This window comes from Psammomys obesus, unplaced genomic scaffold, assembly GCF_907164565.1.
Source record: "Psammomys obesus unplaced genomic scaffold, mPsaObe1.curated_primary_1811, whole genome shotgun sequence".
NCBI lineage: Eukaryota > Metazoa > Chordata > Mammalia > Rodentia > Muridae > Psammomys > Psammomys obesus.
The window spans coordinates 1137456-1197577 of NW_026585690.1; the positions used below are offsets into that span (position 1 = coordinate 1137456).

At 39.7% G+C, this 60122-nt stretch overlaps 2 protein-coding genes and 1 non-coding gene across 7 annotated transcripts in view; all 3 read left to right on the forward strand.

The window, feature by feature from the left end:
- G3bp2 (G3BP stress granule assembly factor 2) overlaps positions 1–11702 on the forward strand; it is a 25384-nt gene extending 13682 nt beyond the window's left edge. Inside the window, exons 5-12 of one of the 2 annotated variants that reach the window (XM_055595872.1) lie at positions 1260–1350; positions 1778–1880; positions 2714–2894; positions 3818–3916; positions 8784–8886; positions 10004–10132; positions 10875–10993; positions 11325–11702. In XM_055595872.1, the coding sequence (XP_055451847.1) occupies positions 1260–1350; positions 1778–1880; positions 2714–2894; positions 3818–3916; positions 8784–8886; positions 10004–10132; positions 10875–10993; positions 11325–11597 (1098 nt within the window). In that variant the 3' untranslated portion in view covers positions 11598–11702. The remainder of the gene's footprint in view (positions 1–1259; positions 1351–1777; positions 1881–2713; positions 2895–3817; positions 3917–8783; positions 8887–10003; positions 10133–10874; positions 10994–11324) is intronic. The other variant, XM_055595875.1, reaches the window with a different exon arrangement.
- LOC129668540 (small Cajal body-specific RNA 23) lies at positions 10207–10331 on the forward strand. The gene has a single exon (XR_008718931.1). It is a non-coding gene; the product is annotated as a small Cajal body-specific RNA 23 (non-coding RNA).
- An 11112-nt stretch (positions 11703–22814) lies between the features above and the next one.
- On the forward strand, positions 22815–49269 carry Cdkl2 (cyclin dependent kinase like 2). Of its 4 annotated transcripts, none has more exons than XM_055596272.1 (15): positions 22815–23009; positions 23270–23609; positions 26478–26676; positions 29549–29743; positions 30455–30633; positions 31926–32038; positions 33770–33915; positions 38088–38176; positions 40865–40994; positions 42691–42986; positions 43509–43602; positions 45104–45227; positions 45430–45536; positions 46250–46338; positions 47220–49269. In XM_055596272.1, the coding sequence occupies exons 3-14, from the start codon at positions 26509–26511 to the stop codon at positions 46313–46315; spliced, it is 1707 nt and encodes a 568-aa protein (XP_055452247.1). In that variant the 5' UTR covers positions 22815–23009; positions 23270–23609; positions 26478–26508; the 3' UTR covers positions 46316–46338; positions 47220–49269. The 4 variants fall into 4 exon arrangements, with proteins under 4 accessions (XP_055452247.1, XP_055452273.1, XP_055452265.1 ...); XM_055596298.1 differs by having other exon boundaries at positions 45131–45227; XM_055596281.1 differs by having other exon boundaries at positions 22948–22965.
- The last annotated feature ends 10853 nt before the right edge of the window (positions 49270–60122 follow it).

The following is a 60122-nucleotide window of genomic DNA, read 5'->3' on the forward strand; positions in this document are numbered from 1 at the left end:
TCTTTCTTTCTTTCTTTCTTTCTTTCTTTCTTTCTTTCTTTCTTTCTTATTATTATTGATTTATTATTTATACAATATTCTGGCTTGCATCTGTGCCTACACGCCATGCTAGGAATTGAACCTGGGTCTTTAAAAGCAGCCTTTGTTCTTAACCACTAAAGACAGCCATCTGTCTCTTTAGTCTGCTTGCTGCTGTTTTTGAGAGATTTTATTAGGTGTATTGATACATCTTACTTGGAAATTGTACTTGTGTGCATTAAAGTTGGATCCTGAATTAAATGTGTAAGTGTTAAAAAAAACAAACCAGAGGATTGGGGTGGTATAGTCAGTGGTAGAACACTTGGCTTTGTGTTCAAGGCTCTGAGTTTGATCCCCAGGACCATAAGTCAAAGGAACAAACCCACATGATTTTAGAAATATTAAATTGTATTTTTAAAGAGTTTTTTTTAATTGTAATATTTCCTTAGTTTTAGCATCTATTCTTACATAATGCTGGGCTTTGACATTTTCATATATGTGTGTGTTATGGGTTTTTTGTTTGGTTGGTTTGTTTTTTGAGACAGGGTTCCTTTACATAGCCTTGGCTGTTCTGGACTCACTTTGTAGACCAGGCTGGCCTCGAACTCATAGTAATTCACCTGCCTCTGCCTCCTACAGTGCTGGAATGACAGGCATGAGCCACTGCATCCAGCTTTTTGTTTGCTTTTTAAGCATAATCTCCCTGTAGCTCAGCTGGCCTGCAGCCTGTGCCCTCCTCCTTTTTGGTCTCCCAAGAGGTGGGATTACAGGTATTGGCCCCCACACTGTTTTTATAATATTTATTTGGTGAGATATTTTAGTTTTCTCTGTGTTAACATCATAACATGCTCACATTTGGATAATAATTAGACTAGATTATTTCTGTGGTACTAAAATTGCGATTGTATGTGAGATTGTATATAACATTCAATTTTTTTCGTTTTTTAAGATTTATCTATTTGTTAATTTATTTGTTTGTTTGTTTTATGAATGCTGTTTCATGCATATCAGAATAGGGAATCAGATTCCATTACAGATGGTTGTGAGCCACTATATGGTTGCTGGGACTAGAACTCAGGTCCTCTGGAAGAGCAGTCAGTGCTCTTAACTGCTGGGCCATCTCTCCAGCCTCCTAGTTTGTTCTTCTAATACAATACCATGGATGTTTACAGTTGTTTGAGGATATTGTGGGTACTTCTATTCATGGATATTTATGGCTATTTGTATGTTGTTTTCTATAGGGATCTGTTCCAAATAAGTTTTATGTCCACAATGATATGTTTCGTTATGAAGATGAAGTATTTGGTGATTCTGAACCAGAACTTGATGAAGGTGAGCTTAGTTTGAAGGGAAAAGGTTCTTGGTAGTTTCAATAGTATGAAACTTTTAAAAATGTGCCATTGATTTTATAAGAATTAAGTGAGTGGCATGGAACCTTTTCACTTCTTGTCTGTTGCCAGTCCAAATTCTGGCTGTACTGTATTTATTAATCTTCCACTGATAGAAATATTGGTTTGCTTTCCTTCTTATTACTGAATAAAATAATTTTTCAGTTTCCTTGCAAGCTTTTCCTAACTAATACATCTTGTATTAGAACATAGTAATCAAATTTTGTCGTACTTTTTCTCTTTAGTTTGCAGGGAACAGGGAATATTTCAGTGACCTTTTAAACCAGCATGCATTTAAGCATACTACAGTCTATGTGTTAGAGATTGTTTGAGCGCTTCTTAAAAAGATGTGCTATATTATGTATTGTCAGAATCAGAAGACGAGGTAGAAGAGGAGCAAGAAGAAAGGCAGCCGTCTCCTGAACCTGTGCAAGAGAATGCTAACAGCGCTTATTATGATGCTCATCCTGTGACGTAAGACTAGCACTTGAAGGTGCATTTGCACTGACCTGTAGTGTAACGGACTGTAAGGTAGTTGATTCTAGGATTACTGTTGAAGTTAATTTTTTTCCTTTAGTGTTAGGTATTAAACCTCAGACTTTGTGCATGTTAAGTATGCACTTTGCCACCAAACTATACCCTCAGCCCCTGGGAATACATTTTGTTAAAACTGTACATTTGAGCCAGTATTTGATATATACCAAGATACTGAAAATTACTACTTATTTCAAAAATTTCACATGGTTTCACCTTTTTTCCCACAGTTTTTTTAAACTGTGGTTGACTACTGATAATGCAGACTGCTTAGAACAGTGCACTGAACTTACTTCTGCATGGGGAGGGAGGCGGCTCAGCCAGCAATGGTGCTCACCCTGCAAGCCTGGAGTGCTAAGCTGAATTCCTGATGTAAAGTGGAAGAATACTGATTTCATAAAAGCCTCACCTCGTGCATCGTTCCTTCACACACTAATTAGAATACAAACATTATTGATAACTTAGATTTTAAATCCTGTAACTGTGGATATAGTGATGGCACAGCAGTTCAGAGCATCCCTATGGCAGTAAAATCCTGTCTCAAACAACCAAACCAAAGAAACAGATGGGTTTAGACTGGAGGTGAGCCTCTGTGGTGGAGCAATTTTGCCGGTATGTGCACAGCATCTGGCTTGGGTTTTATCCCTTCTGAACGCCCACATGTACCTGAACACAGAACAGGTTACTGGCACATATCTGGCTACAACTGTTAGTTTGGAGAGAAACAGTTTTGTTTCATTTGAATGCCTAGTGACCTAGATGTTTCATTCTAGTAATGGCATAGAGGAGCCTTTGGAAGAATCCTCTCATGAACCTGAACCTGAGCCAGAATCTGAAACAAAGACTGAAGAGCTGAAACCACAAGTGGAGGAGAAACACTTGGAAGAGCTAGAGGAGAAGTCTGCCACTCCTCCTCCTGCCGAGCCTGCTTCTCTGCCTCAAGAACCGCCAAAGGTGAGATCAGAGGAACTTTTCAGACCTGGACCTCACATTTTCATACTTGGTGCCATTAACGAAGCATGATTTTGGTTCATTTATTTGAAATAGTAAGCTTTACTTTTGTGTATATGAAAGAAGCTGGAGTTTTTGTTGTTCTGGGGAGATTTCATGGTTTCTCTCTACCCCACAAATATTCCTAAGAGTGAAATTTATAACATAAGATTACTCTTGTCTGTATGCAGTGTTGAATGACTTACATGAAATTATTCAAGTCCATGTATGAGGCTTTCAGTTGCTCATCTCTTCTGATGCTCCAGGAGTCATGCAATGTCCCAATTGAAGTTGATCTGTGAGAGATATCTGCTTGTGATATAAATGGGATCAGTTTCCTTACTCTACTAATTTTCTTGTAGAGATGCGTGACACCCATAGTATATCATGTAAAACTTCTCTATCTTTGTGAAGTAGAAGATTAAAGTACATTTGGCAGTGAGAGAAAAGTAGTACAATAGTCCTTGTTCAATTTGTAAGTGTCTGTTAATTTTCCAGCTAGTACTCTGTTCTTTTCTATTCTTCCCCTTTCCCCTAACACCATCACTCACACATCCTGTCTTCCCAGAAAAGGGGAAGGAAGTCAGTTCTATCTGGTTCAGATTTTACAGCATGTTTAGTTGATAGTGGTTTTGTTTGCCACTTGCTTATGTAGGAACTTGGTGTGGTTTATTTAGCAGCTGAGACAAAACAGTCATATCTTGCATAATGAGATTTTGAAAGCTGGCACGCAGACTGGCATGTGTGTGTGTGCCTTTCTTGTAGGAGTCCTTCAATGTAAAGGAACAGATCAGAAATGAAAACAGATTATATATTTGGAAGTTTCCCTATAGGAATGTTGGTGGTTTTCCATGATTAGTAGTCTAGGTTTGTTGCATTTCCTGCAGGCTTTCTCCTGGGCTTCAGTGACCAGTAAAAACCTGCCTCCTAGTGGTACTGTTTCTTCCTCTGGAATTCCACCCCATGTTAAAGCACCAGTCTCACAGGTAACGATCTGTGAACACATTGGATTGTATCCTTGTTACATTTGCCAATTGCTTATTTTTTATACATTTTTAAGTGAGTCAACCAGAAATATGGATTAAACATACAAAAATGTATTAAATGTCAGTGCACCCACTTTAAATGCCAAATCTCTATTAATCTACAGAGGTGGTATTTGGGGCTTGGGTGTGTACAATACAGATTAAGTTGGTTTTACTAATACTATATTGTCATTTTAAAGGCTTCTTTAAAAAAGTACTCCTTTTGAAAATTTTACAACTTAGTAAGAACATTTTAGGTAAGAAATTTGGAAAGGCACAAAATAGAATGACATTTAAAAATCATTGTTCTAAAGAAATAGAAACTTTATATATGTGTGTGTGTATATATAATATATATGTTACAATATATATTACATATATTTACATTTCCTAAACTCAGTCTCTAAGTTGTTTATACAATTTAATTGAAGCCTGTACCAACTTACGACTGTAGTGTTCACCTTAACAGATCATTTCAGTATTCTGCTTTTTGTCTGTTTGTCATCTTAACCCATTTCAGAGCTTTCCAAAACTGAAAATATGACACTATTTATGATGCTTGTTAGATAGTTAAGATTAAATTTGAATTAAGTTTATTGGCATATATAAGTATCCAGTTTCCCCCTCTATTTTGAGTTGTTTCATTTTCCTAGGATTTACATTTAAAATGGTTATTGTATGCATCTTTAGATGCTCTTAACATTGAGACAGAGGTTTTAAAAGTAACTAGTAATTACCTTGTCCTCAATGTTTCTATACATTGTAACCATCTATACAATACATAATACCCCTGTATTGTCATAGTCCCCCCCCCCCCCTTAGATATTTAAATTGGTTATGTTTGATCTCAAGCCAGAGTTCCAGCCTAATGATTTGTGCTTCTCAGACTGATCTGGAGAAGGGATAAATGACTTGGGACTTTGAAATCTTGATTTCTAATTTAATTTTGTGTCTATGGGTATTTTGGCTATGTGGGTGCATGTGTACTTCATGCATGCAGTGCCGTTAGAGGCTGGAGAAAGTGTTGGTTCTCTTGGGACTGGAGATACAGATGGTTGTGAGCTGACATAGGTGCTGAGGATGGAACCCTCTGGGTTGTCTGGAAGAGCAGCCGATGACTTCAATAACTGCTAAGTCATAGCTACAGCACAACACTTATTTTAAAAGTTCAATAATAGATTCCTTTTATTTGCCTAGCCATTATGTTCAGCATGATATTTTCACATTTGGGGCAGGGGCAGGGTCTCACTGTATAGCCCTGGCTGGCCATGAACTCACAAGATCCACCTACCTCTGCCTCCCTAGTACTAAGATTGAAAGTATGTACAGATAGTTCTTCTTACTGAGTCCTTAAAACCACCCTGTGTGAGAGGTATTCTCATTTTAGAGACGAAAATTAAAAGTCTAGCATAACTCACCCATGTTTGGACAGGTGAAATGCAGCCTGGCTTTTGTATTTATGTAGGTACACATCATACTACATAAGTGGTTCTACATGTGTACATTTTTCTTCAGTATCTTGTGGAGGGTATCGTGTCTGTATTCACACCAAAGAAGAGTACTATAATTAAGAGTACGTAATTAAGGTATGTCTTAACTTAGGAGATTCTAGACTCGTAGGTATTTCACATTTGAGTCATTCAAGGGCTGGAGAGATTGTTCACCAGTTAAGAACACATACTGCTCCCGAGTTGAGGATCCCAGCACCCATGTCAGGTGACTTAAAACTACCTGTAACTCCATTTCCAGGGGACCTGGTGCCTCTGTCCTCTGTTAGCATCTACACTCATGTGCACGTACCTACAGATAGCTTGCTTACATACATACATACATACCTACATACATACATACATACATAAAAATAATAAAACATAAGCTTTAAAAATATCCTCATGTCTTTGTGCTATGTTTGGTTTGATATTTTCACTTGGTTTAGTAACCTTCAACTTTGTTACTTTTGAATAATACTCATTTCTTTATATTAGATTATTTGGTAAACGGAAGTTAAATCTACATTTAGGATATTGGTAGGCATTGGGATAGAAGTAGGTAAGTGAAGTTCTTGATTAAATAGCTCATACTCAGTTGAAAGACGTGTGTGGTGTGGTGATTCCTTTTTGGCTTATTTGACCATTTTTATTTTATATTTTGTTGGACATTCATTTATAGGATTTGCTGTGAGATCTTCCTCTCCGGTTTCATGAAGTTAAATTGAAAGCCCTAATAGTAGGCTATTAGCCACTTGATTTGTTAGGAATAATTAGTTGTAATCAGCCGATGAGAAGAATTACAAGGACATAGCTGCCTTAGTTGACATTTCTTTCTTAGCTTTTGGTTCTACTTTTTATGCACTGGCATTCTGTCTACTTCCAAAGTCAAAGTTACTAAAGCAGTGTACAAATTATTCATAAGATGGGAAATCTTTTAAGCTTAATTTTAAATGGCTTTGAGAATTTATTTTGGTAAGAAGTTTTGAAATGTTAAGGTCAGAGCCTCAGGTTCTTTGATAATATTTAGATTGAGTGGTCTTTTTTCTGAAAATTCTAAATGCAAAGTATTAGCTATTTTTCTCAAAAAAGATTTATTTTTATGAGTATGGCTGGTTTTGCATGCACATATATCTTATGTACCATGTATGTGCAACGCCTTTAGGACCGGAACAGGGTCTCAGGGATCCTGGACCTGCAATTAGAGGGCTTTTAGCAACCATGCAAGTTCTGGGAACTGAACCGGAGTCTTCTGAAAAAGCATTAAGTGCTTTTAAACTGCTACCCATCTCTTCATGCCTTCTTTTGAGACAGAGTCTCACCATGTGGCTCTGCCTTGGGACTCTGGCTATGTAGACCAGGGTGGCCTTTAATTCACAGGATTCCACTTGCCTCTCGTCTCCTGGGTATTGGGATTGAAGGCTTGTTCTACCATTCCCTGTACACACTCGCCATTTTTAATTTCTAGTAAGACACTGAAGTTTGCTTGGAGTACATCTTTTTAATTCTGATTGATAATACAAACTGTACTAAATTCTGCTTTGAAGCTACCTTCGGGAAGTAAGCCTAAGTTGTAAATACCTGCTTTTTCTAGACATCAGCGTTAATGTTCTGTTAAACTAAGCCCAGGCAGTCGTTCCCTCATTGTCAGGTATACGGCATTCCGAGCTAAGGACTGCCCAACATTTGCTCAGGCACCCTGCTTGGTTCTTTCAGTGGTGCATATCTGCAGTCCCAGCACTGGGGGGAAGAAATGGAGTATCATCACAGGTTACAATCCGTATCTATCCCTGGGCTGGGGCTGAAGACATGGCTCAGCAGTTAAGAGGACTAGGGTTCAAGTCCTAGCGCTCCACATGGCAGCTCCCAACTGTCTGTATGTAACTCCAGTTCCTGTGGATCCGGCACCCTCACACAGATGTAGAAGACATACATGCAGGCAAAATACCCCAGTGCACATAAAAATAAGTGAATCGTTTAAAAAAAAAAAAAAAAAACAGTCCTCAAGGATTGCCTTCCTCCCATACACACAAAGCAAGCTAGCTAGAGAGACTTTATAACAAAAACTAAGTCCTCTCACTATGTAGACCAGGTTGGCCTTGAATTTACAGAAATCTGCTTGCCTCTGCCTCCTAAGTGCTGGATTCAAAGGTGTGTGTCACCTCAGCCAGCAAAATTAATTCTGTAACTAGGCAGATTCCAGGACATGTGAAAATGTAGTCTACATAGGTGGAAGAAAAGTTTGTAAGAAGTGGGCAAATCTTGTAATTAACTATTAATGTTGAAGCTGCATAGGTTTTTTTTTTTGTGTGTGTGTGTGTGTGTTTAGATTTGTCCTTGCAAATTATAACATCTCAGTTATATATGAAAGTTGGAGTCTTGCTTAGATCAAGGTACTAGCTCTAGTATGGGGTGTCCATAGTCTTTTGAATGTTTTCAACATCCTTTGATGATTCGTTTACTTTTGTCTTTTTCTTGGGCTATAAATCCCTGAGCAATAGAAAGCCCATAGAGGTTGAGAATACTGAAAATGCTATTATGTTAGGGGAAATGAATGAGCGGTGTGCACGGTATTTATTACAAAATACGTGATTGTATTGAGTCAGCAGTTGACAGCAGTCCTATCACTCCCACCCAATTAAGGAAAATGGTTGGTCAATCCTTTTAAAGGGCTTCTTTGACTATTTGAGATAGTCTATGGAAACTCCTGTCACTTTATTTGTGAGATGTGGTCTTATTGTTTCAAGGTGGCTTCAAATTTATGATCCTCCTGCCTCAGTCTTCTGAGTGCTGGGATTATAGGCACTTGCCACCATACTAAAGCGTTATTGTTTGAACTATTAAAATATTGGTTTTGAGATTATGGGATGGAGAAGGTGTGACTGAGCACTATTGATGTCTGAAGGCAGTAAACTAGGTATTTACTGAGGAATTATTTGTCTTTATTCTTGTCTTCATAAGACAAGAAAGCTTTTTAACTGTCTTATGTATGTATATGGAGTTGCTCATCTTGCATTTTGTGATTTTTGTAGCAATAACTTACGCTGTTTCATTGTGAATATAATTTTAATTTTAAGCATGTTATTGTGCAAAAGCAGCTTAGTGTGAATTATACAGTCTTGAGTGAAAAAATTAAGATCTACCCTACAGTCCTAGCTTGGTACAGAATATCTTTTTAAAAGTATTTCTTACATATATGGGAAATTATGTAAAGACATCATAAACTTAATATCATTGTCCTTGCTAGTGACTTGCTAATATTAGTTATGGTTGGTTTTTCTCCAGTAGAAGTTATTTCTTTATAGTATAAAAATTTTAATAATTTTTCTGTTATATTTTAGCCAAGGGTTGACGCTAAACCAGAAGTTCAGTCTCAGCCACCACGTGTACGTGAACAGCGACCCCGAGAGCGACCCGGTTTCCCTCCTCGAGGACCAAGGCCAGGTAAGCTCAACTCTTATGGCCTAAGATTGATTGGACACTTTGAAAAGACTAAACTTTAAAAAGTGTATTTGGTTTCATACACAGGTCTATGTGAAGATCCGATTGCTTATGTAGGGACATGCTGCCGAGATAGCCTGGGCTAACAACTTTGAGGAGTGGGTTTGTTGCTGACCTTTGCAAAGACACGTGTTTTGAAGGAATAATAGAGCACATTTTGTCATTTGCCCGTTGTTGCTGGCTTTAAGAATTCTAAGCTGAGGCTGGAGAGACGGCTCAGGTTAATAAGAACACTGAGAGTTCAGCAGTTAAGAGCGGTGGCGGCTCTTCCAGATGACCCAGGTTTAGGTTGCCATGCACCCACATGGCAGCTCAGAATTATCTGTAGCTCCAGTTGTGGGGGATGCAGTGCCCTCTGCTCATCTGCCAGCACTAGGTATGCACATGAATAGAGACATACAAACTACCCCTGTGCAGATAAATAAGACAGATAGCCTTTTCAAAAGAGAATTCTGTGGCTGCAGGTGGCATAAACTACTATACCTCAAATTCAGAAATTTATAAATCAAAGTGATGAAGTGAGATTCTATGTGACAGTACCTTAGGAGATAAGCCTTAAAAAGGAAATGTTTGTATTGTTATTGATTTGGCTGTACCATTCAAAGATGAAGTGTTTTCTGTTTCAAAAGACAACTAAGGAGATAATTAGTGGAATATGCCTTACTGACCTAAAAGTCTGCTTTGTTCATGGGTTATATAGGAGTAACTGTTCTTTTAGTATTAGCCATTTTATAATCAGACCTAGTTAATATCTGTCTGCACCTGGCATTCTTTTCACCCACTAATAACACACTTCTTCAAGGAGAACATCTGGTTTTTTTTTTTTTTTTTTTTTTTGGCCAAAGCATGAATATTAGTATTGTTTTGTTTGTTTTTATTTGAGTCACGGCCTCATTGGTTAGCTCCGGCAGCCTGGAACTCGGGAACCTCTCTGGCTTTTGGGATTCAATGCATGCACCATTGTGCCTGGCACTAACGGTGTTTTGCTTTCTAGTTCATTGCTTTGTATTGTTTTATATGTTGTTGTGGGCTTTAGTGTCTCCTCTCTTATGTTTTTCAGGCAGAGGAGATGTGGAACAGAACGACTCTGACAACCGGAGAATTATTCGTTATCCGGACAGTCATCAGCTTTTCGTTGGTAACTTGCCTCATGATATTGATGAAAATGAACTGAAAGAATTCTTTATGAGTAAGTGGTTTAGTTTGCTTTTATATTAGACTTTTAAATTAAAATTTAAAGTTACCTATATTAGACACACATAGATGCTCACCAGGGCTCAGTCCTCTCCTTGTGGTCCTGACCTGCCCTCCATGAGCAAGAGAATCTGCACTGGTTGGGGGTGTCCTGTCCAAGTGGATAACAGGACTCCACGGTTTTCAGTGTAACAGCTCTGCCATCTGAAATAACCTGCAACACAAAGGCTCCCTTTAAAGAAAATGTTCTTGAACTTAAATAAACCTTTAAAGGAAGAAAGACTTTTTATAATAAAACCCAGTTTATAAAATTACTTATCTCTATAGTGTATCTTACGTTCTTTCAATCTTTAATTGGTCAGAAAGGAAGAAATGATGAAATCACAATTCCCAGTGACTGTTGAGTGTGGCTTGGTCTTGTTCAGGAGATGAAAAAGGAGATTAGTTACTAGAGGACTGTCTGAAACGGGGGGGGGGGGGGGGATTTTTTTGTCTTTCAAAACTTGACAGGTAGTTTTTTCTCATGGTGTAGAGACAGGCGTCTGGTGCCGGAGTTAGGGGTGTGAGGTGGTGGCCCATCTGAGCTAATGTTCTATAGCGATCATCTGGCATAGGAGCCTTGCCACTTTTACTTCCAGGCGGATCAGAAACATGACAGTTGCTCATTCTGAACAAATAAAGTCACTAGACTGTTTTGTTAAAATATTTAACCCTTGGTGTAATGTATATTTTCACAGGTTTTGGAAACGTTGTGGAACTTCGCATCAATACCAAGGGTGTTGGGGGAAAACTTCCAAATTTTGGTTTTGTGGTTTTTGATGACTCTGAACCAGTTCAGAGAATCTTAATTGCAAAAGTAAGTGATTTAAGGGACATAATTCAAGATTTTCCCTTTTTTGTTGTATATAGTATGGATTGAAACATTTAAAACCATAGCAAATCTTTTTATGGTAAAGCTAAAAATAGTTAATTGTGAAATGGTATTTATGCAAAGAATAAATGAAAATAGTATTACAGATTGTTGTATGGACCATCTTTCATTTGCTCATCTGAAAAAGGCTGAAATTTGCATTTTCGAGACTTCCATTAAAGTTTTTTATTTCTCAGAAGATTTTCTTACTTGTGTATGCAAGTTCATACTTGTCTATTCTTATGTAACCCACTCATACCATTTTTCTCTTTTAAAGCCAATTATGTTTCGAGGAGAAGTACGTTTAAATGTGGAAGAGAAAAAAACGAGAGCTGCCAGAGAGCGAGAAACCAGAGGTGGCGGTGATGACCGCAGGGATATCAGGCGCAGTGATCGAGGCCCTGGTGGTCCACGTGGAATTGTGGGTGGTGGAATGATGCGTGATCGTGATGGAAGAGGACCACCTCCACGAGGGGGCATGGCACAGAAACTTGGTTCTGGAAGAGGAACCGGGCAAATGGAAGGCCGCTTCACAGGACAGCGTCGTTGAAGTTCCACTGTCGGCAAAGTTTTGGCAGTGGTATCTAACTCATCGTGTTTGCATTCTTGTTAAGTTTTTTTGGCTTTGGAATGTGACACAGCCTTTTTGATCATTTCTTTGATGTGAAAAGCATCTTTTGGTTATCAGTTAAATTGAGGTGGACATTAATTTCCCCAACTTCACAACAGGATTCATATTGTTAATTTATAAATCTAGACTTGGAGAATTAAGGACTGAGATATGACCATATCCTAAACTGTCTACAACAAACAAAATGAACCTAAAAAGGACTTGCCCACTGAATTCGGGTCATTTGAGTTTAAAAAAATCCTCTGCTGCACATTTTGTTTAAGTGTTAACTGTCTCTGCTGTTAATGTTGGAAACACAAATAGTGCAGTTTTTGTGCAATTGGAGAATCTTGCCTTTTTTCTTGGCTTCCCCCCAAAACAAACCAACAGAAACTTTTTGTGTATTCATCAAAATGCACTATCGGGTACTCTGAAGTCATTAACATTGACATCTCCACCAGGAGGCAACAGGGAAAAAAATCTTTCATCTTCTTTTCCAGTAGAGAATAGTTTGTGAAATGATGAGGGCATTTTATCTGCTTGCTGTGACCAGCGTGTGCATACACAAACCTTAACAAGACTGCAAATATTCCAGAAGAAAGTCATTTAGTTATGAACGAAATAACAAAAAATGAGAACTTCAAAAGCTATGGTCTTAAATACTAGACCAGATTTAGTAGCTCTGTATCCTAAGAGTTTTCTACCTGCCCTCTTGAGTACAGGGATGCTGGCTGCTCAACACACTCCTCCTCCCCTTTCCTTTCTTTAAGCTGTGTACAGTGGAAACTGTCTTTCCTGTATTTTGTTCTCTGGTAATAAGCATGATGGTGCCTTCTATAACATCATTCCAGTCTTGCTGGGGATTCTGTACAGCGTGGTTTATGAATTGCTGTGCTGCAAAGCCACACAGCTGCAAAACGTTGAAGTAAATCATTGATGTATAAAAATTGCAGTATCTTTAAATGAGTAAAATGGATGCTTATTATTTATCTTGTTTTTTTAGTTAACATCTGTGTTCTATGTGGGAGGGAGTATTGTGTGTTTGAAGGGAGAAGAAACCAGTTGAGTCTCTAGTTGACTTTTCTTTTAGCTCCAAAGTGAACTATAAAAAAAGGTTTTCACTTAATTTTTGGAAAAGTCCAACAACCTGATGCACATTTTATTCACATTTTAAAAGCAGTCAGATTACCACAAATGGCAAGTAAACTTAAGTGAGGATGCTGCAATTTTCAGAGGGAAGAATGGCAGCTCTTAAGATTTGGGGGACAGGGAACTGTCATTCATTTTGCACAATTCTTGAACTGATGTCAGCACCCAAATGGCTCCTGAATTTAAGTCTGGGACGACATCTTTTTATTTTTACATGAATCTTTAAACAATTCTGTGAGCAAAAGTTTCTAGCTGCTGGATTATTGTCTGTCTTTATAGCAGGTTCCAGTAAACCACAAGAATGGCAAAGTTTATCTGGTTTTTATGGTTGGAACAATCAGTATATATCAGATTTCTGATGTTTCAAGCAAGAAGCAGAGTAAGCAAGTGTGACCACTTTTAAGCTGCTTGTTAACATGGAAGACTTCTCCATCCTACCTTAATGAAAACAAAATGCACACTTGACATGGTAGCAAATTGGTTCTCAACTTTGTGACAGTTTGCTAGTTATTAAACTTTTTTTTTTTTTTGTCAACTGGGCAATATGGGTAAAATTGTCTTTTTTTTTTTCCCTTTGAATGAGGTCTTCCATGTTTGAGGAAATGTCTTGCACTATTGCATATATTTTGTGGACACAGAGTTTTGTAGTTTCCATTTTGGAAGGCTAAGGTTTTTTGTTTGTTTGAAACAGTTTTACATTTTCTAATGTACAGTACTTGAAGTTCGTACTAGAGAATTACTTTGGAGTTTTGAAGCTTTTATCCAAACTACTTTGAAATAAGTGGCTTTCTTGTCAGTGGTTTGCCCCCAAATGTAATTTTCTTTGTTTTTATTTCTCCTTTCTATTGTATATGTGTATAAGTACTCACAGACACAGAAACATATCGGCACAAGCATAAGTGTTTCCAATGCAAGATATTGCCCTGAAACCCATATGAAGTGTTCTGGCATCAAAAGACAGATAGATGTTAAGTGTAACAGATAATTGGAGCTAAGAGCCATTCAGCTTCAGCCTTTACATACACAGATAAAATATTAAAACATCACGTGGAGAAGTTTACATGGTGACTGTTCACCCGCAGTACTGTGGACTTTTAACATTGTGTCCCCTTTTCAGTGAAATACTAAAAAAAGTACTCATCTACCATTACTGTTATTTGCTGATTTTATTTTATTTTGATGGTAATATTCTATCCTTATGACACTATTGCAACCAAATTGGCTTTACCATCTTGGCTTTAGTAGGTATAGAAGACAGTGGATTACCATCTTTATTTTGTAATGTGTTAAGCATTATATGCTGGTAGAATCTAGTTTGTTTCAGGTGGAAAGTATTCTCTTTGAGTTTCCATTTTGAATGTGTTTGGACTAAAACAATAAACTACTGATGTCTGCAGCGTTTATCTATGTCCCTAATTTAATCTGAAGTTATATTTTTCGAAATATTTTTCTCCCAGTTGCACTTCGTACAGCCTGTATGACAAACGGTTTGAACCAACGCTTTTGTTTTGGAATATAAAAAAGCCAAACAATTTACACTTGAACATTGTCAGTGCTAGCCCCTTTCTAGCGCTGATTTTGATACCTAGTATACAAGTAACAGGATGTTAAAGCATACTCAGGAGAATGAGAAAGCTAAAAGTACAGTCTGTCTTAATAGTTGTTGGGAGGGGAGATCCTGTTACTCTGGCATTTGGAGAATACAGGCAGATGGATCTGGAATTCAGGCTCATACACAGACGCTCTGAGTCCAGTCTGGACTACTTTCGGAGCTCAGAACAGCAATATCAAGGTTGTGAATGTGTGTTAAACTAAGTTGTAATGGAAGAATCTAAAAACATCTGTAGGCTGTCTGGAAAATTGGCTGAACTTTGCAGAAACAAGTTACCTGGTCTGGAATTTTTAACTTTTGTATTTTGGAGACAGGATCTGGAGAACTTAATCAGGCTGGTCTCATTTCAGATTTCTGGAGTCCAGTGACCCTGTTGGCTTGGCCTCACAAGCGCTGGGCCTGCTGGTAGCATGCAGGTGTGTATGACTTACTGCCTGGCATATTTTTAAAATATTCTTGTGGTGTCAGTGAGACACATTGCATTGAGCCTAGGACCTTTCTCTTGCTAGGCAAGTACTTTACTACTGAAGTATACTCAACTTGGCTCAGGAAATTCTTTTAACTATTGATTAACAAAGATCTTTCTTAAAAAACACCAGAAAACTAAAACTATGTTCATAATACATTCTGACAAAGATTCCAGTAAGTTTCCCTGGGAATTAATTATTTTTAAAAAGTTAGCCAGGTAGTGTGACGGACAAGGAGGATCTGTAGATCAAAGCCAGCCTATGCAAGTCAACTTTGCCTGAGGCACTCTTTGACACACAAACCCAAGCCCAAAATCATTGCACTGTTGTTTCTAAAATATTGGTGGTTCTTGGTTGCTTTTGACAAATGGGAAAAGGGGCTAAAATCCCCAAATCTTTATGGTGTCTATGTATCTGTTGTATTTAATACCCTTCCAAACTATAAGAAGTCTTTTGGCATTACCAAATTCTGAGGAAATATTGGCCATCCGTATTGACACATTAACTGAGTTGTCCTTGGTTTCTAGAATTTCAATTAAGCTGGTTCCTTCCTTGGAGTAGTTCACTTTTGTGATTATTCTTCGCTATTCCATTTTATGTCACAGCATTAACATGGACCTTTTCTTTCCTTTTCTAGTCTTTCTCTCTGGGGTCATCTCGCTTGGGGGAGGGAGTTTCTTAATAGTTGGGAGTGGCAGCCTCAGTAGCTGCCCACCAGAGGTGCTGCTTTCTTCTGACTTAGGGTTTGTTGAGTGTAATAGGCCCTCTGAGTGAACTGTTGGATTTTTACTGTTACCTGTGTCAAATATACATAACTTTCAAAATAAAATACACACAAGATACATACACACGTACATAAACACACATCTGGTTTCTCAAGACAGGGTCTCTCTGTGTAAGCTTGTCTGTCCTGGAACTTGCTCTTTAGACCAGGCTGGCCTTGAACTAGTGATCACCCTACTTCTGCCTCCTAAGTGCTGGGGGTAAAGGCCAGCGCCCCACTGCCCAGTTTTTTTGTTTGTTTTAAATAAATATGTGTGTGTAAATTATTTTCCCCATTTTCCTTGGATTACTAGGTAACTGAAAATTAGGAAGTGAAAAACAGTGTGCCTTTCTGGTAAATTTATTGAGCCTGTCTCTAATGAGCATCATCTATTTAGCCTCTCAGTTTGGAGTCACAGCTCCCCTGAACACTTTCCTGTCCTGCTTCATTGTGCTCCAGGTTGCCAGATCTGTTAGCCTGATGGTACCACTTAAGTAGTCCATCTGACTAGATTGTCTAGTTTTAGAGTGACATGCTTTATAAATGTATGATCAGTGAGACACTTCTCTTAAGTATTGAAACTGAGGAAACTCAATTAGTAGACACTAGTAGAGAATACCCATTGTCCAAAGCCATGAGCTCCATAATGCCTCATAGTCTTCATTACCATGGCATGTATGTCTTGTTTTTTAAGATTTTATTTGATTCATTGCTTTACTAAAGTCATTGGAAGATGTTTATCAAATGTCTGCTGAGTACTTCTGTGACCTGAATCCTGTTCTTTGAGTGGGTCATGCTAGCTTTGGCTGTCGTGAAATTAGAGCTTGCACAACCCTGGATTTATTTAGGAAGCACCTCTCTGAAGAGGTCTGGTAGAGACTTGGAACAGAAATTAAGAAGCTGTTAACATTCCGTGAGCTGAGGGACTTCATGGAGGCCTTTTGTGTCTTATACCTTTTTTTTTTTTTTAAGATTTATTTACTATACTGTGTATACACTATTCTGCCTGCATGTATGCCTGCACTCCAGAAGAGGGCTCCAGATCTCATTACAGATAGTTGTGAGCCATCCTGTGAGGACTGAACTCAGAACAGTGCCCTTAACCTCTGAGCCGTCTCTCCAGCTCATGTCTTTAAATCTGGAAGCCTATTAAATTTTGATTTTTTTTTTTTTTTAAGATGAACTATAGCTTGGAGAGGCTCAAAATTAAAATAATCTCATCTAGGGTGGTAACAACGATTGTTTTTGGAGTAGAAAGTCTCATTAGGTGATTTGCTTGCTATCACAAATGACTTCACATGTTTTAAAGCTGGCACAAATACTGCTTGGGAGTGTGCAGAGGTGAGGACTTTATAGCATCAGTGGCTATTTAGTTCGAACAGTAATCCCATGAAGAGTAGAGTTTGTATTATGGAAAGGATAACTGACACAACACAGCGAGCTAGTTTACCTAAGAATGGCTTATAGGGATAGAAATAGAGAATGTAATAGTGACCATACAGACCTATTATACCCCAGGGGGGTGGGGATTAGCCAAGTGAGGCACGTTTGAGACCAAACTTGAGGAAATCTGGAGGAAGGACATTCCAAGTGAGAAAGCAACATAAATGTCCCTAGTTTCATAGGCCAATTTGGATATTCATGATGAAGCATCAGTCAAATGTGTAGCTGTGTTTTGGGGTGTGTGTGTGTGTGTGTGTGTGTGTGTGTGTGTGTGTGTGTGTGTCTCACAGTGTTGTTCTGATGGGCCTGGAGCTTGCTATGCAGACCAGGCCGGCCTTAAATTCACAGACTATCTGTTCCTGTGTCTTTGTGCACCATTGCACCTGGCTGACTCTAGAATTGTAAAAGGCTCTTTGCCGAGTGGAGGTTTGCATTCTTTGGATTAGAAGAGATCACCTAGAAGAGTATAGAAAAGACTGATGCTAAGCTTCCCCATTGAAGATGGAAGTGCAGGCTGCAGGCAGGGAATACTAGGACACCAAATACAGCAGGAACTGCCTAGAGGTCAGAATGACAAATGACAGGCCAACTTGTGTAATTAGGCCCTGAAAGTGGTTCAGCTGACAGTTCTCCCTGTGTCATGAAGAGTCCTAGAACAGCAGCACAGCAGTCGCTTCTCGGCCACTTGCTCATTTCAGAACACAGTTGAATGCAGGCCTTTCCAACTGAAGTGTATGGGAGCTTTGACATGACCTTTGAGCTCTCCAAACAGGAAGCAGTAGGATCTTTGTAGGTTTTTATGGAGCAGGACCGGGTCCATTAAAGTCTGTCAGGGCTACACCAGGATTCATTGGCAGCAAGAAGTCACCCATCAGTGGGGTAGGAAAGAGGCAACTTATTGTGAGTAGCAGGTTATGTGCCATGTGTGATTGGCAGCAGGTAGGATATAGTGGGTTGGTAAAAATCCATCTCATTGGGCTAGTAGGGGAAGGATAAGACTGGAGGCAAGAAAGGGAACTAATTAATGCAGACTTCTGAAGAAAGTGTGTGTGTGTGTGTGTGTGTTTTACTTGCCTGTGTGTTGTTGAACCAATAGTTGCCAGGTGCCCTCAGGCTAAAGAGGGCATTAGATGCCTCAGAGCTGTACTTACAAACAGCTGTGAGCCACCATGTGGCTCCTCTGGAAGAGCAGCTAGTGTACTTAATTGCTAATCATCCATCCACCCCCTTTTCTGAAATTTTGCTTCAGAATGGAGTAGATGCTACAGAGAAATTAAAGGGAGGATTATATGTAAGGCATGTTACCACTGTGAAAAGACATCAAACAAAAAACTTCATATATTTTAGTATTCGAGGACTGGATTTTCAAGTTGCCACCACTATCAATACCTTAGTGACAAAGCAAAGTATGAGCTATGTGAACTTGAAACTTGGTATACTGTATCTTCCATTTCCAAATTGGTGTGAGCATAAGTTGAGACCTCTGATCTATAGACCTCTGATCTATAGCCAACCTATAGACTTGGCTTTGTCTTTTGCCTCTCTGCCTCCTGAGTCGCATGGGCTACTTAATAATCTTATTCCTCCTCAAACTCCCTTTTTGAGACAGGATCTTTATAGCTTTGGCTGTCCTATAATTGGCTATGTACCAGGCTGGCTTGGAACTCTACCTGCCTCTGCAGGTGCTGGGATTAAAAGTGTAAATCATGACACCTAGCCCTAATTAAGGTTTTAATAAATGAAGTCATTCTAGTTGAGAACAGAATTAACTCTTCTATGCCAGATGTCTTTAGATAAAAAAAAAAAAAAATTCAAAACATGTCAGCCCTTTTTTGGTTTTCTCTCCCTGCTTTTTTTCTCCTGATGGGATTAAAGCTCAGAGCCTTGCACTCATTACACATTTGTCCCATTTTCTTAATGTAGTGATATGTTGCATTCATAGTCATATGCTGGACAATAGACTGTAACAGAACCTTAATTGTCAAGATTCTAAGAGCCAGGGCTGGAGCACTGGCTGCTCTTCCAAAGGTACTGAGTTCAGTTCCCACAACCATGTGGTAACTCTTAACCATCTATAATGAGACCTGGTGACCTCTTCTGGTGTGCAGGCATACATGTGAGCAAAACACTACATAATAAATCTTAAAAAAAAAAAAAAAGATTCTAAGAGCTTGTCATTTTCTTGATGACTTGAGGTGATACCAAAAGCTCTTGATAATCAGCTTCTCAGGACTGGTGAGGCTTTGGGGTAAGGGTAATGAGGCAATAATAACCGATACATACTGGTCTTTGGATGACAAGATGTATAGCAATGATGGTTATGAAGTAGTTGAAGAGAGATAATTGTCAGAGTAAGGAAAAGAACAGGTCCACTGTAAGCTTAAGATTTATAAATTCACTGAAAAAGGTACTTTTGGGGCAAAGGGTGATTCTTTAGAGTTCTAGAAGTTTTCTTTTTTCTTTCTTTTATGGGGGGGTAATTTACACACTTAACAACCACTTTAAGAAAAGAGAGCGTGTGTGTGTTTACACATCAGAGGATGGCTTTCAGGTTCTCATTTCAGCCATTTCATTGGCTTCATTCTGTTAAGTGTACAATACACTACTTGTAGATTTTACAAGATTGTAGAACCATCACTAGTATCTAATTCCAGAATATTTTCATCACCTCCAAAAAGAAACCCTACACCCACTAGTGGTCATTTTCTTTTCCCGTGTACCTCTAACCCAGTGGTTTTCAACCTTCCTAATGCGGCATTCCTTTAATACAGTTCCTCATACTGTGCCTGCCAACCATAAAATTAATGTTGTTGCTACTTCATAACTAATTTTGCTACTGTTGTGAATCAATGTAAATATCTGATATACAAGATATTTGATAAATGACCCACAAAAGGGCCACAACCCCATGTTGAGAACTGCTGATCTATGGAATGAAAATGCTGGAGCTGAACTCCACCCTCAGTGTTATCTCTGCTGACGGACATTTGGGGTCCCACTTGGCTATTGTCAATACAAACCTACAAGCATTTCAACAGAACCTTCAGTGTGGATACATCATGTCACTTCTCTTGGGTAGGTATGGAGTACTGAGAAGTGGAATTGCTGTTATGTTCCTGAGCCTATTTACAGCTTTACTTTGTTGCCATTTCTGGAGAACTGGATTCTACCTCAGTGCATTTCCAGTGTTTTCCTTAGAACATTTTCACTTATTCTGGTGATTTTATGGCTTGTCCACTGTAGTCCTGGGTGAATAGCTCATGTTAATAGCATTTTTTTTCTTTATTCTGTTCTCTTTTCTTTGAAATAAAAAACACTTATCTTAACTTCAACTACCCCAAAGAAGCGCCATATAGTTCACCCTTTTTAATTATTTGGAGTGCTACAGAGCTTTGTGATTTCTGAACAAAGGCTGTGTCCTCACCCCTGAATTTTTACCCTTGTGGATATATTTTTTCTGATATTATTTTATTTTGCTTCTGTTAAATTACTCTTACCATGTTCAGTTACCTCTATCCCCTCTATCTGTTTTCAAATTATTAGCTAATCATAATTTATCTATTTGCCTAGCTGGGTACAAGGATTTCCCCAGTATTCTTGATTTCTTAACCTCTGTTTAATCATCATCTATTACACACCTTATTTTCTATTTTCTCTCTTCTTGCCCTTGAGCTTGTCAAATTGTACGAAATAGGATCAGTTTTTACTGTAAATTCATGGTATTCAGGTTCAAGTGGGCACATTAAGCTTTTTCTGTTCATATTTAAGTGATTGCTTGTCACAACTACCTCCTGAAGGGAGTTTAAGCTCACAAATTCTGAGGCCTCAGTCTGACCTGTGCTTTTGTTGTTTTGTTTGAGGCAGGGTCTCAATATGAACCTTGTATGTAGTTTAGGCTAATATTAAATTCAGAGATATGCTTGCCTGGGATTACAGTTTTCACCACCATGCCAGGCTGAGCAGTACAGTTTAATAGAGAAATGAAGTTTACTAAAGATCTCGGCTAGCTAATGTGCATGTTTTCTCTCCTTGAATTCTGGCCTGACTAAACCCTTAGACTTGGTATTTCTGTACCTACTGACACTAGCTCCTTAACACTCTACTGTTCTTCTCTACCAGTTATTTTACTGTTCAAGAAGAAAAAAACAATGCCATTTGTCCTATAACCTCTTCAGTGACTGGGACGACCCACGATGTATAATCCTCCTCCTCTTTCCTTCCTTGACAGTGTCTCATGTAACCCAGGCTGGCCTTAAGTTTGATTTTAGCTGAGAAGGATCTTGAATTTGTGGTGCTCCTGCTCCCCAATTCCGAGGGCTGAAATTACAGAGCTGTGCCACAACCATCATGCCTTATTTTATAGAATGCTGGGTATATTCATGCATTCTGGTCAAGCACTCCACTACTGAACAACCCTCCCAGTTCCCAACGGGACTTGTGCTTCCTAAATACCCTCTATCTCCTTTACATTTATTTCTAACTTTTATTTTAAATGCTTTCTCAAGCAACACCTGCTCACCATTTTTGGCCTTTATCCTTTTAGTTCCCATGGATACCAATGGGCCATTTCAGTTTCAGGGCCTCTTTGAAGGCCCTTGAACTGTTTCTTTTTGTTAAGTTGGGAAAAACTAAAATATTTAGGAGCTCTTCACCCAAACAAACCCCCGTTCATTCCATAAAAGTTCATGTGAAGAGGCTAGAGATGGATCAATGGCTTAGTGCACTTGTCCCTCTCCCTGAGGTCTCAATTTTGATTCCCAGTATGCCTACAGCAGCTCACAAACTGGAGTCCCTGGGGGCCTCCGTGGGCACAAAGCACGCTCACGGTGCACGGACATAGACGCAGGCAGAACACTTTTTTTTTTTAAGCTCATGGGATGTGTTACAGTCTAGAGATGGGACATATCTTCAGCTTGGTCACAGCTCATTGCTACATTGTGACACATCTTTGGCTGTCCAAAATACAAAACAAAACAAAACAATTTCCATACTCAGGTTCCAGATATGGTCCTCAAAATTGTAGGTTCAGGAACTCGATTTTAATAAACAGTTTGGTGAATAAAGGTAACTGAGTACTGGGAGGATAATGCAGAACCAAACTTAAAACACTTGTTTTTACATCTTAGTATGCAAGAATGAACCCTAGGTGCTGGCTAGAATATGCATTCCTCTTGCCAAGGATACTTCCCTGGGTCGAGCTATTTTAGGAAGCAAATATGATTACAAATTGTGTGGCCACTGTGAACACAAGTAAAAATATTTGGCCTCACAGTCTCCGTCCCTTAAAAAAAACGAGGGAGACTCCATTTCCAGGTTTCTTGTAGGATGTCAGCATATGCGTGGTAATGGGCTACCGATTTTGCCCTGTCATGGCTCATCTGTTCGTTAAACGTAAGGTTTAAGTTTTAGGCTCCAGCGTACTCCACTTGCCATAAGCACCCACGCCAGCACCTTTCTTCCTTTCTTGTCTTCTCTGGGCTCCAGCCCAACTCTTTCCTTACCAGGCTGGCATCCCCAGCGTCCTTTTACATGTCCGGTCTGCCAACGGTTACCTTATTCACCTACTTGCGCTAAACAACCTACTACGCTCTTGCGATCCACAGCCCGGAACGCAAAGGAAGCGAGGAATCGCTGCTGGGCGGAACCTCCCCGGGTGGGGCCCGCGCTCCGCCGATTTCCGCCCCGCCCCGTCCCGCCCCGCCCCGCCGCGCCTCGCCCTGGGGCGGGGCAAAGCTGAGAAACCTCACGGTCACCTCAGTCCCACGTAACCGTCGCCTTCGCCCTCCTCGAGGCCACTCGAGCAATCTGCGCTCCCTTGAGGGCTGAGGTCTCCAGGCACCGGCAGGAAGGGCCCTACAAACTTCAGACTCTTAGGTGTGGAGACGCGGCCGTCAGCTGACCGAACCTGCGGGATCCAGGTGAAGGGGCGGGGCGGGAAGGCGCAGAGCCAATCATGGCGCTTGACGACAGGGCTCAGCCAATCAGGACCAGGGAGGCTCCGGCGCAGGCGGGGCGGGCCCGGGCTGGCGGGGGCCGCCCCCTTGCAGCTGGGAGGCCAACGCCTTCGCCCAGGGCTACTTGGAGTGGTGCAGCTTTCCGGAGCTGAGCGGCCCCGGGGTTCTCGGCCGCGGTGACCTCTTTCCCCAGGTCATTTCTCTGCTGCTCTTGGCCTTGACAGGTGCTGGTGTCCCTGCCTGTGGACGCATTCTGACTCGGGCCCTTCCTCTCTCTGGAGACTGCCTATGGCTGGGGACCGAGTGAGGTCGTTGCCTTGACGACGACAGCATGCGGCCCACGGTCCTCGGAAGTGTGAGCTTGTGGAGGGCAGAAGCCAATCTGCCTCCCTGCCTGCTTCACCTAGGACCCATAACTGCGTCCGCAGAGGAAATCCCAATATTAAAATTGCTAGTTTGCTAGTCAGCATCTTTTAGATCTGCTAGCGAGATGCATACCACCTCCAGTTTGTTTCCAAGTTGAAAACCTTTGGCTCTTTCCATGTGAAGGGTGTGGAAGAAATAGTAAGTATAATACTTTTTAGAGCCCTGTTGGCTCGTTCTTTTATCTGTAAGAGATTTCAGTCTGATTTTAGCCAAAGAAAATTGGTGGTTTTTGAACAGTATGCTTGTATGGCACGGATGTTAAATTATTATAGTGCCATCCTACGAGGCTTCCTTTTTGTATGTCACGTGATACCCATAGATTTAAGAGTGGAAGGCAAGGAAAGACGTAGGTAATGAGTAACCGAGGAAACAAGGCATGTTTTAGTCCAGGTACTTTTAAGGTATTTTAGACAGGCCCACTTGAACGAGGTGTGCTCAGTGTAGCGTGTCATGTGTCCACCTGGTTGAGAAAATAAACTTGGAGTAGTCCACCTGTATAATGCTAGCTTGTGATACGTTTCAGAAGCCTGTAGACATCTTAAGGTAATTTTTATTTTGTTCCCTTTGCATCTTCAAATGCCTAGGATGCCAATTACAATCTGTTTAAAAGCGATCCAGGGGATAGATTCCAGCTCTTTGTGTTATTGGTATTACTAGCCTAAAGCTTACTCCTTCATAACGTATACTTAAGGGAAGGCTAAAAACTGAGCTAGTTGGATTACACTGAAAGTTTTTCCAAATGTACATTTTTTATTAATAAGTAATTAAAGGTAAAAAGTTAAAATGTCTAATATATGGGAAGTCAGTTTCTGTGACACTGTAAATAGTTTTGAGTAGAATCTAATACCCAAACTGGTAATAAAACAGTGAAGGATTTTGAATTCGATGTCAGGGATTGTTTTCATTCCATATCCTTCTTTTGTTTTTTTTTTATGTTTAGCTGTATTTATAGTATGCAAATAATGGGTGCTGGATAGTGTACTTCAGTGGTAGAACCAATACCTGCTTAGCCTGTTGGAGGCCATGGTGCTTAATTCAAACGCTCGCACTCGCGTGTGCTCGCGTGTACACACACACACACACACACACACACACACACACACACACACACTCATAAAACCTCAAACTGTTAAATGTCAAGTGTTGGAAATTATTTTTTATAATAAAAAGACAGTGGGGTTTTTTTGTTTGTTTCCCTCTTTCCCCCTTTTGCTTTTAATATACAGATAGAGAAACTACTAAAAATCACCACCCTTTCCACAAGTTTGTGATAAGTTGTTTTGTATGCTCAGCTTTAAAAATTCAACTAGGAGCCATTATTTGAATATCAACTTACCTAATATTTTTAAACATAAACTTAGCTAATGTTTAGGCCCTCCCAAATCCCTGTTGAAACCAAATCAGGACCTAGAGCAATGTGGGGTTTGTTTTGTTTTGTTTTTCTTTGTTTTTTAATTCATGGCCACTGGAATTTAAATTTCAAAAATCAGACTTTAAAAAAATAGATAAAATTTATGCTGGGCATGGTAGCATACTTTCTCTCTCTCCCTATGTATATACAGTATATGTGTATATGATATGAATATGTGTGCTGTAATGTTCAAACCCAGGGGCTTCATACCCATGCTAAGTACACACTCCACCACACACATTCCCAGCCCTAAAATACAATTTTTTTTCTGTATTAAACTGAATTACTGATAAAATAAGATTCCATTTATGAGTGACTTTATTCATAAAATGCCTTATAGTAAGATGTAAAAGAATCCTGGCTGGCTTGAGAGATGGCTCAGAGGTTAAGAGCACTGGCTGCTTTTCCAGAGGTCCTGAGTTCAATTCCCAGAAACCATATGGTGGCTCATAACCATCTATAATGAGATCTGGTGCCCTCTTATGCCAAGCAGGTATACATACAGGCAAATCACCCCATACCTAATAAATAAATAAATAAATAAATAAATAAACAAATAAATAAATAAATAGTAAAAAAAAAAAAAAGAGAGAATCCTGTCTACAGAATTTAAGTGATCTAACATTAATGTAATAATTTAATCAGTACAATAAGAAAATTAGAGAAAATTTACCAAAGATTCAGAATTAATTCAGTGATTATGTTGTGATATTTTTTTACAATTAAGCTGAAAGTGCTTAAGGACTTCCAACTTGGATTTTTGAATTTGGTATAAAATTTTTCTAGGATTTTGTTTTGTGTTGTTTTTATGACAAGTTCTCTCTACATAGCTGTGGCTGTCCTCAAACTCACAGAGATCTGACTGCCTCAGTCTCCTGGATGCTAGGATTACAGGCGTGTGCCACCATGCCCGGTAGATTTATTTTTATTTTGTTTTTCTCTTCATATATACATGTACACCATATGCATGCTTGTGCCTGATGCTTATAGAGGCCAGAATTAGGTGTTGGGTCCTCTGACACTGGAACTACAGATGATTGGTGGGTTTCTCTGTGTAGCCCTAGCTGTCCTGGAACTATCTCTGCAGACCAGGCTGGCTTTGAACTCACAGAGATCTGCCTGTCTCTGTCTCCTAAGCGCTGGGATTAAAGGTGTGTGCCATTGTTGCCAGGCTGTAGTACATGCTCCTAATTACTGAATCATCTCTCCACCTACAGCAAAATATTTCGATCTTCTTGAAAACCAAATTCAGTTGTGCCGTTAAGTGAAAACGATTGTGCTTTGTGAGCTGTATTTGTTTTGAATGATATTTTGTTGCTTCACATAATTAAAAATAAATTTTATTTCATTAATATGAATCTACATAATTTAAATATAAAGTTGGTGGCTTCAATTCTGTATTGTCTATCTTCAAACTATCTAAACATTTTGAATGCATAGCTTAGTGTGGGAATGGTAAGAAACTGTTAGCATAGATAGCTGTGAATGCAGGGGCTGCTGTAACAGGGAGACAGTCTCAGCAGAGTGAAGTTTCTGGAAGACTGGAGGACGTGGACACACTCAGCATGACTAACACTATGCTTTGGTTTCCACAGCAAGAAAGATTCCTGCAGGTTTTAAATTAAAATGGAAAAATATGAGAACCTAGGATTGGTTGGAGAAGGGAGTTATGGAATGGTGATGAAGTGTAGGAACAAAGACAGTGGAAGAATTGTGGCCATTAAGAAATTCTTAGAAAGTGACGATGACAAAATGGTTAAGAAAATCGCCATGCGAGAAATCAAGTTGCTAAAGGTAAGTGCATCCATCAAACTGCAAAGATGACTTGCTTCTTGTTCAAGATTGGGCTACATTTGAAGGAAAATATTATTGTGGTTTGTGTGTGTGTATGCTTTTGTGTACACACACGTGTGTGTGTGTTCGGAAGCAGATGGAGATTGCATATATGTATGTGTGTGGATGGGGTTGCACGTATGTATGTGTGAGTGTATGTATGTGTGTGAGTGTATACATGTGTGAATATGTGTGTGTGCATGTGGATGCGATGGGGTACACATGTGTTTGTGAGTGTGTGCATGTGAGCCTGTGTGCAAGTGCGTGGATGGGGTGCACATGCGTGTGTGGGTATACATGTGCACGTGTGTATATATGTGTAGGAGTGTATGTGAGCCTGTGTGCAAGTGCGTGGATGGGAGTGCACGTGTGGATATGGGGGGATGGAGGTGCATGTGGGGGTGAGTGTGGATGGGGTGCACATGTGTGTGTACTTTTGGAGGCCGGAGGACAATCCGGCTGTTACTGCTCAGGTGCTGGCCATCCAGGAAGTTGTGAAGTAGAGTAGACTGGCTGCGCAGAGCCCAGGCTTCACGTCCTCCCCTGCCCAGCACGGGATTCGATACCTGGCCTTTCATGTAGGATCTGGGGGTTGAGCTCAGCCTTGTGCTTGCTGACTAGCTGTCTCCCTAGCCCTGCGTTTTTACATTTGTGTTGTTTAACAAAATTCAAGCTTAGTGCGGACACCTGTCTTCCTAGCGCTAGGAAAGCAGGTGGGTCTCTGCAAGCGGAAGCCAGCAGGTATACATAGCAAGTTCAGGCCAGCCAGGCTACACAGAGAAACCCTCTCTCAAAAATAGCAACAACAACCCCAGAAATTCAATGTTTATTTTTTACAATAAGAAGAAACAAATAATTATCTAGCCCTACTTTACCATCAATATGGTTATCTCAGTGGCATTCAAATACCGTTTAATCTTTTTCTATTAACCTCTGTGCAATCTTGGATGTAAGCGTATACCTTAGAAACACATAGAGGTGGTATTTTGTGCTATCCATCATGGGTTTATGTTTTTACATTATAGTATTATATTAGCATGGTCATATATTTTTGAACTTGTTGAAAGTGAACTCTGAGAATGAGAAGGGCTTCCCCTTGTCCCACTCAAGCATGTTTATTTTGAGTGTCATCTAAAACTCTCTGTTCTAGGTCAGGTTGGCCTCTTGGTTTTATAACAGGAAGTGTATTAAAAACACTGAATCCTGGAGAAGAGCTAGAACATAAACCTTTTCAACACAGGCTGCTGTTGCATCTCCCTTGGTATAAATCCCTGTGGTGGAAACAAGCCAGAAGCTGACCCATAGAGAGAAAGCTGTCTGTCTAGGACTTTGAGTTTCATTACTTCCTTGTCGAAGACCAGCTTCAACACTACAGGGTAAACTGAGGTGGGGTGGAGATCTGGCTGCTGGCTGTTAACCTAGCAGACATTTTCTGAGGGTAATTAATTTCCCAGAACTGATAGTTACCAACCGTGGCTTCCACTGACAGCGGCAAACTGAGGGGCCAGAATTTTCGGAGAAAACAGAATTCTTTGAGTTAATTACATTATGTTGAAAATTTGGTTCCACTGTTCTGCTGTCTCAAATGTTCCCATGAAAAGTCAGCTGTCTCTTTTACTGTGCTTCTAAAAATAAAGACTTAGAGCTAGGTGTGGTAGCGCATGCCTTTAATCCCAGCGCTCTGGAGGCTGAGACAGGTGGATCTTTCTAAGTTTGAGGCCATTCTGATCTACATATTGAGTCCCAGGGTAGCCAGACCTATGTAACAGGAAACAGTCTCAAAAAATAAAAATAAAATAGAATGTGTGCTGTCTGTGTTATAGCCAGGATGGCCATATTTGGATAAGGTTTGTTCCTATATGAAATTGATAAATTGCCTTTTTTTTTTTTTTTTTTTTTTACTTAAATACAACTTAATTAAATATAGTTACTGGATCACATAGTCTAGTGATGTTGTTTTAAAACTGGCAATACTTTGGTGAGTCATTTGTCTTACACTTTTCAAAGAGCATTGTTGAACAGATCTTAGAATAATTCCCACTCCTTTTGTCCCCTCTCCCCTCCCTGTCTTCCTTCTTCTTTCATGCTAGAGATGAACCCAGGGCCTCACTCAGGCTAGGCAAGTTCTCTGTTACTGAGCCCCTTGGCCCCTTGAAAATTTTAAATTTATGATAATGTGGTACTTTTGGAGCATCTATTAGTAAGAGGTTCATTTAGGGGAGCGAACAGGATTTGGCTGGGGTAACAGAAATCCATCATAGTTCCTAATCATTTCTTTATGTCATAGGGCTGAGTATAACACTGAATTCTGTTAGCCTTAATTTCTCTGAATTTTTAATTTCTGAATTTTTTTTTCAAGATGAGGTTTCTCTGTGGGGCCTTGCCTGTCCCGGACTCACTCTGTAGACCAGGCTGGCCTCGAACTCAAGGAAATCTGCCTGCCTTTTTCTCCCCAAGTGCTGGGATTACAGGTGTGAGCCATCACACCTGGCTCTGAAATTTTTTACTTTGTCTTTGTCTGATAGATTCTTTTCAGCATGTGTTTCTATGTAATTGTTACTCAGCCTGCCTTCTCTGCTAGTTTTTGGTCCCGTTCAGTTCTCAGGATGCTTTTTAATATTTCTTTTTCTTACAGGCTGTATTGTGTTTTCTGAGAGGAGAAGGAATAATTTGCTCTTTTGACTGTTGTTTTAGAACTTGATCATACTTTTACATTGTGTACTGTTTATGCTTTTTATTTACATGTATTTCTTAACATTAGCATTTTTTAAATGATAGCTAATTACTCACAACTTGATCTTCTAAAAGTATTTTATATATTTTTTAATAACAGCAACTGAGGCATGAAAATTTGGTGAATCTGTTGGAAGTCTGTAAGAAAAAAAAACGGTGGTATCTGGTCTTTGAATTTGTTGACCACACGATTCTTGATGACTTGAAACTATTTCCAAATGGACTAGAGTATCAAGTAGTTCAAAAATATTTGTTTCAGATTATTAATGGAATTGGATTTTGCCACAGTCACAATGTAAGTATTAGATCTGTTGCTTATTTTCCATGCCTTCACTGTGTAGACACTAGTGACTTAGCTAATGAAATATTTGCTTCACGTTGAATCTGTAACATAAGAAGTGAATTGTATTACTTTGGTATTGCTGATTTTCATGTGTCATATGTATTTCTAAAATAATGTTAGGCCCTAATGAAAGGTTAAAAGGCACACAGTAGACACCCTTTTCTCCTAGCTATGTTATGCATTTAAGAGTTTGCTGTAGTTGCTTAATAATCGTGTATAATCTGCGCACTGTTTTATAATCTGTGTTTACCTGTTAGTTTATTAATCTCTAATCCTTCTATATTTTAGAGTAGGTTGCAGACAGCAGTACGCTTTTTCTACACCTGTTGATTGTGTGTGCACATGTCAGAGTGTAACTTGCAGGGGTCAGCTCTCTCCACCATTAAATCCCAGGCATCAGACTTAGGTTGTTATGCTTGGTGGCAAGTCCCACCCACTGAACTATCTCTTCAGGCCCCTAATCCTCAATGCTAAAACAGGAAATTCTTCACTAATGAACTATACTTAAATATTTGTTCATTGATGATTTTTTAATATAACATTTGCTGGGTGGAACAGGCAAATTTGTAGTGATGGGTTGTGGCAAATGTGTATACCAAGGAACCCAATAAATTAATTTTTCTTTAACATATTTTATACTCTGTGGGTTTATTTTTGTCTTAGATCATACACAGAGATATAAAGCCCGAGAATATATTAGTCTCTCAGTCTGGCGTTGTAAAATTATGTGACTTTGGATTTGCACGGACATTGGCAGCTCCTGGGGAGGTTTACACTGACTATGTGGCCACTCGATGGTACCGCGCTCCAGAACTGCTGGTCGGTGATGTCAAGTACGGCAAGTAAGAGACAGGGAGCGGACGTGTTTGTAATAAATGACAGGGAGGGATGTGTTTGTAACGAATGGTCACTGAACACTGAAAGGAAGGCCTGGGTCCTTTGTTTACTGAGTGGTTTAGAACATTGCCTAGCGCTTTCTCCTTGAAAACTTTTTGAGTTGCTGTGCGGGTGGGGTGTGGCTTGGTGGCAGAGTTTCTGCCTGCTACAGTGAGATCCTGATGTTTTTTTCCTCAGGGCGTCAGAACAACAACAACAACAAAGCTTGTGATTGTGGTACAACTTGAAGTAGATATACTTATTTTAAAGGGAAAGCTGAGTATTTTCAATGGTCAGAAAAAAAATTCTATTTGTGAGTGTCTAGAGAGTTGGCCCAGAGGTTAAGAGAGGACACTGCTCTTGCAGAGGGCCTGAGTTTGGTTCTCAGCCCCCACTTTGGGCAGCTAACAACTGTCTGTAACCCCAGCTCCAAGCGGTCTGATGCCTCCTTGGGCACCTGCAGTTACACACACATACACACAGGCACCCACACATAGTTTAACTTAAAGTTAAAATGTTCATCTCTAAGAGAAGTTGGTATCAATAGAGAAGTCTTATGTTATGACATGGGTAGAGCAAGCAACAATGAGGGTAAGAATGTTATTTCAAGATCTTTAAATATAAGTTGTCTTTACAGTGAATTCTTCAAAGAGGGAACACTATACATTTTACTTTTGACATAAATTTTCCTAAAATATTTTCTGTAATTTTTGAGTAATTAAACATCTACTAATTTTTTTTTTTTACTATTCTGACTTCTCATTTTTTAGTTCATTACTATAGTTTTTGTAGGCTTTTACAATTCAGCCATGACTCTGGCAACTTCAAGGTTGCTGGCTATCTCCTAACATATTTTCTTTTAGTCCCAACTGACTGTTAAGATAGGTTTAAGTTTTCTCTCTCTGTTAGCGTTCAGTGCTTGTTGCTACTCTATCAGTGACCGTTCCTTTTTTCTAGGGTGCTTTTTTTTTTCTTATATCTACCAAGACTACACTGTAACCTGTTAGACTGATGTGGAAATGGAGGGTAAGGAGGCACTCGCTCAGTCGTGGCTAGAGAGTCTTCTTTTCAGAGTAGTATGCATAATCAGTATGGCTTTTCACAACCTTAAGTTTCTGGGAGTCTTACAGAGAAATAACTTTAAGTGACAAGATTTACTACTGTGCCAACAGTATTAACCTGGTGACATGCCAAGAAGATGCAGGCATGGGAAAGGTATCAGGATGCCATGTCTTACATCATATTACTTTTTTTCTAGGGCTGTTGATATCTGGGCTATTGGTTGTCTGGTCATTGAAATGCTCATGGGGCAACCCTTATTTCCAGGAGAATCTGATATTGATCAGCTTCATCATATTATGACATGTTTAGGTAAGATTATACATCTGTGTTTTAAATCTTACAGTTCTTTTTCTGTGTACATTTCTAGTGTTTTTTTAAGCTGTCCATATATTAAAGATGATATTTTAGATAAGTAGGGAGCAAATAGAAAATACATACACATGCATACACATGCACACACATAATCACACACATACATGTATACACATTTGCACACACACATACATATTCTGAGCCTCTAGCAAGGCTGATCAATGTAAGAGAAAAAGTGATGGTTGAGGAAGACAAGTAGAATTGTGAATCTAGTAGGCAGAAAAACATAAAAACTATATTAACAAGACTGTTTCAGCATACAGTCAGCTACCTTGAAGTTGCTCAAAGCCACCGCTGATTTTAAAATGCTGCAAAAATTATTATAACAAGGCAGTGTAGTGAGAACTCAGAGTAACTCAGAAAATACTAATATCCCTGAGCCTGCTTCTGAGTCACCTCCAGCCTCCTCAAGAGAGATGTCATCATCACTTCTTACCCTTGAGTCAGTGAGATCCAGCTATCCTCTTCATCCTCATCTTCATCTCCAGAATAAGATGAGAGACACAAAGACAAGAGAGCTTAATGTGGTCTTGCATTTGAATCTTCATTTTTTCTTCTGTTCTCTGAGACATGGGTCTCATTGTCTAGCCCAGGGTTGCCTCCAACTTTCCATCCTCCTGCCTAAGCTTCTAAGTCTTTACTGTCTCAGCCTCCCAAAGGCTATGACCACAGATGTGCACCCCCATGCCTGCAGATACAGCTGTGCACCCCATGCCTGCGGATACAGCTGTGCACCCCATGCCTGCGGATACAGCTGTGCACCCCATGCCTGCGGATACAGCTGTGTACCACTGTTCCTCAGATTTTTTTCTTAGTGCTTTGGATGAAATTCCAAAGCTAGACTCTGAGCCTTACATTTATTGGAATAAAAAATTCATATTCTGAGATAGATTTTGAAATGGAAATAGTAGGAAGACTCTTGGTGATTTAATTATTTGACTTTAAGTTTTGAGATTAACAATTTGTTAAGTATTATATGATTTCTTACAAAAAGAATTTTTATATGACTGTTTACCACAGGGCGGAGGGAGAAAGAACAGAGGGGTTGCATCTGTACTTAATGTATATATTATTCTTTTCACTATTTCCTCAGTGTTGTACTTACATAGTATCTATAGTTTATTAGTATATCAAAGTTTATAAAATTTAACTTTTTCTTTATATAGCTTATGATATAATAGGTATTAAAGTTGAGAAGAAGGTTAAAATGCTCAAGTCTGAATTTAGATGTAGGTACACAAGCTGTTGAATAAAAATTAAATTCCTAAGAGAGGAACTGACTTACCTAACTTAGATTCTGTCCATGTGACTGTGTCTTCGATGTTTGGGGCAGCATGGTGCGGTTTACGTTAGAAGTAGTGGTGCTTCAGCTAGAGACATAGTTTCTCCCTATCATGTCTTCACACTTATTTCAGCTTGTGGTTGTATTTGCATTTTTAGATGAATATGTTACAAAAGCCGTGTGCATTTTCTTAAGCTGTCTTGTATTAAGACCACTACAAAGACTTTCAAGTGCTGTGGTATTAACAAGTCTGTCTTAGGTTGATCTTATGCTGAGAGAGACCCACTCTCCTGAGCTATTCCACTCTTTCCTCTGCATCCCCTGACTCTTCACCATTTCTGTCATCTATACTGACAAAGATGTATGCTTCTCCCCCCTGTCCCCAGGTAATTTAATTCCAAGACACCAGGAGCTATTTTATAAAAATCCTGTGTTTGCTGGAGTAAGATTGCCTGAGATCAAAGATACAGAAACAGAACCCCTTGAGAGCCGCTACCCTAAGCTCCCTGAAGTTGTGATAAATTTAGCAAAGGTAATGACACTTTTCCTTCTTCTTTGTGACAGGAAATTTGTATAGTGTGTAGGAGACTTGGTTCATGTATGTCCTTCTCTCTGCCTCTCTTTGTCTCTTTCTGCCTTCCTTCTCCATCCCCTCCTTGACCTTAGGTCAAGAATTTCCTCAGATGATTTTAAAATTTGTGTGCCAAGGAAAGGTTTAAATACTGTTAGGTTGTCGGAGGAACTTCAGAAGTAAAGAAAGCCTGAAATTTCTTTCTTTTACTTTTGAGAGTATAATATATTTACATCATTTCTCTCTTCCCTTTCCTCCCTCCAAATTCTCCTTGCTCTCTTTCAAATTCATGGCATTTTTTTTCACTAATTGCTATTATATGCACATAAGTATATACATGTATTTTGAAATATAACCTGCTTAGTCTCTATAATGTTACTCATGTGTTTTCAGGGCTGATATTTGGTATTGATAACCATTGGGTGTGCTCTTCTTTGGGGGAGACTATTCCTCTGGCTCTTAGCATTCCTTATAGTTGCTTATAGTTCTTTGAGTAGGGTCAAGGCCTGGGAGAGCCTGAAATTTTTTTAAATAATTTTATTTTATTTACATACTTACATTGGTGTTCTGCCTCCATGTATATCGGTGTGAGGATGTGAGATCCCCTGGAAATGAAATTACAGACAGTTGTGAACTGCCATGTGGGTGCTAGGGTTTGAACCCAGGGGTTCAAATCTTCCTTTGGAAGAGCACCCAGTTCTCTTAACCGCTGAGCTATCTCTCCAGCCCCTGAAATTTTATCTGTCTTAAAATTCCATAGAATATTTCTAACATGTTTTGTTTGAAAATATTCTCATTTAAAAACATAATAACTTTTAAATGGAAATAAAAGCTGAAACAAGAGAAATAAATGTAAAGAATTAGGAAAATATTAAAGTGTAGGGCATAGATTCATAGGCTATTATCAAGACATTTTATTTAAACATAGGCTATTATCAAGACATTTTTGCTTAGACAGGGTGCTATTATCGAGACAGTTTTGCTTAAACATCAGATTTCTTGAGGCTAATTTACAAATTACTGTTGCTTTTATTTGTATTTAATTGAGGATGCCATTACATTGTCTCTGATAGCTGATCCTTTAATATTATTAGTTAAGAAAGTTATTGTTCAGAATACTGTAAAATAGTATCCCTAAAACATCAGGATTGTGTAAACCATTTACTTGGTGTCTTTGCTTTCTTTAGCTCATTAAAAAAAAAAAATTAGGTAGGGGCTAGAAAGATGGCTATCACCAAAGTGTGTGCCATGTATGTAAAGGGGCCTGAGCTTATATACCTAGTATAAAAGCCAGGAGTGACAGTTAATGCTGTCAAACTTGAAAAAAATCTGAAATCCTCTGGAGAAGGGCCTCTTAGCATGTCTGTGGCAGGACTGTGTTAGTTGAGGTAAAAATACCTGTTCACTGTGTCACAATTCGCTATGCAGGGATCCTAGACTGCAAGAGTAGAAAAGGCAAGCTCAACACTAGCAAGCACGATTCATTGCTCTTGTCTTCCGACTGAGCATGTGGTGGGCTGCTTCAAGCTTCTGCTGTCTTGACTTCCTAATCATGATGGACTGTGTCTTGAATTATGACCTAAAATAAACCCCCTTTACCTCAAGCTGACTTTTCCCCACTACCTTTTTTTTTTTTTTTAATACCTTCTACTTTTGGAGTATCTTGAAGCAAATCCTAGACATTATATTTTTATACTTACGTAGTAAAAGTTCAGAATCAACCGTAGAACTTAGCTTGTTCACTTGAAAGTGTTAAGACTTCTTTCCGTTTTTACTTGTGCTGGGGGATTTCAGGGGATCAAAGCAACACCTTGTTTAATGAAGTCACCTGTGTGAGGCACCCAGCATAGTGGTGATCACAGAGAGGGCTCTTCTGCTCTTCTGTGACAGCTGTATGTTTTTTAGGAGTTCATAGAAGTATGTGTGTGTCCTTGTTGCTGTTGAGATAGGATCACACTGTTTTTCAGGCTGGCCTCCAACTTGCGTCACTGTTCCTACCTCTAGCTACTGAGGACTGGGCTCACAGGTATGCACCACCACATCTAGACTGTTATTTGTTATCTAAATTAATTTTAATTAGCACCTAATAATTTCTTACGGTCATAAAATATATAATCAGTTGCTAAAATTCCCTTCTTTCCTTTTTTTCTTCCCTTCTTCTCTCTCTTCCCTCCCTCCGTCCCTCCCTCCCTCCCTCTATAACCCTGGCTGTCCTGGAACTCATTCTGGAGTCCAGGCTGGCTTCATGCTCAGAGATCTGCCTGCCTCTGCCTCCCTAGTGTACCATCCCCTGGCTATTTTGTATTTTTCAAGTACAAATCTCATACCTTTTTAGAAAATTCTGTTCCAAGTATTTTATTTATTCTTACTATTAGAATTATTTAAATGAAATTGTTTTCTTATTTCCTAATCATAAACTTTGCATTTTTTTAATTAATCACAAAATTTATATTCTTTGACTACTCACTTTGCTTACCAGCTTAGTTTTTGTTTGTCTCTTTTTTTTTTTTTTTTTTTTTTTTTTTTTTTTTTTTTTTTTTTTTTTTGTTTGGTTTGGTTTTGGTTTTGATTTTTCAAGACAGGGTTTCTCTGGGTAGCCTTGACTGTCCTGGAACTCACTCTGTAGACAAGGCTACCTTCAAACTCACAGAGATCTGCCTGTTTCTGTATCCCAAGTGCTGGAATTAAAAGCATGTGTCACTACCACCAGGCTCCTGCAATTTCTTAAAAAAATAATTTTTAGAATTTTATTTTGTGTTCATGGTTTATTTTCTGCATGTATATCTGTGTATCATGTATGTACAGCACCCATGAAAGCCATAAGAGAACATTGGATTTCCTGGTACTGGAGTTACAGATGGTTGTGAACTGCCATGTGGGTGTTGGGAATAGAACCTTGGTGCTCTGGAAGAAAAGTTCTCTTAAACACTGAACTATCTCTACAGCCTCACTCTTCCCTTCCTCCTTCCTTAATTCCTTTCTTCTTCTTTTCTGTTTCTTTTTTTCAAGACAAGGTCTTAATATATAGCTTTAGCTATCCTGTAACTCACTACATAAACCAGGCTGACCTCAAGTTCACAGAGAACCTCCTGCCTCTTTCCCAAGTGTTTAATTAATGGTGATTGCTGAACTATAGGCATGAACCACCATGTCCTGCTGTAATTTCTTTGGTAATTTAAATTAGGATATATAAAGAAAATCTATAGATGACCCAGCAGTTAAAGGTGCTTGCTACTAATCTTGATGACCTGAGTTCAATCCCTGGGAGCCATGTGATGGAGAAAACCAACTCCTGCAGTTGTCCTCTTACCTCCATGTGCGCACTATGCTGTGTGCGCATGCACACTAGACATATACCCACATACACCTACATACAGAGATATACAATAAATGTAATTTTTAAAAATTAAGAAAGGAATATCTAGGTTGCTGTTGGTTGATGTTATTTTTGTTTGTTTTGTTTTATGTTTTTGTTTTTTTGAGACAGGGTCTTGTTATATTGCCCAGGATGGCCTTGAGCCTATAATCCCTTTCCTCAGTCTCCCAAGGGCTCTACCATCACAGCTGGCAGTTGCTCTTTTAAGACCTAATCTCTGTATTTACTTAATCACTTCTGTTTAAACCCTGCGCTGTGTTAGAGCAGCCAGGTTGTGCTGTATAACCTCCTACTAGTGTGGTCTAATTTGTTCTACTGCCTTGATTTTGTATAGACAGGCAGTAGAGTTACAGACTAGAATCACATTTTTTTTCCTGGAAGCTGGGTGTGGTGGTGCATGCCTTTAATCCCAGCACTCAGAAGGCAGAGGTATATGGATCTCTGATAGATGGAGGCCATCCTGGTCTACAGAGTGAGTTCTAGGACACCAAGGACTACACAAAAAACCTGTCTCGAAAACCCAAAATAATAATGATAATAATAATAACAATAATAATTTTTTTTCTTGGAAAGACTGCTTCTTAGGAATTAGTGCATTTATTTACATCTATAGACACTGAATGCCTGCTGGGCCTCTTTTTGTGACATAAAAACACTGTCATGATTTGAGATTTATTCTGTTCATTGGTTATAAAGAAGAAATCTAAATGTAGACAGTGTTCTTTAAGAAGACTTGTATGTGTTCTTGATTTTTCAGAAATGTTTGCATGTTGACCCAGACAAAAGGCCCTTCTGTGCTGACCTTCTACACCATGATTTCTTTCAACTGGATGGATTTGCTGAGAGGTACCGTGCTGGCCTGTGCTCTGCAGGCTGTAGGGACCAGGGTCAAAGGGAAGGCTCCCACAGCCACAGTCTTATGTGGTATCACTACCTATGCAGGACGAACCCTGCCCCATTCACTGTTGTCAGTAACATAATCCCCGGGAGTGACTGCCTACATTTATTAAACTGGAGCTGCTGGAGTTGATGAAGCAGACTCCTTTCTGTTTTCCTTGGTGAAATCTATCATTCAGGTCACACTAATTCCTATGTTGCTGCAACTGTGCAGTTGCCATCTCCTGTTGCTGCCAACTCATGCTGCACCAGGTCCAGTTGTCCTGCTGAGTCCTTTATGTGCCAGTCTGACAGACGCTAGTGCTGCCACAGCGGCTCCCAGTGCTGCTCCAGGGTTAGCATTAGCACTGACCAAGCAAGAGACAGCGAGATGGGTGGCTGTGGCTACCTACCTGTATGTAGCATAGGTAAATATATTTATGTATGTGCATGCAAATGCATCTGAATTTGTGTATGTGTGCACAAATGAAGGCACTCTTGGGGGTCAGAAGGGGGCAGAAGATCCCTGGAGCTGGAGTTGCAGGCAATTGTCAGTGTCTGGCATGGGTGCTGGGAATCAAACTCAGGTCCTCTGCAAGAGGAGTATGTGTTCCTTTAACTGTTAGGCTGTCTTTCCTGTCCTAAAGCTTTATTAATTTGCAAATCTCTTAAAAAAATCTAGCTTAATGCAAGATAGCTGGAGTTTTACATTTCCTTTTATATTAATTTGTTAACATTGTAGTATGTTATTTTCATTGGAAGAAGCAAAGGTATATATAGAAAAGTGGAAGAGTATTTTTAATAGTCTTTTGAGGTTATTTAGTATTCTTTGATTATGTCAGATTTTGATATTATATCAAAACCTGGCCTGACAGTGGTAATTTCTTTCTTCTTTCTTTCTTTTTCTCCTTGTTTCTCCTTCTTTTTTCTCTTCTTTTTTTATTATTTGAGGCCAGGTCTTGCATTATACTTGTAGCTGATCTGAAACTCACTAGGTAGCCTGGGCCTAGGATTCTCCTACCATGGCCTCCTGAGTACAGATGTATGACAGTGTACCCAGATGTAGTAGTTCTTTTGTTTAAAAATCTGTTTTATTTTTATTTGTATTGTATGTGTGTCTTTCTGTCTTTGTCATATGTGTATGCTCATAGAGGCCAGAAGATTGTGTTAGATGCCATGGAGCAGAAGTTACAGGCAGTTGTTAGCTGGCTGATGTGGGTGCTGGGAATCTAATATGGGCCCTCTGAAAAAGCAGCAAGTATTCTTAACTCTTTTTAAAAATAATTTATTTAATTTTCATTTTATGTGCATTAGTGTAAAGGTGTCAGATCCCTTGGAATTTGTGTTGCAGACATTGTGAGCTGCTATGTGGGTGCTGGGAATTGAACCTGGGTCCTTTGAAAGAGCAGACAGTGCTCTTAACCACTGAGCCATCTCTCCAGCCCCTATTAACTCTTGAGCCCAGGCTCCAGTCCACTGTAATAGTTTCTAAAAGACTGGGTTGCATTGTGAAATTTAAACGAGCTTTTCTTTCTCTGTTGCATTAAAATCCATTTTTGTCTGGTCTTCTGAACTGATGTTTTATCCCTGCATGCTTTTATAACATACTTTTATCATTTGAAGCATATTGGCAATTTAAAATTATGTAGCCTTAAAATGTTGGTATGTTTTCTTATATAATATCAAATATTATACCCTGATTTCTCAGAAAGCGTTTTTCCAATTATTTACCTATCTATTTATTTATTTATTTATCTATTTATCTATCTATCTATTTATTTATTTATTTATTAAATCACTTTACAGCCTGATCCCAGCCCCCTCCTGCCTCTCCTTCTACTCTCACCCTCACACTTGCTCCTGTTCCCCCTTCTCCTTCTTTTGAACTATTGGGAGACCTCTAAGACTCCAGGTTAATAGAACTGTGATTTTTACATGAAGATTTGAGTTTGATAGTTTACAGAAATATTGTAAGTTGATTTCCTTGCTATGAATTGTTCACCTTGTTCTTCAAAGCAAAATGTCTGCTACACACCCATCTGGATAAGCGTGGCTTTTCTGTTAGTCATTCACGAGTAAATATTTTATGAAAAACATGTATGGCTTGTCTTGAGCTTGGGCAGCCATTCAGTGCTTGTCTTAAGACAACCACTACAGCCTACAGGCACCTCTCTCCTCACATAAGCCGAAGAGAGATGTTTTTAAGGATTCACTGAGCTTTAGTGAAATCAGCCTTTTTTACTGCTTCACTGTGAGCAACCTTAAGTGACATCCTTATACACACACATGCACACACACACACACACACACACACACTCATGCACACACAGCATGAATGTGTGCCTGTGAGGAGCACAATGACTGCCAGCATGCTTTGGCGCAGGTGTTTCAGTTCTTGGTAAGATGCCACCAGCCTTCTCCAGCATTGTTTCTGTCACCAGGACCAATGTTTACAGGGTGGTGCAGACATTTTCAGTCTAGGACTCCTGGAAGGCGTGCTCACACCTGACAGCCTACAGCCTTTAGGAGCTGTTTATCTGGGGTGTGATTTTATCATTTTAAATGAAATGCGTTAGTTTAACACTGAGTTTTGAATGATTATCTTGAGTTTTTTTTCTTATAAAGTTTTATTTTAATTGAGAATGTGCTTTTGTGTAGGTTTTCTCAAGAATTGCAGTTAAAAATAGAGAAAGATGCCAGGAATAATTCTTTACCTAAAAAATCTCAAAACCGAAAGAAAGAAAAGGAGGATACCTTAGTTGAAGAAAGAAAAACACTTGTGGTACAGGTAAATGTTTATGCATCAAAGTTTAAATTTGTGTTGCTGAGTGCGGTGGCACATACCTATAATCCCAGTACTCAGGGAGGCAGAGGCAGGTGGATTGCTGTGAGTTCGAGGTCATCCTGGTCTACAAAATAAGTCCAGAACAACCAAGACTACACAGAGAAACTGTGTCTTAGAAACTAAACAAAACGGTTTAAATTTGTGGAGGAAAATAGTGAGAATTTAATTTTTTTTAATTAGATTTATTCATTTTATTTGGTGTGAGTATTTAACCTGTGTGTATGTGAAGCACACGCAGGCTTAAGACCTGCAAAGGTCAGAAGAGGGCATTAGATCCTGTAGAATTGGAATTTCAGATAGTTTGTGAACCACCGTATAGGTGCTGGGAATCAAACCCTAGTCCTCTGTAAGAGCAACAAGTATTCTTAACCACTGAGCAGTCTCTCTAGCTCATTAATGAACATTTTAAAGTTTAAATTACTGAGTAAATTGTTAACTTTCTTTTTTTTTAATCTTTATTTATTTATTTTATATATGATTGCTCTGTTTACATGTATACCTGCACACCAGAAGAGGGCATCGGACCACATTATAGGTAGTTGTGAGCCTCTAGAAGAGACACTGCTCTTAACTGCTAAGCCATCTCTCTAGCCCCAAACTGTTAACTTTCCACCTGGCTGCAAAAAAAAAAAAAAAAAAAAAAAAAAAAAAAAAAAACCCAAGTAAACAAAAGATAGTGTCTTTCCTGCAGACACTACCTTAAAATAAATTAAAAAAAAAAAACTATTTTAAATGCTCAACAAGTACTAGAAAGTGCAGTAGAGTTGCACAGAAGATCAACTTAACATAAAATAATGAATGAAGGCTATAAGGAAATGGTGTATACTGGTCCAAGGATGGGTAACCATGCCCTGGGAATTTGGATTTGAGTTACCCTGAGTGGCATATTTTGCTGTGAGAAAGTGGTAGCCACGGGACGAAGAAGGTCATAAGTCAAAGCATTCACTGAACACACTGGTAGGTGTTAGATAGGTGGGCTTCAGCAGAGCAGGAAGTCTTTTCTGTGTTTCAGGTGTTACTTTACAGCCTTTAACTTGGATTGGTAGAGGCTGGAGTTCACTCTGCTTAGCAGTAAAGTCTCAGCTCACCTAATAGTCTTGAGGAAGCTGAGTCACACACAGAGTTTAAGTGGCTATTAAAAACTAAGAGAACCCACAATGATTTTGGTGCTAGACCTATATCCACCTCCCCACAGTAACAGTTGCCCACCCAAAGTCAGTCTGTAAAATCTTTAGTAGAGATGCAGCTTCAAGGAGAATTTCAGATCCATACACTCATCTAAGAATACTGAACATCTACACACACACACACACGCGCACACACACACACACACACACACACACAGGGTAGCAAACACATGCATGTTGAGCACACTCAGGGACAAACACCCAATTTAGTCTATTTTCCTTTCTTAATAGTAGAAAATGAAGGTATTACTTTTAGAACCTATCAATCATCTGTCCTCTTCATCTGTCTGTGTATCCATCATCTATGAAGTTGGTATGCATCACATTCTTCTCTTATTTTCACAATAACTACTTGAATAAGAATCTTTATTTAATTATAATTTCACAGGTAGAATAAATATGTGAAGTTTCTTGTCAGATCATTAACTTTTAACATCTTTATCAATGGTCAGGATACCAATGCTGATCCCAAAATTAAGGATTCTAAAGTGTTTAAAATGAAAGGGTCAAAAATTGATGGTGAGAAAGCTGAAAAAGGAAAACCTTCAAATACCAGCTGTCTCCATGACAACGGGGCAAACCACATCAAAGGCTTGGCTTCCACAAGCCTCAGAGATTGCAGCAATGTCAACGTTGATCACTCAAGGAACGCAGGCATGGCAATTCCTCCACTCACACACAACCTTTCTGCAGTTACTCCTGGCATTAATGCTGGGATGGGGACTATTCCTGGAGTTCAGAGTTACAGGTACGAATGGGAAACAGACAGAAAATGCTTGTTAATTTGTTCACGTTGTTCACTGTCCAAAATCTGGATGTAATTTCTACTTATAAAGTAGTTCTTTAAATATGTTTTGACCTTTGTGATGAGAATTATAAGAATTTGCTAAAAGAAACAAACAAACAAAAACAAAAGAATTTACCTGAGTCCCAAGAAAATAGAATTTTTACCATTGTTTACATAAAGAGAAGGTATAGCTGTTTAGTTTAATAAACAGCTGTCATTAATAAAAGGAATAAGTTTCATGGACCGGTGGTGAGCATTTAGCAGCACGCAGAAGCTCCTTTGGGCGTTTTCCTGAAAGGGGCAGCTGTTGGAAGCCCAAGTGGCATGATAAATGGTAGAATGTTGCATCAGATTTCTGTACTTTGTCTACGTGTGAGATACGCATTCAGTTCTCATTAAACTGAACATCATTTAGCATGCTGTCATTGATTTTGTGTTTGAAAATAATTGTTAATGATTCTAACTTAAAAAAATTTGTTACAGAGTGGATGAGAAAACTAAGAAATACTGTAATCCATTTGTTAAACCAAATCAACCTTCTGCATCAGGGATTTATAACGTGAATGTGAGCACATCTGTAAGTAGCTCTTCTCTGTAGCAAAAGAGCAGGCTCTCATCACCTAGCCCTATGCTGTCTCAAGCAGGAGAGTGGAGAATTAAGAGTTTTCTTTGGAGACATAGAGTAAAACCTGACTTATGTAATACCATTCTACTTACCATAGTCGTAATTCTGAATATTTTAATAAATTTTCTAATCTGAATGAAAGATTCTCTTACGATGCCATCTCATTTATTTTCAGCAACATAATAATAAATTTTCTTAACCTAATTCTTGCAGTTGAGTTCTTTTTAAAGAGTAAATGAGAAGATTCACTGTCTTATTATCTTACCAGATTTTTTGTGAAAATATTTATATAATCACTCAAGAAACATTCATGGTCGCTCTCTTGTATATAAGTTATGGAATTAATTCAGTCTTTGTGGAGTTTATGGTTTAGTAGATCAGCAAGGTAAAACAACAATGGTAGATTTTAATATGAGAGGCATGTATGAGGTTCAGAGAGAACATGGGAAGGAGCATTGTTGCTCTCAGCATCACCTCCAGAACCCTGGTCTAATTCCATGCTAAGTAGTCACCTTTTATTCTGATTAAAACTCTCGGTTGGCCTTTGTTCTCTGTGTAAGGGCTAGAGTCCTGACAGGTATTAAGTCCCTATGTGACTTAAATCCCCACCCCTGTGTTCCATCTGTTTTCCTCAATCTGTTCCAGCTGTAGATTTCCTCCTTTCTTTGATACGATGGTCAGAGACACCCTGACTTTGGGCTCTTACACTACTGTCTGTCCCACTTAGAACATTCTTCCTTTAGATAATCCAGCAAATGCTTTTGTCCATAAGAAACCTTGAGATCTTCCTTAGTATTGAGCTTATTTTAATATTGAATCTCATTCTCCATCACTGTCTAAACCCTCTCCTTAACTAGTTTTCTTCTAGTATATACACCTGCTACCCTCTGTGTGCGATATATAGTCTATATCTTTGCAGTGGAAAGGAAGGTTCCAGCTCAGTAGTTTGTCCTTTGTTTTCCTCAATGAGCCATTCCATCATTACAGTAATGTTTATTTAGCCCATTAGAGCTGCTTAAGAGGGTCCAGGGTATAACAAGATTATACTGGGACAGTAAACTTAGGGGTGGAACAATGTATATAAAGCCCAGCTGGTCACAGTTACAATAGAGAACAGCAGCTGTTTGTTGAAAAGCCCAGGTGGTGGTGGTATAAGGTTGACCCCACTAGCTTGAAGAACCAGGATGTCATGCCATCTTATCCTGCCTATTGCTTGCTGGGATTCCCACTGAAGACTGGCAGAGGGGAGAAAAGAAAACAATCAGATTTTCTACTTACTAGCAAATTTGACAAATTTGGTTAATTAACTGGTTTTCTGTGTGAGTAATGTCCTTAGAGTTTATTATTCCAGTCCTTGAAATCACACATTTGAGTATATGAACACAGTAGTTATAACAGAATGAAAGCCTAGCTCACCTTAAAGCTAATTTGTGTTAATCATTCTGATAATTAGGTCTCTAATGAAAAGTACCTCCTTCAGGCTAATAAGAAAAGGAAGGAATATTCCAAAGTAGATGTGCGATTGCCTGAACTAAACTACAACCATCTCCCTGAGCTGAGAGCTTTAGAAGGCATAGGTATGTTTATGCATTTTTATTCTTTTCATCCCTTTTGCTTATATTGCTAAATTGTAAGTTAAATAAACTGACAATGTTAAGAAATGTATAGTAATTTACGTACTTACGTAGGCTAATGCATTTGCTCATATATAATAAGTACTTACAAATGTGGAAAACTAACACTATTTTTTTCATTATGTTTTTGATTATTTTTATCTAGCTCGAAATTCTAGGCTAATAAAGAAAGAGAACAAATCTCTTTCAGAATCTCGAATTCCCTCTCTGGCTGCTATTGACCTGCATGCATCCAATCTGGCATTACACCAGGTACAGAACTGTTCTTCGTAGATGCAGCTCGGGTCTCTCCCAAACTTAATGTGCTTTATGGGAAATATGCTCTCCGGAATTTGGTAGGTTTCACATGGGATTTATTTTGTTTATAAGTTCATCGTGCATAGAACTTTATCACACACACTTATTGCAACACTTCTGAACTGAAATAATCCATTCTTTAGTTTTAGTTTTTGAAATTGGGCCTTTAATCTTTAAAATTTTTTTATAGACTTTATAATACAAACTTGGAAGCTGGCCATAGTGGTGCATACCTTTAATCCCAGCACTTGGGAGGCAGAGGCAGGTGGATCTCTGTGAGTCTGAGGCTAGCCTAGTTTACAGAGCAAGTCCAGGATAGCCAAGGCTAAACAGAGAAACCCTGTCTTAAAAAACACCAAAACAGGGGGACTGGAGAGATGGCTCAGAGGTTGAGAGTACTGGCTACTCTTCCCGAGGGTCCTGAGTTCAATTCCCAGCACCCATATGGTGGCTCACAACCATCTAGAATGAGATCTGTCTCAAAACAAACAAACAAAATATGTATAAGCATATGAGTAGGGTCCTCTAACATCCTTTTTCACAAAAGCAGCCTCAGCTACAAATAGTTACTCCTCAGCATGTGAGTCTGAGTAGACCCAATCAGAACTATTGGAAGTGGGAGTTTTGCAATTACTGCACACCTGTAATGCCTGCTGATTTCTTTATAGGGATCAGGATCACCCATGTCAGATGACTCTGAGGGCGATTTGCCTCGGATGGAACACCAGCACTGAGACTCATTTTAGTCCTGAATGGGGTAGGTCTGATTCCTCATGCTTACAGCTGTGTAACTCGATTCCATGAGAACCGCTGTTGAAGAAGAGATATACCGCTTAGAAAAGCAGGGGGACCATCGTCCGTGGGATGAACTCACTCTCCACAGGGCTAACTGCATTTTATTGGATAAGGCGATATGAATGTAGAAGGACAAGTCCTCCAGGAGAATGCGTGTCTGTCTCCAGCATCAGGCTTTCCCCGTGGACTTGTAAAGCAAGAGCCATTCAGTGATTACCTGGAAATGTCTGTCCAGTAAAGCAGGATCTGCACTACACTAACAATAGCCTTGCCTTTGTGAGAGCTCAGACATCTTTTAATAGTAATCTGCTTTGCAGCACTAAGCGCAGCATTTATTATTTGATATTTCATTATCGAAATATGATGGCAATAAAATACCATGTGCCTGTAACTGTGTCACTGGAATTCATTTATTAACCTCAACAGAGTATTTTGAACAGCTATGACATCAAAGCTAAATTTACTTTCAAGTGAAGGAAGCTTAAATTGTAAGCCTTTATTTGCACAAGCCCTTCCAAGGCCCCAGGAAAGGTCTCTATGATGTAGTCATTGAGTTAGGTCATGCAACTTAGGAACACTCAGCTCACATGAACTGTACAGGTTGTAGATCCTATAAAATTTATATTTGTTTTGATCAAAATCAGTTATAATTTGCATAAAATGACAGTATGCTACACACAATTGTTTCAATTGGCTATTATCGTAAAGATTAAAACCTCGAAGTTTCTTAGACTACAAAACACCCACAAGTATTACCAACATATTCAGTGTGAGAAAGTAAGCGACTTAAAAGTCAGCTCCCAGAAAGAGTCTGGTAAAACTTGGTGTGTACCCTGCTTTCAGATGCTGCCAGCACTCGAGATGATGTCCTCTTGCACCCAGAGCCCAGATGCCCTAGAAGAGACATGTGGTTTCACTGTTTCCTTCTGGACTATCTGCATTTCCTAAGACAGGCTTTGCAGAAGAAGGCAAGACAGACTTCCAAATACTTCAAAGGAAGGTTGAAGAAGTGGCCCCCTGCTGTTATCCCTTCACCTTTCCAACCTGTTGATACTATTTGACATATATCCATGGAAGAATAGTGATATGGTTCTTGTTACATGAATGTGTATTTGATATTAGTAGATTGTGTATTTAAACTTATCAGAAATTAAAAGTTTAAACAGGAGAGAATCATTATAAAAGGTCATGTTTTATGCATTGAACTTTGTGCATTATCTACATAAATATTTATACTTGAAAAAAATGAAAAAAGCTAGGATGTGTAAGAGAAAAGTTTCTTTTACCTTAACATTTAAAAGCTTGCTTTCTAGGCAGTGAGGTGGTGTGCGATTGCTGTCTGTGGTTAGTGGTGTCTTGTTTTCTGTCATAATTGTTGACAATCTGGTCTCTACTAATCTAAGAACTGTGCTGTGCCAATCCGGCAGAGAATCCTTCTGTTACTAATGCCCTGGTGTTGGATACTCTTCTTTGTTGAGAGACTCCATGTTCTGCCTGAGAGGACAGGATTGAGTGGTGTGGAGGAGAGTTTTGCAGATACTCTTTTGAGTTAGGAACTGAGCTTCTCCCTGAGGAAAAAGGTATAGAAATAAGAGATGGGGCTCAGAGCTGCAGAAGTCTGGCTAGTTCTCCTGGCTAGCCCAGTCACCGTTGAGTCGCTTACCTGAGGAGGCTTTTGGAGGGTTTCACGGAGTGGAACCAGTCTTGTCTGTGATAGTTTGAGGTTGATAGTGCACTGAGCCCACAGAGATTCCTGTTGCCTTCTTACTTCAAATTCTTAGGCTCTCCCAAAAGCCTTTTAACAAGGTGCAAAGTCATTTACCCGCATCAGACACATGCTGTCTGATGTACAGGCTTACAGCCAATTTTAGGTGAGAGAATTAGACCATTTTGGCTGCAGGGTCTTGGTTTCTGGCTCCCCATTTGCCATTTGATAGAATACCTGTTCAGGGTCAAGAATTTATGTAGGGTTTTTGCATTAACCAACTAATGGCTTTTTTTTTTTTTTCCAAAAGCCATTTACTAGAATTTAGCCTAATGAGAATTCCTCATTACCCTGGGGGACTTAATGAAATCCTAAACTTGGATAGTTGGGACCTCGGAGGAGTAGACATTCAGGAGTAGACAAAATAAAGGGTTCCAACATAAAAGTCTGTTGGCAGTAGTTACAATAAAAATTGATTTTTATTTAAAAAGCTGTATTTTAAACATCTGATCAAGGGTTTGCCTTGATCAGATTAGTAAGACTAACATGCTAATAAAATCACTATATCAGTAGTAATGGAATTTTTACTAAAATACCAGTATTTATTGTTATGTCAAAAAATGTTGCCAACAAACAGCAGCATGGTAAGGAGACGGCACGTAAAGGTGACTGGCTTCCAGCTACTTTCAGTGCTGTTTTCATGTAAAGGCCAATGTGAAACATCAGCTTGATGACTGAGGGTCTGGGTTAGCTAACTTATAATTCATTTACTCGAGTTTGGGATCTTTGGCCTATTAAGATATTTTATGAACTTTAGAAATAAGAAATTAAAAATCACTTAAGTCCTTATTGATATTTGAAGATCATATTTTGTTAAAACTTTGGTGTGGAACTGAAGAACTAAAGGTTGTTCAGATCAAGTCTATAGGTACTGAACCAAAATCTTTTTCCGACTCTTGGGTGTTTAGTCTCTTCTTACAAGGATGTGATGTATGTGAATATGATAATGTGAAATTATTTTATGTACTTTTTGGAGACAATGGGCTTGCTGTGCCTACCTGTGTTTTAAAAATTAATAAATATTATCTAGCTAATCATGATAGATGGTTTTAATTTATATGAAGAGATTATAAATAATATACATACCACTATATGGTATTAATAAATAAAATTGAAAGAATCAGTTAATTCTTTTCCTTTTTCTTTTTGTAGAAATTCTGGACATAGGTCTGGCAAGTTAATTGTTTTATTTGTTTGTTGAGACAGGGTTTCTTTCTATAGCCTTAGCTGTCCTGGACTCACTTTGTAAGCTAGGCTGTCCTTGAACTCACAGAGATCCTCCTGCCTCTGCCTCCCAGAGTGCTGAGATTACAGGCATGCACCACTGTGCCTGGATGCAAGTTAATTTTTTTTTTTATTTATGTAGGCAGTATGTGACAAAATAACACTTTGAAACGATTGTCTGGCAAAAGTGTGAGAGACCCAGGCCCAGGCTTAGAGCCTGCTTCTGCTGGGAGAGAATCCTTGTGTGCATGTTTGGAATGTCAGGCTTGCCACCGAAACAGGAACATAGAAACATGCTTTCTAAGATGATTTTCATCTTAAAAAATCTTAGTACTACTTATGGCTGGATCTGTATTAGACTGAAAAATGTGGTTGAATTATGAATGCTTAAGGCCTCCTCATGCAACCAAACCACAGGTGGGGAAGTAGAGACCACCGGAGCACGAGTGGCTTTAGGCTTACCTAGTGAGTTGAACTAACTGTAGCTTTTTCTCTATCGTTTCTTGTTGAGTATGTTTACGTCAGAAGGGAGCCCTTAGCTCTTCTGTTTGTATAAAACGTTATGTTCCCATAATTATTTCTAATTGATATTACTTTTTCTTTCTTAGTCTCAACCATGAAATACCTTGAGGATGTAATTAACCCGCAGTGTAACTCTCGGCAGTAGCGTGATAACACCTGACATGCCACTCACTGCAGACTTTTTAAAACAAAAATTACATTTTACTTGTTTCTCATGAAAATTTGTCTTCCCCCATTTTGGAGCCATCTCTAATATTTTTTCAAGACAGTGTTTCTTTGTGTGTAGCTGTGGCTATCTTGGACTTGTTCTGTAGATAAGTCTGGCCTTGAACCGTCTGCCCCTGCCTCCCAAATGCTGAGATTAGGGTCATGTGCCACTACCACCCAGCAAATTCTTTTGTTATTTACTTTGGCATACAGGGTCACTTGTAGAAGTGAGAAAGGTTCCAATTTAATTCTGGGAAAGCTATGTCAGTGGGGAATGAAAACATTGTATCTCAAGTCACCACACTTTTCCTGTCTCTAGACTAGGGTGAGATCTCCAGTCAGAGGATAAGAATATTGTAGTGTCACTGCCTTGCTGATTTTTTTTTGTCCCTCAACATTAGAAATCATAGCATATTAATGTGTTTCTCTACTAGAGTTGCATTAGAATAGCAACTGGAAGCGGAAATATCATTCATATTTTGTATGTAAATAGGTTTAGATAGTTTATAGAGTTTACTTGATGGCAAGCTAATTGGTGTTTGTGACATAAATTATGGTTGTTACAGTAACTTTTATTTGCCTGCTAACCTGGGTTTAGTCCTGTAAGCTTCTGGCCTCTGTACAGTCTAATCCAGGCCTACAATGTTTTCAGTTTCTGAGACTTACTACTGAACAAACTCCCCCCTCCCCCCTTTTTTTTCTTTCTGAACTCTGACTGGTTGGTCCAACTCAGCTGTTTTGGATCAGACTCTTCTCCTAGCTGACTGATGCAATGTGACTTCTCTCTTAGCCTCTGACTTAAACTCTGTTCTGGTTGGCCTCATACTCACTTTGGCAATCTGTTCTAATCTTCTGGCTCCTTCTCATTCTCTAGCCCATTCTATCTTCACCTGTACCTAGCTTGCTCTCTCTTCAACCTCTCTCTGTAAAACTCTCCTAGTAAAAACTGCCTCTGGACTCCATGAGCTGAACAGCAATGAACTCAACTCCATTGCACTGCCTCTCAACTCAGTCTTTCAACCAAACTGCCCAAACAGAACTCAGAGATCTGCTTGCCTCTGTCTCCTGGGATTAAAGGTGTATCTGTATTTCAGCCATGTTGTTGAATTAAAATTCCTCTACATCTGGTTGTGATTATTTAGAGCAGAAATTGATTTATAAAACCTTTCTTTAGATAAGAAGAGCTGGGAGCTGGAGAGATGGCTCAGTGGCTACCAGCTCTGGCTGAGCTCTCAGAGGAGTTGGCTTCAATCTTGAGCAGCTACAGGTCTGCTCACAACTCCACTTTCAGTGGACCTGATGCCCTTTTCTGGCCTGCACAAGTAACAGGCACACAAGTGGCAGACATAAATATGTAGGCAAAACATACATATTCAGAAAATAAAAAGTTTTAATAACTTATGTGAACTTTTGTAGACTCCTGCTATTACTTCCTTGTCTACAGACACTTCAAAGGAAGAGCTTCACTTAATAAATACTGGACTGATTTTCTGCTAAATTCTCTTTCTTTAATTATCAGAAGTGAAAGAAAATGGGATTTCCCCCACTCGGTTGTGCTAGTAGTGACGTATCTACAGAACTGCACAGCCTCTACAAATCAGTGAAGGCAAGGGTGGATGCTGGAGGAACAAATAGTCATGGTGTTCCCCAGAGATCAATATTTTGAAACTACAAATGGTTTGCAGGAGAGTTCTGTGAGTTCAAGGCCAGCCTAGTCGACATAGTGGAATGCTGTAAAAAAAAAAAAAAAAAAAAAAAAGTATGCTTCATTTTAATTTTGATTGATTCTGCCAAAATTTCCTCCAAAAAGAATACCAAATTATATTCTTATCCTTACTAAGTAAACAGATAACTCTTTTTTATATCAGATATTATTGTTATCATCTTAAAATTATTTTAATTTTATGTGAACGATGTCTGTGTCCCATGTATAAGTACTATGTATGTGCCTGATACCTGTGGAGGTAAGAAGAGGGGGCTGAGTCCCCTGAGACTGGAGTTACAGATGGTTTTGAGCTGACATGTGGGTACTGAGAACCAAACCCAGGTCCCCTAGAAGAATAGTACTTTTAACTACTAATACATCTCTCAGGTCCTTAGCTAATATCAATATATTTTATTTTGGTCAATCTGATGACCTCTGTTTGATTTGTACTTTCTTGGCTATCACTAGTGTTGCAAATATTTTTATATCTTTAATTTTTTTATATGATTATTGGCTGTTTAAATTTTTATGAGGTAAATATATGAAATATCTTGAAAAAAGAAGAGATGAAAGCTGATTTGGGCTTGAATGTTGGAGATTTCTCTCTGTAGATGTTTTTTCCTACCCCTAAAAATAAAGGGAAATATTAAATTCAGGTAACATCTATGTATAATATGACTACCTCAAAATATGTTGTGGGTCAAAAATTAATACTGAGAAATGCAGTCTAGTCAGAAGAAAGAAAAGGGGACAGAGCTCAATGTCTCTGATGGGTCTTGGGCAGAAAATATGATGATGATAAATAAGCACTACTAGACTGAAGGGATGAAGTCTGCTGCTTGAATGGGCAGAAATCGGGCAGCTGGCTCTGCCCAGGGTTGCTGGGTTCTGCCAAACCATATTCCAGGAGGTGGCAGTAGAGCCCTACTCACCATAAGCCATAGCCGTCTCGAGGGGGAAAATGCTAGAATCTATGATGAATTTTGTGAATGTAGTATCTGTTCCCTTTGTCCATGCATTGAAAAATGGTCATGTTCTACTTTTTTGGGTTTAACCATGTGTGTATATCTGTGTATGAGTCTGTGTATGGGTATGTGCACGTAGGTGTGTAGGCGCCCAAGGACAAGAGAGGCATCAGATTCTCTTCCACTGGAGTTAGAGGTGCCTGGAACCTAACTCACTGAGCCATCTCACAGCACTCTTTCCTGTATGTTTGTTTTTGTTTTTGTCAGGGTACAGTGTGCTAAGGTGAGGTTGATCGCTGGAACCATAGGGATGGCCCAGGAACACTGTCACGGGCATCAGAAGGTACTGCCAGTGCAGCGGTGCTCCCTGGAAAGCACTGAGGGCACACCGTTCATCCAGGCTCCAGGGGTTTATAAAACGCTCTGGGTTGGTGGACCAACCAGGCTGGCTGGTCACGATCTCCTCACAGCCCCTGTGATTCTCAGGGTTCCCCTGAGGCCGGCAGGCGGCTGGAGACTCCTAGATCAGCAAGGCAGAACAGCAGCTGGTTGGGAAAATGGTAATAATGAAGAGCTGTAGATGCCATCAAGAGTCCTGGGTATAAGACGAAGAGTCCCAAAATGAAGCTGGGGAGATGGCTGAAGGCAGACTGTCAGGGATGCTGAGCAGCACACATCGAGAGCACCAGTCTTTCAAGGCTTGGAACATGTTCAGAACCCACTGGAGACCCGTCCTTCAAGTGTGATGTGTAAAGCAGTGGTCAGTCAGCCCCCACAGTGGATGGAAATTGGAAGGCTGAAGCTTTCTCCCTCGATTCTGTTCATCTACACAATGCAGTCCCAGCGCTGATGGCAGTTAGAAATGACAGCTGACAACAGTTCATCGAAATTTTAGTTTTAAAAATGCACAGCAAAAACTAGAATCTATTTTATGTCTAAAAATATAAGTCCATCTTTCAAAATGTTGATCTGTGGAGGGAGCAGTCACTGAAAAAAAAAAAAAACTGAATCAGGGAGGGAGTGGAAAAAGATGCAGTAGCTATGATATTACGGAGACGGGAGGGTTTTAGACCAAGGCTAGAACACAGTTCTACTGCTGTAGTTATGAGAGCCACCCCTGTCCTGAGAAGAACAACTAGTTCTTTTGAGTGAAGGAAATCATGAAAAACACTTCCAAAGTTAAAATGGTTGTTATATGCAGAATATATAGGAAATCCTGTCTTTTGTACACTCTCCATCTATATGCATGTCTTGACCTGGCCCTGCAGAGAGGTTTTACAGAGAGGACTAGCCTCAGTTTTAATGAGTATTTATTTTGAATGTATGTGTCTGGGCATTTTGCCAGCATATGTGCATGTATGTATGTGCACCACATTCATGCCAGGTGCCCACAGAGGCCAGAAGAGGACATTAGGGCCCCTGAGACTGGAGCTGCAGATAGTCACCACGGGGTGCTGGGAATTGAACCCTAGTCCTCTGAAAGAGCAATAAGCCATCTCTCCAGCCTCCCCCAACCCTGATTTTTTTAAGTGATTAATGCTGCTGGGAAAAGGCTGAAAAATTGTAAAATTGTGTGCTAATTGAACACAGGCTTCTTTGTCTCCAGCTACCATCCCATCTTATTCTCTGAAACCACTGAAGGAAAATTGCATCTTCAGCGAAATGGAGACAGGTCTGTTTTAAATCTCCTGAAAGGTTGAAAGCACGCATCAGCGATTATTGCTACCTGTTTTCTTTGGAAGGAATGTGTGCCTTCCCTGTCTCTCAACAGATGTTCTTTGTTTTCTGAGTGAAGACTTGAGATAATATATAAATTGATGAAAACACTAGTAGGGTTGAAATATCAAAGTGCAAAGACTCATTTGGTTACCAATAATTGGTTGGATTCTTATTGTGTACAGGAATTGTTTGAAGTTTTGAAGAAAAAGGAGTGAACAAAATTGACAGAAATCCGCATAGTAACAAGACTGCAGATGCTTGTGTCAGGAGCAAGAGCGAGAACAGGTACAAGAGAGGAAGTTAGGCTGTGTGTGCCCATCTCAGTCAGGCCAGGGAACTAACCAGTGGCATTCTGTGGTCACCAAAGGGCACGGGTGGGCACCTCTCAAGAGAATCCAGCTAGCGTACAGGCCCTGAGGAGGAAGTGGGCTTGTTCCTTCAGAGCAACAGCAATGAGGCAGTGTGGAATGCAGTGAGAAAGGAAGAGTGAAAGATCAGAGGGGAAAGATGTAGGGACAGGAAGGAAGTGGAGATGGCCTGTGGGCCGCCAGAAGTATCTCTGTTCAGCATCTTCCAGAATGTTTGTGATGGCTCGTTATACTCAAGATTATTTAATTGCTGAATTTAATCCACACATGCCCTAAATTTTTAGTGTTGACACTGGGGGAGGCATATTCTGTTTGACCTGTATATTTACCTGTTTACAGAGTTCTCAGCTAGTCAGATTATAGCATTAGATTTAAAACTATGAGAAACACTGTAGTTGAGCTGTGTGCAGTGGTACAGGCCTTTACACTCAGTACCTAGGAGGCTAAAATTGTTAAAGAGGCTAAACACAGCCAGCTTTCCTAAATTGTGTAGCTGTATTGGGAATCTGCAGTTACCTCTACCCAGCCCAGGTGGCACTTGTTACTGCTAAACTGTGTTTCTCCAAACTCATTTGTCTTCGTCCTTACCGTCTCAGTCCTGCATGACTGTTCTCAGATGGAGCCTCTACTGAAGATGAACCGGGTGTGGTGGCACACACCTTTAGTCCCTGCACCAGAGGGGCAGAGGCAAGGCGGATCTCTGCAGCCTCGCTCACACAGTGAGTTCCAGGACAGCCAGCGCCATGTGTAGAGACCCTGTCTCAAGACAAAACAACAAACAAGAACTGGAGATGTCGCCGAGTTCCCAGAGTGCTTGCCTAGCACACATAAAGTCCCTGGGTTCAATCCACTGCACTGACTGAAAACACTGGGCACAAGGGCACACACACACAATCCCAGCACTTGTAAGTGGAGAAAGGAGGATGGTTTGTACAAGGTTATCTTTGACTGAACATCAAGTTCAAGGCCACCTAGGGATATAGGAGACCTGTTGGTATAATGCTCTTTTGGAATATATACAATTTACCCTTGTTCATTCAAATGCTGATTTCTCTACCCCACTATTTGGTTTCAATCCAGACATTGCATTGTGATGCTTATTCTAAGAATCATCCGTCTTAAGTTTGTGTAAACATGCCACGATTTGTTCTCTGTATTTTCAATAAAACAACCAGCCAATGCTGTGCAATGGAGAGAATAGGGTGGGACATCTTGGTCCAGAGAGGAGGAGAAAGAAGCAAGTGGGAGGGATCAGAGAGGAGAGGAGAGATTGGGGGAAAGGATCTTGGATCCATGAGGAGAGATGAACTGGACCTAAGATATGACTAAAAGCAAGTATGATGGGTGAAATCTGAATGGTTGGAAACTATGTGGGATTGAAGGTTTAGGATGGAGTAATCGTTGCCCAGCATTGTGCTCTAGGTTAATTAAATAAATCCTAGTCTATGTGTGGTGATTTGAGTATACAGCTGGTTTAGGAATAACCACGGTTTAATTAAAAGATAAATCAATAATAAATATTAATAGCAACAACAGAGACCTGACAAGTTTTTAAGTAGTTAAATGAAGCCCCTAGGATGAGCCTCATTCAGTCTGAATGAATTCCATCTGACCACAACAAAGAAATTTGTTCACAGAAAAGGACATGAGTGGTACGTGTGCCCAGAAAAAAAAAGCAAACGAGGATAGCAAGGCAGAGAGAGGCCTCTGTGGAAACAACCCAGGAACACTTTAATTTTTGACCAGAGCCTCTAGAACTCTGCAGAAAGAAAGTTCTACTCTTGAAATCACCCAGGCTGTTGTTTTTGGGTATGGCAGCCATTGGAAACTGACAGCTCCTGAATATTTCCAAATGACATGAGGTAACATTAAAATAAACAGCCTCCCCTTCCCCACCAAGAGCTTATGAACCCCCAGCACTGACTATGGCTTCAGTGTGTCACACACCAGTTATTCAGACACAGACAGGACGCGGACCGTACACTCTTTCTCTGGCTTAGATACCTGTCTCTTGTTGGCCCCTTGGGCCTATAAAGCCTCCCTTCCTCCCTGCTGTGGTGGCTCCGTCCTTTGTGATGAAGCTGGTGTCCAGCAAGACACTTGCCAAGTGTCCCAAGTGTTAAACGTGGCTATAGTTTGACTGGGAACAATCAAGAATGACTTCTCTGTCACTCTCATGGGGGGTAATGCCCTCCTCTCAAATCTGCCATCTTTTGTCCTTTTGTCTCCCCAGTAGCTTTGCTAGGTCCAGAGGCTCCAAGGTCTCAAGACATTAACCTCACTCCTATTTCTCATCACCAACCACGGAGGCTCAAATGCAACCCAAGGACCTGCCTGCTGTTGGCGGTTACGGGCAGGATATGATCTCATGGCCCCTACTTTTCCCTTCGAGAACTGTGCTTGCAGGCAGACCTCCCCTGCAATCCAACTAAAAGGTAGCGTCCCAAGACATAAGTGCTCACCAAGCCCCACATCAGTCAGTCTAGATAAGTGGTTCTCAAGCTGGGGGTCTCAGCCCATTCAGGGGTCAAATGATCCTTTCACAGGGCTCACGTGTCAGATAGCCTACATATCAGGTATTTGCATTACGTTCATAACAGTAACAAAACTACAGTTATGAAATAGAAACAATGATTTCATGGCGGGCTCACTACAACAGGAGGGACTACATTAAAGGGCCGTAGCATTAGGAAGGCTGAGAACCGCTGGACTAGAGTCTCAAAACTCTTGCAGCTAATGTGGGAGTCATTGGTACGGAGGTCTGGGGGGGGGGTATTTTTAACTTTTCTTTAAGCCAAGGATAAAGATAAGATTGACTTCTGTGTTTTTCTTAAAAAAGATTTATTTTTAGTTATGTGTATATGTGTGTTCGTGTGCGTGTGTGTGCGCACACATGTGAATGAAGGAGCCCTTGTGGTCCAGAAGAGGGTGTCAGATACCCCGGAACTGGAGTTACAATGGTTGTGAGCAGCCTGACCAGGGAGCTAGGAAGCAAATTCAGGTCTTTGGTATGTCTGCTTACCTGTTGAGCCATCTACCAGCCTCTCTATTGTTTTTAAGAGTGCTTTTAAATTGTCATTTTGAAATGATGCCACACTATAGAAGAGTAGCAAGAATTTCCACATGGCCTTCCTTCCAAGCATATCAACTGTAAAAACATTTTGTTATCTCCCTACCTATCTATTGCTCATATGTCAAGTACATTGTTTTTTTTTTGTTTGTTTGTTTGTTTGTTTTTTTCTTGACTGAGCCAAGACTGAATTCTTGAAATCATGCTCTCACTCTCCATCAAATGCCTCAGGATCTCTTTTCTAAGAACAATTTTCTTACAGAATTGTAAATTCAGAAAGTTAACTGATATAGCACCATCACCAAATGCATTGTTCGTATTCTAAGTCTGCCAGTTGTCTGAGTCATTCCTGACTATCCCCCTCTTGCCTGCCCACTCCAGGAAATCACACACTATATTATTTGGCATGGTCCTTTCATCTTTAACCTTCACCTTTCATGACATCAGATACAGTTTTGAAGATGCTCCTTTTGAAAATATCCCTCAGTTTGAGTTTGTTTTAGGATTAAATTGAGCTTATCTGTATGGCACATAACTGGAACTTTAGATTCACCGGGGTTATTCTTGCCTCAAAATCAAAACTACATTGAAGAATGATCATAGCTCTCTGAAAGACCCATTTGCTTCAAAACCAGCTATATGTTATTAGGAATGAATGAAGGAATTCCCTGGAGAAGCTGCTTCACCATGAGTCACTGGTGGCTGAAGACTACCCCCAACTCAGCTAACCTGTCAGAGGTTACTATATTTTAAATGCAAAGTTGATGAAGCTGAAGGAACGATGCAGAAACGTGTAAGTCACAAAAACTTAACGTTTTTATTGCAAGTGTGTGTGGCCTACGGCAGAGAGAATAGGATGGTGTTTTCACTCAGGTTATCTGCATTTCCTGTAACGCCCTGCAGAATTAACGCCCTGCTTTCATCAATAGACCCAGCGATCGAAACACTGAAGCTGCCACCCACCCTCACTGTGTGACCTGAGGTTCACCCTCCACCTACCACAGCCTTGTAAGGGGCTAGGTTTCAGAACCGCTGGCTTTTAAACACTTAAACTTGTACTTTTTATTACTGCGTATTTGAGGTGTATGTGCTGCATAAGGGTGTCATGTGCCACAGGTCAGACCACAACTCTGTGTAGCCGGCTCTCTCTGCCACCTTCTGTGGGTTCCGTGCCTTCAAACTTAGGTCACCAGTTTTGTGACCTGCTAGGGCACCTCTCACACGGCCAGAACTGTTGATTTTCTTCATTGCAAAAGTTCCAATGTTTGGAGAGAGAAAACCCTAATCAAAACCCAGGTTGGTATGAGATGGTGGAGCCGTGAGCATGCGAGCACATAGGTGTGCTTCGAAGGGCTGGGAGGAGAAGCAGGATGAAAATCCAAATCTCCATCCTTCTTCATGTTTGCCCAAGGGTGGTCTTTTTCTGGCTTGTTCTTCCTTCCCAACTGATAGAGAATGTGTAAAGTTCATTTCAAATACAGTTTCTTAAGGAGGATTCAAATAGGTTTTAACTTAAGCGTATAAATTTAAGGAAATATCTGTCCTAACACTACTTCTTATGATCCTTAATTTTTTTTCTTTTATCATTTGACAGAGGAAGGAAGCATGCCAGCACGATAATCTTGTCTTCTTTTCCTGGGTGTCCATTCCCAGAGTTCTTTTGCATTTGTGTTACCATGATTTTTCTTTCTTTGTTGCAACAGTAGCAGCAACGTTTGTACATCCTTCTTGAAAACAAGTGAAAGTCGTTGGCCACACGCACAGAATCTAGGTTCCCAAGTCACAGGCAAGGTGAGTGGCACAAGCAAGAGGTGGAGTTTTTACGAGAGGTCAGACAGACAAGGCCTTGCTTCTCATTCACCCGGGAGCACAAGGCCCCCACGGCTGGGCTGCAGTCAACTAACATCCAGGTAATTTTAAATCTCGGTTTTTTTATTTGGAACCATGTTGAAAGTTTGAAGAGAAGCACTTCATTTTACCAGTGTCTATGTACATTACAGGAGAAACAGTGACTATTTGTCAAAGTAGTATGAGTAAATAGTTACTATAAATAGTAAACTAGGGCATTACAGTTAAAAGAATTTGAGTTTGATAGTTCAGTGTACAATTAGAGTATTACCTCAGCTAGTTTCTCTAGAAGGCCTTTTGCTTTATCTATCTATCTATCTATCTATCTATCTATCTATCTATCTATCTATCTA

Excerpts from the sequence above, each read along its gene's own strand:
- Cdkl2 (XM_055596272.1), top strand. The coding sequence starts at position 26,509 with ATGGAAAAATATGAGAACCTAGGATTGGTTGGAGAAGGGAGTTATGGA. Across the intron at positions 29,744-30,454 it reads GATTTTGCCACAGTCACAAT|ATCATACACAGAGATATAAA; the intron begins GTAAGTATTAGA and ends TTTTTGTCTTAG. Across the intron at positions 30,634-31,925 it reads GGTGATGTCAAGTACGGCAA|GGCTGTTGATATCTGGGCTA; the intron begins GTAAGAGACAGG and ends CTTTTTTTCTAG.